Genomic DNA, 57,735 nt, shown 5'->3' on the forward strand with positions numbered 1-57,735 from the left:
ACGCTTCATTCCTGAAAGTCCTGTTCATTTAAAGGCATGAATGCAGTCTGAGAGTTCATGAGTAACTAGAAAATGAGATTAAGTTAACAAGGTACGCATTAGGACACCAGTGAGGTTAAATCTCCCGATTTTTAATGACTGCAATAAAATACTTCTGCCTCATGGTACAAAAGCCTCACCAGTAGCTGATGTTAGCCTCGGTTTCTTTCCTGTTCAAAGAGCACACTGTCAGGGGCAAAGTGACCAGTATGCAACTTTATGTTAGGGCCTTATCCAGGGCACTGTAAAAGGGAAAGCAAGGGCCCCCCCCTTCCCAGGGACGCTGGGCTCAGGTGGCAGAGCTGTGCAGGGCTCTCTCTGGCATGGGCTTGCTCTGTCAGGCTGTTTTCAAAACAGCTATCCTGCTTCTCAGAGTTTGCAGAAGATTTCCAATAGCCATGAGGACATGGAAAAAGTTATTAAGTGCTCAGAGAGGTAGGAGGTGCAAGGGCACAGGTCAAAAGATGACCTCTTCAAGGGGAGATAAAGCCCCAAGGCTGTAAGTGGCAGTTTGTGGGACAGTTTTATGTAAACGACAGTGTGGGACAGCTGGGTCTGTGTGCTAGTGACAACCCAAGTACCTAGAGCATCTACTGTGATGTGCTTTTCCAGGAGATGAGAAACAGTGGAGGCAGGGGGGAAATATTCTCCTCGTTTTCTTTCTCTTTAATCCTCCACCATCACTAATCAATCCCTTAGTGTGACTTGTATCAGAAGGGGTGTGGTGATGTTGCATGTTTCTTACCCTTTCTGCATGTAGGATCTGTGTTTCCAGAGCTTGCTGCAGGCTCTGACCCTTAGCAAGGGCTGGTGGCCAGTCAGCATGCCAGGTAGAAGGGGAAGATTTTCCTCCAGGTATGTGGCATGGCATGCTCTTTTTACCTCCCCTTCTTGCAGAAACCATGAAGGAATTTGTGGTGTAGATAGCAAAGTGCTGGTATAGTTCGATTCAGTTCATAAAGTACCTGCTGCTCGAGTTTTCCTAACACTGTTGGATATTCAGTGTTTTTGTGCTTGAGACTTTTACTTGGGGTTGTTTGTGGCTTGTCATGGCACGCTGTCATTAAAGAGCCCCAGGAAGGCAAAGCTTGTACTGGAGAGATGCTCACACCAGCCACAGAACATCTTCCTCTTTCTTTAAAGAGAGTAAAGAACTGCACAGCCTGGAGCCTGCTCTCATTAGGGTGAGCAACAGAGAGCTTTAATCCCCTTTGCTGCAGGAATTGACACACCTTGCTGATGTGACAGACAAAAGGTGATTCATAAGACACCAGTCTAGCACTTAAAGGCTGATGGAAAATCCGTTTAAAAGCTTTGCATGTCACTGAAACAAAGCAGTCTGTCACAGCTCTGGGGTTGCTCAAAATTGGTTTGTATTTCTTTGTGTTCAACACACAAAGGAGCAATTTGGACTTCAGCTCCTCCAGACAGTCAGGTTTTTTCTCCAAGGCCTGCAGGTGTGGAGGTGTTTGGTCTGGGAGATGTCTACCTGCAATAGGCTTCAAGCAAACAGAGCCTGCGGATGGGGGTCACAAGCAAGCAGAGCTCCTCACGTGCTGTGGGCGAGGCAGAACCCTTACACTGGCAAATGCATGCAATGGTTGGCTTAAACCACCTCCCCGCAAGTTGGCTGGCTCCATTGACAACCTGACAAATTTTCTGTGCCTTTCCCTGTTTTTTTTTTTCCTTAAGAAACCTCCAAGCCTTTTTGTACGCCCTGACAAACCACGGGAAGACATGCTTGGGATTGTGACCCTGTGGCAATCCCAGTGATCACCATCAGTGTCGGCTGAATGCTAAATCTGTGCTGTGCCCAGCACCCCCACCCTCTGTGGACCTGCTTGCCTGTGTTATCCCTTTGGCCAGGCAAGGACCACCCGGGCCACCGCGGCCCTGGGTGTTACGGATGCATCCTCTGCCGTCAGCACCCTGCTTGAGTCAGTGCAAAATGCAGCAGGACCTTGAAGCCTTGCTGAGTATAGGATTTGGTGCCTTGTGCGGGTGGCTAAGGAAGGAAGTGACTTATGTGCTTGTGATTGGATTTTCCTTGCAGGTTTGTGCTGGCAGGCAAGAGTGAAATGCATCTGATGCCTCAGGCTGCGCGCAGCTGGCTGGCACATGCCCAGGCATAGGTAGCTGGAATTGGGGTGGGCAGGAGGGCAGCAGTAGCACCCAGATGGTGTTTCGGGAGGGTAGGGGTATGCATTACCTGCGGAGAGAAACAGTGTCGGCATCTCTGTCCTTGACATCAGCCCCTGACGCAAGGCTAGACCTCTCACAGGCTCTACAAACCACACTAGAAGAGTAATCTGGTACTAAATGCTCGCTGGAAGCGTCGGGTCTCTGGGAAAACCCTTGCTGAGCCATAGCCATCAATGTGGTGTTGTAACAGAGCCAGTTGCCAGACCTAATGGGACAAAACACCGTAAAACACGTGAGGGGAAACCTTTCAGATTCTTGGCTTTCAGCAGGAATTTGATTCAAAAAGCTCTTCAGGCTTTCTCCAGTGGCCTTTGTGCAACTACCTGGAAATCAAAATATTTAGTCTCCTTTCCACCTTCCCTTCTTTCTCCTGTGTTGCTCTTCTTGCCTTGAAAAATGTGGTTTAGATCTTAGCAAACGCCTTGCAGGTACGATGGGGATAGCTTCTAATAGATATCTACATATCTTCTGATATCTAGAAAAATAATTTTTAAAATATATGCTGTGTGCATGTACCACTTCTGCTTAGTCATGTGCACTCCTATAGCCTTCTGATGCATGCCTTGACTGTTGGGAGCAGCACCCCTCAACGTCCCTGGGTGGCTTTGGCACCTCCCTGGGCAGTGGCGGAGATGCTGCTGCTGAAGGCTCATCACATTTCTTGCCAAGATGTGCAAGTCTGCCTGGAGCCCCCAGGTCCTGACAGCACAGCAGGACAGCCAGACAGGCTCTGCAGAGAGAGGAGGGGGCCACAGAACCGCACTTCTGCGTGCAAGTGTCCGGGGAGAGCAGCTCTCAGGCAAAGGGGTTTTGCTCCCATGTGGTCCCTGCCAGCCCAGCCTTGTTTCACTTCACCTGAGCTATGTACAACGCGAGGACTCTGCTTGTGTGACACTGTTTCCTGCCTTTGCCCAGTGGTTTACTTAGCTATGCTGCTTGTGCTGCAGTGTCTTTTCTTACAGATGGAGGCCAGAGTATTTACTTTTCAATTCCTGCAGTGACTTAAGAAAATAAGATAGGAAGCAGCTGATCTTTTTTTAAGATGCTTTGAGTCAGAAGGATTTATAGTAATGACTATTGAGCCCAAATCCAAACAAGTTCAGCGAGTGTGTTATACCTACTTATACTAGTGAGGCTTTCTGCTGACATTTCTGTTTAATGATTGACCCTGTTTGCAGAGCAGGGGAAAGTAAACCACTTGTTATTTGTTATTTCAATCCTCTGTTTCCGTCTTGGATTATACGTTTTGCATGTGGGGACACGTTGCACGGAATTACCCATCTGGGTAGAATGACCTCCAGCCAGGAGGTGCCTTACCACTGCTTTCCTAGGCTGCGACCGTGCAGCCACATCGTGCTGCGCTCCGCTTCTCTCAGCAGCCCCAGGGGCTCAGCTGTGTATGTGTTCAAATGCTTTGCCACCTCAAGAGCAATTGCAAATACACAGCGAAACATCAAAATGGTCCCCTGTTTGGTCAAGTTCTTCCACAGCTAGGAACTGCTTTTGTAGAGGAAAGTTGGACTCATTTCTTTGACTCTGAAGGAATATCTTCGTGTGAGCTGTGTATGAGAAAGTATATGTATCAGGTTTGTCAGAACAGAGTATTTGTATGTAAGTTTTAATATTACTAGAGATCTAAACAGGGTTTGCCATGTCAAACAGGATCACAAAGCATGTGCATGTTGTGGCATATGTTCAATCTTTCAAAAACTGCATTTATAGATTGGGGGAAACAAGTTGCTTTCGGTGAGCTAACCATCATTATAGGGTACAGCAGCCCTTCCCAGACTGTTGGCTTAAACAGGAAGGGAGAGAGACGTCTGCCCTGCCTTCAGCTTGACAAACCAAACTCGTCACAGTATTTTGATGCACAAACCATTGCCCAAAATAACCCCATTCTTGTGCTTTGGTTTATATTTGCGATTATACTCTGCAACAGGAAGAAAACTGTGTTAATTACATTTCACAGAAGAAACATTTCTCTTGTGCTTTCCTAGAACGTTCTGTAGGGAGATTACTGTGTCGAAATAAAAAAACAAACGAATAAACCAATAGCTGTTTTCACTGGAGAGCCTGACCTTGCTGCTCATGAGAGTAGGGCCTACACCGATGAAGAGATTTCATGGAGAGGAAGAGCTGAATAACCTGCACGAAGAATTGCTCCTGCGAGGCACAGGTCCTGCATGATGACAAACTCCTGAAGTGTTGGTAGCCCCAGAAGGACAGATGCTGAGCCTACCAGGCCCTCGCCGAGAGGAAGCCTCTGTAGGGGTGACCCCACTGAGGTGGGCCCCTTGCACAGGGTGGTTGGGCTACACCACGCTGAGTAACCTGAAAAGCTGTGATGTGACAGAGATGCTGAAGAGCTGTCAGGGAAGAAGGATCCTCCACTTGGGGATTTCTCTCACATTTCTGTTTTAATTCCACCGAATCCAGAACAGTTATTCCTCTGGATTTCTATGACAAAAACTTGGAGTGGCATAAAACAATAGTGGACAACAGGGAGCTTGTATTGCATTGAGAGAGGAATGGAGAGATGCTGCCACTGGTCACTTCCAGAACTCATTTATTTTTTTAATACCTGTGTGTTTCTAATCCATTTTCTACCACTGTCTTTCCACGTTGATCACCCAGAGGAGAAATCTAATTTGCAAAAAGCTAGGAGATGTGCATGGAGCCTGACAGAGTTGGGGGAGCTCATGTTTCCGTAGGGAGCACAGACGTGTTTGCTGTAGAGTAAAGCAAGGAATTCTCGGGCAGCCAAGTCTGAAACTGTAGCAGGGCGAGAAGACAGTGCTCTGGGGTGGCTTCCTCGGCTGTGAGCAGAAAGGTGCTGGAAAAAACTTCACCAGCATTGCCATCAGGGTTATCTCTGTTAAAACCAGAACATAATTTGTTAATACCAGTACTGGAAGGGCTGGAATACAACTGATAATTGTGAGCCAGGCTGCTGTGCTTATACACGGCTGAATTGTGTAAATGGCACGAATAATCTCTCACCCGCAAAAAAAAATGTGAAAGCCTGTGCATAATTTGGTTCTTAGAGTTATGGAGAGGTGGTGTTGTTAGCGCTCATCAGTGGGACTTTATGGAAAACGGCTTTAACACAGAACAGCACTAATTCAGGAGGAATAATTGCATTTGGCCAAATGCAAGCTGTTAAGCTTAATCATATCTGGAGTTGGTCCTTCAGTCTGATTTGTGCAGTGGGTCAAAGCAGAAGACGGTCTGTTTTAGCTTTAAAAATCAACAAATCCTCACCCTTCGTTATGGATCATCAGTACACTGTGGCAATTGACTCTCTTAGTCTGCCCATATTACAAATACAGCCCTGGTAGAGTTGCTGGCTTTCCAGGAAAGATCTTCTGGGTATTGACCTGGACAGCCCAAGCAGCTGTTCCAACATCTAACAAGGGAGCGCACAGGCTTGCTTTCACCCCCATAAATTGCTATGCAGGGATGGGACAGGGAAGAAAAGCAGCCCAAGCAGACAGCCTAATTGTTGGCAGGCCATATCGCGGTGAAACAGGAGCAACCCTGCTGTCTTAAGCTTCAATTTGCAGTGTCTGTGTAGCCCACGTAATAAAAAAAAAAGCCATCCTCTTTCCCTGCCTCCAATGTGCAACCTGTGTATGTGCGAACACAGCTGTTCTCCACTGAAGTCTATGGGGAGGACTTCCTGTTAGAAAAAGATATTTAAAACCTACCATTAGGGAATGCAATTAATTGACCAGGTTAATTTTTTTTTTGTTGCTTCTGCATTGTTCCTTGCTTTCCATGACAATAATGATGGGAAATCAATGTGTCAAGAGAAATGCTAGCATAATTGTGAGTTCAGAGTGAGATTTTTAGTATCTCTTGAGCATCATATGCCTTGTCTGATGTGTGGACAGTATTGAGACAGGAGCTGATAAATTAAATGGGAAAATTATTATTGCAGCAAGTCTCATAGTTGCCTCTTTTTTTAAAATGTATTTAATAGTCTTTACTCAATAACCAGACCTGGTAACTCTATGATCAATAAGAGAAAGCTTTTGCCCGTACAATAGCTTTGCAAGATCAGAGCCATCATGAATATTATTTTTGCTGAAAATAATTTAAATCATATGCTATAACATCAGCCTTGGAAGGGCAGATATAGTAGACATGAAGTTAAATGAAAGGCTACTTCAAAAAAAATCTTGCCATGGTAGTTTGCATTTCTTATTATTTTGATGCTACTGGATTTTTAGTTATCATTGGAAAATCTATATTACTCCTCTCATCTCACAACCCCAGACAAGCCAGCAAGCATTGCCTTGTAACTTGCCTGTAAAAGCATCAGTGTTATATCCCAGCAATGACACTCATGACACTGGCCAAGAAAAGCCATGGTGAGCGTTCCCTGGACAGCCCTCCTCCTCTCGCCCTTGCTCTGAGGCTCAGTCCTGCATTTCCTCTTGTAGCAACCTGTGCCAGATGGGACTGCTGCTGTGTTACACTGCTCCCTCTCAGGATAGCAGCCATCTGGCAAAGAGGTCGGACGAATGAATCAACTGATCTGAAAAATTGCAGGGTATAACTAAAAATGCCCAGTGCATCAGCCTGGCTTCTTTGCCTGGGGCAGAGGCAAAGGAGACATCCATGGCTGTGAATATTTGTTGAAATTAAGCCCTCCTCTTTCCATCTTTAGTCAAGCCTGAAACAGGGGGCTTGGACTAGTCTCACTGGCACTTGCTGCAGTCCAGCACTCTCTTTTGCTATTGATTTTTGGATTTTTGTGTCACTTCCATGTAACTCCGAACTCCAGAACTTCATTTGGTCCGTAAAGTGGAATTTAAAATATTAAGTACATGTACGTATGTATGTTAGTATATATGTGCATCTCTGTGCGTGTCTTGCTGTGGCCGAACCAAAGCGAAGCAGTGCTGCAGGAAGCCTGCTCTGATCAGACTTTCAGCCTGGGATGTAATTGTGATTGTGCATGGAAATGCTGAATTGTGTCTCCATATCAAATCCTGCCCTGGGGGAAGTTAGTTTCTTTTTGCAAAACATGAATATAGAAGAACCCATTCTGCAGAATTCATTTCCCTAAGGAGCCAGCTCTGTTTTTTGCTGTAGCCACCACTGTGTTTTAGCACATCCAGGGAGCTTGGATAGCACAGCTCAGTCGATGTGCAGTTGCCTGCACTACTAAGGTAGTGCAGGAGTAGTGAGTGTCAGGGATGCGCGCAGCAGCACGGTCTTGCCGGGCTCAGACAAACACATTCCCATGGGCTACAACTGCACCACTGCCAAGGAAGGTACAAGTGCCAGAGTTTCTATAGTGCTTCCTTCAGGGATTGAGTGCCCTAAAAAATGCCTTCCAGCAGCCTCCCGAGGGCACTGAGTTACCTGTTGCCAACTTGACTCCATAGATCTTCCATTTCCAGTCTGGCTCAGCCGATGTGTCTCTGCCCTGCTGCCTGAGGTGAGACCAGTGCAGCTCCAAGAAGCAGTTGTGCTTCCTCATTTTGTCTAATCGATTGCTTGCTTAGATGAGATTTAGTCTGTGTTTCAACATCAGTTATTTTGGGTATGGCAGATCAAGTTTCTCCATACAGAACGGATGTTGCTTCCCAAAATTGCTTGTCATCCTCTGTGTTCACATTTTCCATGGGTGAGAAGTCATTTGATTTTTGTGATAAACAAGACCCAGTGAGCAAAACAGCAGTTCTGGCTTGTTATTTATTGACCAGTAATGTTCTTCCTCATGCAAAGAGCCTTGGTGCTGCATACACTCCTCAAGAGTTAGTTGCCCTGCCAGCTGCCCCTTATTGTTTGCTTCAGAGCCTGCTGATTAACCCAGTTTCTTAGGCTTTCCTTTCCTCTAGTTAATGTATAGCTGCAGTTTGCTTCCTGCCTTGAATCCATACGCCAACCACAGTTTGCCATTTATTCTGCCAAATTTATAGCTACATGCTGCTCAACCAATAATCTGCCTAGGTAGCCAGTATGAATTATGTGCAAAATGTTATTTCCTAAATCTGGATACGATTATCTCTCAACTGTGTATTTCTAAAAAAAAAAAAAAAAAAAAAAAAAAAGGGCAAGCACCTCCCTTCCAAAGAGAGTGTGTAAGCAAGGAAGGAGAGCAGGGGCTTGCCAGGATTGTTTGTGCTGCTGTGCTCCCATAACTAGCAGACTGTTTGTCTGTCCTGGCTAGGCAAGCTCAGTGTGCCTCTGCACAGTTCCCTCCCTGCCCAGCAGGATCAGGGACTAGCTGGTCTGGGAGGTGACAAATCTGGGGAGTAAGGGCACCTGCCCTGCATACATGAGCTGCCAGTTCATCAGATAGTACACAGATACATAAAAAAAATAAAATTTTTGCATTCCAGTCCTGCTAAAAGGGAGGCCAGGAAGGAAAAGAAAACTTTCTGAACAAGTGGGGTGGGCAGAGAGAGGAATCTTCCTTTCTAATGTAAAGAAACCTTTTTACTTTTTCCCAGACACTTGTATTACCCATCATCTGAGCTATTCAGGATATTGATTTATCCTATTTACTTGAAAAATTACACAATTAAGAAAATTAACGTCTCCTTTGACTTGCTGATGGTAATACCTGTCAGGTGTGAGTTACTACTTCCCATTCCATCCAAAAAAAAGACATTTTTAAAAATTTTAAAGCATTAATACAATTTTAATATGCAAAACACAAGGAGAAATTGCTGGGTCTGAGTGATGTTCTCTATTGGCACATTAATTGCTTGTTGTACAAGAGGTGGCTACCCCAATACCAATTAAGATGAAGGATCCTGACATGCAGGAGATGTCCTGCCTTTCCAAGGCAGAAACAAAATGATCCACTGCTGCAGTATTCCTGCAGAGCTCCTGGCTGGATGGGCTTTGAGGGAAAAGAGTCACATCACCTCCAAGCTTGAGCGAGCTGTGGTGAACCTCTCCATGACTCTGTCGAGACACCAGAGGCCTTGACCCTAGCCTGCTGGTTTTTGGTTCCCCCACAAAATCAAATCAGCTTCTCGGCCAAACAACTTCCTCCCCAAATCCAGTCCCCAACTCTTTAATTTCCCTTCCTCAGGCCCACAGAGATGGGTTTTTCCTCCCACTCTACCAGCAGGGGCTCCACACCCCTGTGCACAGTGCCTGGGAGATGTTTGCTTCCACACTGACTCAGCTCTGCATCCGTCTCACCTCAGACCACAGCAAGCCTAGACTGAGAGTTAAGAAAATGGCTTACAACAAAACCTGAAGCCACGTGAAATCTGAAGGGTTTCTGGTGGGTAGCCCAGCCTGAGTCTGAGGTCAGGTTTACTGACAGGGTCACAACCCATCCTGGCAGTCCTGCACTGTGTGTACAGCACATGCTTCACCTTCCCCACAACTTCTGGAGATAGAGAAGTCAGGGGAGGCTGCAGAAAAGATGCCTTGTGTACAGATAACCACGGATATGCAGGCTGCAATCCTGTGTTGCGTAAAGCCCGGCACCTCTCCAAATTATCTGTTTTGCACTGGCCCCTTCCAGGAGGCACTCGGAAAGTGTGCCTCGTAAAAAAGGCTTGTCTCTGGGATCGGTAGTAACCTTTTCTTGGACTCTCTGCTCCTCGTGCTGTGAGCCTTGTGTGTGGAGACATGACATGAGCTCAACATGGTGTATGTGGAATGCAAAATCAAGGCTGCTGTGTGATAAGGATTACTAGGGCACACCTAGGACTCTCCCTCTGTCGTGCAGTACAGGGTTGCAGTGCTCATCTCAGTTACGCACAGAAGCAGTGCGCGGGTGGCTGCAGAGGAGGAGTTGGCCCATCATCTTCCCTGTCCACCTCTTCTCTGTCATGCTGTGCTGTAATCTGTTCTGTTTCTTACAGTGAGGGGGTGGCTTTTCATGCTTTGCCAGTGGATCTTAATGAAGACGCAAGCAGACGGGTGCTGGGTGTGCAGAATCGTTCCTGTGGCGCCCTGCCGAAAGTCCCTGCACTAGATGGAACAGGCATCTTGTGACTTTCCAACCGTTTCACAATGCAGAGCAAGAAGATGCTGTTCTTTCCATACCCATTCTGCATATTCAGATGTTTCCATTAGTGTCCTTTCTCACTGGGAGGAGAAAATTTTGCAGTAGGATAGCAAAAGGGAACTGAGTTTGCAGGGGGGAGAGAGAGGGAAACAACTTGTCACAAAGCTTTTGCAATGCTTGTCCAAAACCTAGTCTCCCGTGAAGCTATTTCTTACCATCAAATTCTCCTCAGTACTCTGTGAGCCCTGAGCTGGAAAACGGATGGTTGCTTTCTTATGAGCATCTAGATGATTTAAGTACATGCACTTTGGGTGCCTTCCTTCATCCTGAAGCGTTATCTCTGCAGCAGTGTTCAGGCTTCAGAGCCAGCATCTTGAGAGAGTGGACTGAGCACAGCTCCCATTGAGTTGCAAACAATTGCTTTTTGAGGGTTACATACATCACAAAATGGCACAGTCATGCAAACATGATATATACTTTCACCGTTTGCTTTTGTTTCTAGTAGTAGTTCAGACTGTTATTGTGTCTATTAAATTTTCCAACTGAAACAAATGCAATTCTTCTGTCAAATCAGAGCTGAAACACAGCCACAAAACCAGCACTGGGATATCTGGTGTTTTGCTCTTCACACTGGTAACTATGATGACCTGAAAATAACATAATGTTTCTGTGCTGGTTTAATTCCTGCTGCTGCTGCTCCACAGACTTCAGTATTCAAATACATGAATTTAAAGAGGAAAAAAATGATCTGTGTTTTTTTTTTTTTTTTTTTTTTTTTGTGTTTTTTCTATCTGGCTGTAAAAATCAAGGGAGGAAACGTCAGTAGGGCTCCATTTTAGGAAGCTACAGACAGCTGGACTGTATTTATGCTGTAGTAGGAGCAGCCACTTGGCTCTGTGAAAGCTGGAATCTGCTTGAGGATGTTCAGCCTCCAGGATTTGTGGGCCACAGATATATGGCAGTTTCTCAAATTTTTATTTTTTTCTTCAGTTGCCAAAGGTGCTCCTAAAAAGACATTTGAAAATGTGAACAGGTAGCAATTAGTCTCAGAAGTCAGAAGCATCCGAATGGGCTCTCTTCATGCAGAGAGAGATAAGGACCGACCAAAAGTCCGTGCTATCTGTCAAACACTGGCACTTTCTAATATGCCTGCTGCTTACAGTGGGGTTGTTGCCCAGAAAGTCTCGGTTCTGTCCCGATTAATCACCTACTGCAGTTCTAGGTCGGTGCTATACCTAGTTCAGCAACACCCCCCAGGAATGGCTAAGGCTGACTCTGGGAAAGTAAGATACCATAACCCCCTTTGTTGCCTGAATGAGGGTTAAATAGAGCTCGCCTTGCCAACTCATCATCTGAGCTGCATTACAGATCAGATGGAGCAGAGAAGAGTGGAAGGTCATGGACCCTGCGTTGTTCTGAACGGCCCTGTCACTCCGCAAGAGAGTTTGCTGCTTGGGAGAAACTTGCTGCTGCTTTTTTGATTGCTCGTCCGTTTTGGAAATGCTCTAAGTGATTCAAAGCATAAGATACACAGTTGTGCCGCACAGCTTGCGTTATCAGGGTGCCCTGCTCACACGTGTCAGGAGCAAATCTCTGTTGTAGTTTCCCATATCCCTTCTGCATACCAAGTACTCTCCTAGGCCTGGACACGAATGCTCTGGTTGTCTGTGTAGTCTGTTTCAGAGGCAGAAGGTTTTTTGAAGCCTACCAACTGCTGAATGTAAGCTTTTCCCCCACTTTTGAAGCTTTAATTGGGAAAATTTAAGTGCTTTTAGGGATATGTTATATTGGTTGACATGCTGAATTTGCAAGGTACTTTTCAGGAGTATTTTATGGCAGCCATGCAAGAAAGTTTTGGTTTTCATCTGTTTTTCACAGAAATCTCTGTTTATTAAGTCTGCTTTTCTTTGGGACGTTCTAGTTGCAAAACCAGTGTTTCTAAGAACACTGCCAAGCTGGGGTTTCTTGGGGCTTTTACTTGATAGCGTTCTTAATGCTGCTGAAGAAATTTACCTCTCTCTCCCAGTCTTAGTCTTTGCCACCTAGAAGATGCTGCTCTGTTCTCCCCTCAAGACTTGTTTTTTGGCGAACAAATCTAAACAAAAGCCAGCTCTCCTGAAAGACTGGGCATTACAGGTGACTGCAGCCAGGCTGGGACTTCTCACACTGGCCAGAGATACTGCCGGTCATCACGCTGATGTCTCAGCTCAGGATCTCTGGTACATGTCACAGGTTGCCCAGCGAGGCACTGATAGCTCTTCTCGATGACACGGAACAGCAGCCTAACCACATGGAAGGAGTTGTGGTCAAAAGCTTTGTTTGACAGGATAGCCGAGTAGAAAATGTTACCTACGTGCAACAAATTACAGCCTGTCACGGTCATGCTCCGCACAGACCCTGACAGCTCTGGAAAGCTGAAATCATGTACCCTCCCACTTGTACAAATTCGAGCAACTTGCTTCTGCTGTGCCACCGCCAGCTGAGTGCTCTCTCCAGAATTAGGCATTTTAATGTGGGAAGTGAAAATGATGAAAGTTTCCCCCTCTCTGCCCTGTTTGTTCCTTATCTCTGAGAGGATGAGAAGCACTACCTCCTACCAAAGCAAAGGGTTTCTCAGCTAGACAAAATGATTTACAGTATGAATAACCACATAATGATGGGCATGAAGCAAGTGCTAAATTTACTACAGCTCTGTACTGGCCGATCTTGCATAAAATGAAGCCATTTAGTAATAAGCGTCGCTTCACATCCCGCTTCTGTATTACTGCAAAACATCACTGTTGTTCCTTAGTTCTTCCAAAATGAACCATATAGCTTTGGCAACAGTACTCAAAAATGCTGCCCTCTCCCAGCACACTGGAAATACCAGTTATTTGCCAGAAACAACTCCCTGGGGCTCACATAATGTCTCTGCTGGGAGACAAGTGTTCCAGGTACTTACGAAACATTTGCCTTGAAAAGCCACAGCAATAATTGACCTGTACAGGAAGGTCTTTAACAAACTGCAGGGAGACTGTGTTTCTAATGGCTCTGGGCTTCTCCATCGGCATGACTGATAACTGTTGATAAACTTGGTGAAACAGGTTGTTTACCAGTCCTGAGGTAGTAGATATTTTCCTGAAAGTCTAATAAACATGTCATTATGCAGATTGCAGGTGCTGGAAGGTTCTTGTTTTGGCCAGACAACAGCCCTAGGGGATCTTTCAGTATAACGTTGGTTTTCAGTTCTGTGTCTCTTGTAGAAAAAAGCAGGTTTTTGTAGGCTTAAAATTTGATCCAGTGTGTGTGGACAGGAGAGCAAAACCCAGCATAACCCAGACCCAGAGTCAGTGGTGTGAGCCACCAAGCTTCTCTCTGTCTCAGTTTCTCGCTCTCTCACATGGAAGCAGGTTTTTCTTACTGGTCAGGGGAGCTGCAAGTCGCACTGATCATTTGTATCAGTGGCTGGGATCAGAGGTACTCAGCTACCTAAAGGCCTGGTTTGTTCTCTGGAGTCAACGGCAGTGGCCTTTTGAAGCAGCCCTAGTTACTAAATCATAGTGATATATTATAATCTGGGTGTATCTGCTGCTACGTAATGCTCAAGCCCAAACTTTCAAATAGCACCCACTTACAGCTCGAATACCGCATCTGCATCCAAGGGCTTCAGTAAACTGCCTGGTTTCCAGAAGCACTGAGCTGCAGATATGATGGGAGATGATATAAACTATCTAAATCTGCAGAATATCATGCTGCTGAAATCCTAGTTACTGAAGGCATTTTTGCTTGAAAAGTCTTTCCCGAGTTAGTAAATAATAATCGTCACACAGCTCCAAAACTAAAAGGTAGGACAATCCTTGTTCAAGTGGACGCATACATGGGTTTATGGACATGTAGAAATATTAATGATATATTATCTTTTTATCCAACTCTCCTAGGAATTTTCTGTTAAGCTGAATGAGTTAAACTTTGAGCTGTTGCTGATCTCAGCTCAAAAATATGTGTGATGGGCAGTTGCTGAGCTAACTTGGGTATGTTTCTCCTGGTGTTTCTAAACATGCCACAGAAGTGTTAGTAAGCACAGGATAATTGGTAACATGGGCCAGAACAAGAAGGTGTCTGTTCTGTTGCTTCTTGACTAAAGACATATCAAACATTAGCTGGATCTCAGAAATGAGGAAAAAGATAACTGCTTTGTAACAGTTACAAATATTCTGACCTTTTAAAAGGGAGAATGTTTTCATGTGTTTGAATGACACCTCATTGTAATTTTAAAGAAACACTGAATGGAAGAGGGTCAGAATGTCTTACAGCACATCACAGATGAGGCAAAATTTATCCAAAGCTATGACTGTCCAAGCGAGGCGCTGCCAGAATAGATCTGTCACCCATCAGCAGGGCCAATGCACTGCTCCCTAGCAGACATGGAATTTCATCCCATGATGTCCTTTGCTTCCCAGTGCTAGTCATGGCACTCCCCATAATGAAGCTATAGCTGATTTTTTTTTTTTTTTTTCATTTTCTTTTTTTAGCTTGAAAAATATCTGGCATTTGGTCTCTGAAAAGGGTTCAGGAGCAGGTTTGGTGCAGTAGACAGCTGTAGAAGGTGACTCAACCGAACCAGCTGAGAGAGTGAATAAAACTAGAAAGGACCCAGAAGGGATACAAATGAATAGAAAATGAGTGAGAAATTCTGATAATGGTGCATAAACCCTTTATAATTAGACTATCAGTGGCTCTTGTATACCTTTACAATCAAGCTTCTGGATGCAGAATGCCTATTGAGACACGCTAATTTTTTTTTTTTTTTTTTTTTTTTTGACCCAGATCAGACCAGAAAGGCAAGAGGCTGTATTCTGCACCTGGTCTTTGTAATTCACATCGCAACATGTACACCCTGGAGAGCAAATCTATAACTTTGTGAAAGCATTAACAACTTTTGGGGGAGTTTTATGTTCAGATCTCTTTCTTCCTGCACACATTACACATTCCTACCCCCTACAGAACAGGGCATGAAAGGTTTCTGGGAAACTGGGCTCTGTCTTTTCACAAAAGGAGGACGTACATGCCCTGAAGTCCTCCTACACGATACCAAATGCTGTGCATTCAACAGACCTGCTGGTTAATGATCTTGCCCATAAGTAATGTTTTAACCATAGAGTAGCTTTTGTTTGCTTCAAAAGCCACAAAGCCAAAGAGGAAGTGTAGGAGAATGTGGGCAGGACAGTGGCCAGGAGCCTCATGACCTCATCTTTTTTCCGCCACACGGGGATTGGTGGCTGTGCCTGGGACAGGGTTTAAATACCCCGAGATCGGAGATGTCAGGCAGTCAGGGGACGAGGGGAGAAAGTCAGAGCTGCTGAGACCCAACTGGCTGGAGCTGCTGCTGGGATCACTAAGAGCGCTCTTGTCGCAGCCAACTCCTCCAGCACCAAAAAGGTAATTTTTCTGCTTTTTTTTTCCCTGACATGTGCCATTCTGTCTGCATCTTTAGTCAAGAAAGCGTTGGGCAGGAGATCTTTGAAAACTGCTTCACTGGACAGGGATGCTTGATGCTTCCCTGTGGAAAAAAAAGTGTGCTTTTACAAGAACAAGGTTGCTTTAGTGATGCAAGGTATTATGCGTAACCGGAATTTTAAACCTGTGTGCTGATAGGTGTCAGGTAGAGGTTACTGAAAACCCTGCCACTGAATCAAGTGCTGGAAACTCAAAGCTGGTACTCCAACACAGAAAGCTTCCTCCCTCGTGTAGCCACTGCCTGGCAGTGTCCCTGCTTCTCTCAGCAGGCTTGCAGTTTGTGCTGCACACTACTGAGGGATGGGACACACACCCTTCTCAGTGCAACTCCTGAAATTGCAGTACCCCTATTAGAGTGTCCTGTCTCAGGGCCAGCCTTACTAATGTATTTTAAATGTGCCCTTAGTAGCCTTTATTTCCTGCTATGATTTACTAAAATTTTAAAAGCCTCTTGTTCATCAGTAAATCAGTTTAATTTCTCAGGGATGTTCCTTACCCTGGGAATTGGTCTGTCAGCACCAGAATTCACTGTAGTTCAGCACTCTCCTTAATTTCAGCAGGAATCACACAGTTATTAAACTGCTAAAACTGCAGTGTGAGCAGGTAGTTCAGTTCATCTCTTACTTGGAAACACAAGTTACTCTGTTCAAACTTCTGGAGGGGGAAATAAAGGTCTAGCAATAAAAGCAGTTTATGTTCATATAAACTGAGCTTACTCACAGGAACTCCAGTTAAAAACCCTGAAAGCTAGTTTTAAAATAACTGAAAAGATAAGCCAAGCTGAGTTTGTCTTGTCCTGCCTCTTCTGACAAAATGGTGTTAAATGAACGAAGATGAACCAAAGCTGATCTTTATAGCACACTGTTTTTCACAAAGCTTTTCCTCTGCCAGTGCAAGTAAGTAGACAACAGAAGTCTGCTCACCTTCTCAGTGTAGCTACTCTCACCACTGCTCAGCACTTCTTAGTACCTTGTTTTAAGGTACTTTGAGTTGCCAAGTCACTACAAAACCAGCTGGGTGTGGGGTGGTGATGGAGGACAGAGGAAAAAGATTGGCATGGGCAGCTTGAATCCTTAGCAGAGATTTGGTCTTGTCAGAGCAAAGTGCTCCAGGAGAAAGAAAAAGCCTTTGGGATGTTTGTGGTATCTTACCTTGATGACTCACTGTTCCAAAATATTTTCTAGGTAAAACATCACTATGAAGCTGGCAGTTCTCTGTTTATGCCTTATCAGCATCACTGATGCATGGCCAGTAAGTAAATCACAAACGCGTATCAGCAATCCCTTGCATATTTTCACACGAGTGAGAAATTAATACTGACAAATGCTTCTTCTCTTTTTTCCCTTCAAGGTGAGTAAATCCAAGCAGCATGCCTTTTCTGCCAGCTCCGAAGAAAAATATGTAAGCTCCTTTTGTCTTTCTATTAATTTTCCTTAATATTTTTTTTTCCTCTAATACGCATTGTCTGATACTTGTTTTATGATTGTAGCTGCTTGCAGAACATGTCTTCACTTGGCTGTTATGAGCCAGTTTCTCAGGTAGCCAAAGCAGAGAGCCACTGATGTCAGGAGACTTTTGCCTTGTTGGGCATCCTGGTTGTGGACTTCTGTTAGTTCTATCTCTGGACTAGCACTGGAAACCTTTTTTCTAAATGAAAAATGTGTAAGCTGTCAGTTAGAAAAGATAAAAGGACTGTAGCATGACACAACTACTATAACCCACATCAATTAGTGTTGATCAGATGACAATATTTGGTGTTGGAAGAGCACTTTAATCCAATTCCTGTGATTTTTTGGAGTGGTGAGAGTGAATTGTATGTCTTGTTTTTAGCTATTTGATTTATACTCCATAGCCAGCTACTACCCATGTAAAATCAATTCTTTGCTCTGAGAATCAGCTTATGCATTTAGTTTAGTTTTCATGATGTGGGAGATAAATCTCTCTTGGTAAAAGGACCTGAGAATTAGCAGAAATGATGGTGGTTAGATAGAACTCCAAATTTCACTCAACAGAAACAAGTTGGAGAAAGTGATCTGGAATTCCCCAGGCTCTGCCAGTGGGAGAGGCACATCTTCTGTATTATATTGTTTGGCTATAATGTTCATCTGGGATCATGGCTTGTTCTCAGTCCTCTTCCTAGTGCAATGAATTGCTGAGGACACATGCTGTACAAAGGGAGTATGTATTGCAGATGCCACATCTGCCTGGAAAAAGAGGTTGTGATGCAGGCAGCTTTGCCTGCTCCTGTGTGCTCCTTCGTGGATTAAAACCACTTGTATTTTTCTCTTGAAGGACCCCAGGGGCCATCACTCACACAGATATCACCACCACATGAATTCTCGGTCTTGGGAGAGTCTGCAGCATCCACAGAATGACCTGGCATCACCTCAGCAGGTACAGGAAGCTTAACTGGAAGAGAAAGCAGAGCACCTTTCAATGCCAAGATTTGCAAGTTAGGATTAAGTGCTTAAAGAATAGTCATCATGCTGATCAGCTCTACTGTATACGCCTTTGTGTGCTAACAGTGAGTTTTATGTTGTTTTCAGACTCTTTACTCTTCAGAAGAAAGCGTGGATGTCCCAGTGCAACCGGTAAGTGTTTTGAACAGCAAAATGTCAGTTGAGTGCAGCAGGGCAGCCAGTGTGTAGCAGCACTCATTTTCCTCAGCCAAATGCGGTTCTTGTGGTAACATCTCTCCTTAAATAAAACAAAGCTTCAGGTAGGGTGAGTTGAATTCAGAGCAACTCATGCACGTAGCTCCTCAACAGTGTATAAGCTCTGGGTGAGCAGGACAGATACCAGTCTGCACACCTCACATGTATGTTCATTTGCCTGATGCATAATAAATGTTTTCCAGCACCTTCCTGATATGCCAAGCAAGAGCCATGAAGATGTGGATGATGACGACGATGATAACGATTCCAATGACACGGATGAATCTGATGAGGTTGTCACAAGTTTTCCCACAGACATTCCAGTAACAGTACCCTTCCCTCCATTCACCCGGGGAGACAACGCCGGCAGAGGTGACAGCGTGGCCTACAGGGTGAGGGCAAAAGCCACAGTGGTGAAGTCTAGCAAACTCCGCAAGGCTGCAAAACAGGTAAACAGCACTGAAGAGCAGTACCCTGGTGTTTGGAAAAGGGTTGTGAAGTTGAAAATGGACGTGTTATTTTAGAGGTGTCAGTTTTGAAAAGGATTGGTGAGGGGAAAGTAGGTGTAAGTGAAGAAATGTATCTTCTTTTTCTGGAGACCCCAAATCAGGTGGTGTTGATGGCTGCCGATGTGCTGAGGCAGGAGTGTAGCCTGCTGCTGTAAGCTACACAGTGCTGCAATTTGTACACGCATGATGTACTTGCACACATGAAATCTGAGGCCAGGATCAAACCTGAGTTTCTTGTAATGTGAAAGGTTCACGTAACCCCATAAAAGACCACAGTGTCTCCAGGCAGAGATGTATCTCTCAGGCTTCAGGTGTCCCCACAGCCAGATGCAGTACAGCAGCACCTCTTGACAGAGCAGCTCCTCAGGAGTGACAATGGCATTCTTGTTTTGATCTCTACCACAGCTCATTGAGTATGATGCCACCACGGAGGATGAGAGCGCCCTGGATGCGGACAGCCAGCAAGCAGGGTTCTCCCAGGAGCATCTCGCTGCCCGCCGCTCCCTGGGGAAGCATGCCATCAGTGGGGAATGGGCTGACAAGAGCCATGGGCAGGACAGCAGCGAGCTGGACAGCAAGCAGCGTGACCAGAGCATGGAAAATGACAGCCGGCAAAAATTTGATAGCCATGAGGCAGGAGATGATAGCAAGGCTGGTGCCAGAGGGGATAGCCGCCAGAGCATGGAAAGCAGGGAGAGCCAGGCCCACGTATCAGCTGAGAGCCGCGATGATAACAGCAATCAAACGCTGGAGAGCGCTGAGGATGCACAAGATCATCACAGCATCGAAAATAACGAAGTCACCCTTTAAAGGGAGACAAACACAATGTTCCCCTTCTGTTTCGATTCCTAAATAAGGGGTGTAGGAGGGGGAGTAGCTTCATTTCGGGTAACTGCTAACGTAGAGCGCGTGGTGACTTTGGGGGTTTGGGGCACCTTCTTTACCCAGTGGTCTCCCCTCAGCCGCCAGCAGCGCCAGCCCCCCGCACCGCACGCCACCGCCGGCCTCACAGGCTAGCCAGACCCACGCCACAGGAGCGATGGAGCGAGCGTTACCTCCCTGGCACACTGCTCTCTGTACTGCCAGCCTGTATTTTTGCTGTAACTGGATTGAAATAAAACCACAAAACCCTGTGCCTGCAGGCTGCGTGACTGTTGGGGCAAGAGGGGGTGGGGGGAAGCTTTCGGGCTGCACGAGGAGCTTTAATACCTCTCCTTCTTAAAACTGCGTGAAATAGAGATTTATTAAGTGGGTAAAACCTCTCCGCGGGGCCTCTTTCTGCTTTTACCGAGGGTGAGAGGCGAAATGGCCTGAAATACCCGGCGCCGGCCCCCGCACCGCTACCACAGAGGCGCCTCAGGGTTTCCCGCCTCACGGCTCAGGGCGGAGAGGGAAGGAGGCGTGCGGCCATAGCGGCCACCCCCCCGGCCGCGCCCCTCTCTGAGCTCACGGGGTGGGGAGGGAAGGAGGCCGCGGCCGCCGGGCAGCTCCATCTCCCTCCGGACCCCGGGCTTTCCGGGCTCGGCGGCGGGAGGGCGGGGAAGGGGCGGCGGCGGGTTGATGGCGGGCCGCGGGGGCTGCCGGCGCGGTCGGGAGCAGCTGGAGCTAGAGCGGCTGGGCGAGGCGGCGAGGGCCGGATCGTGCCCGCCGTCGCCGCCGCTCTCCGCCTGTTCGCGGCAGGCCTGGAGCCGGGACAACCCGGGCTTCGAGCCCGAGGAGGAGGAGGAGGAGGAGGAAGAGGAAGCGGCGGCGGCGGCAGGGCCGGTGCTGGAGATGGACGTGGAGTGGGGCAGCCCCGCGGCCGGCGCTTCGTCGTCGTTGGGCAGCGGCGCGGCGGGCCCGGGCGGCGGCGGCGGGCGGCGGCAGCAGCGGCGGGGCCCGGCGGGGCGCGGCGGGGCGGAGGGGCCGAGCCGCCCCCCGCTGCCGCCGCCCGGGCCCGCCGCGCCTCGCCGGGCGGCCTGGGCCAAGCGCCTGGCGCGGCGGCTGCGAGGTGAGCGCCGCAGGCCCCCCCTCGCCTCCGCTCTCGGATGATGTGTCTCGTCCGCCTTTCGCTTCAGACCGTCGCGGAGATCACCCCTTAGGAGTTGTTTGTAGTCCCGTTTACCTTCTTCTCCACCCACCCCTTCGCTACCTGTCCTCTCTTTCCTCTGCCCGCGTTCTTGTCCCATCTCCTGTGCCTGCCCCTGTCTGCATCCCCACCTCTTCGTGCACATCCATATTCTCATCTCTGGCCCGGTTATGTCCTTCAGCACGCACAAATGCACGAACACCTCTCAACTCCCCTTCCCCTGGAGCATCAGAGCTCTCTGCCCCCCAGGTCTTACTCCTGACTGTTTTCAGTGTCTCTCTCCTGAGGAGTTTTGGGATACATGGTGGCTTTTCTGTCTGTCTTTGGACAGTTGGAGCAGGATACCCATCTCTCTTTCTTTCAGCATCTGCTGTCCTATAAAAGATGTGGTTAGGATGGCATTTATGCTTAAAGTGGGGTTGCCGGGAGGGTGTTTGTTAATTTTTGCTTTCCTGCAGTATTGTGCAGTGCCTTGGAGCTTCCCTTGATGGTTGAGAGCTGCCTGTTGATGCGCGGCTGGTGACCAGGGACATAGTTTGAAGCATAAGCAGGAACACGTCACAGGAGCATTTGGAGTTTTGTTCTAAGCTTACTGCATTAACTGTGTGCTAAGCTGGCCCTGTACAGGGTTGATTTGACACAGCAGAGAAAATGGTGGGAGGGGAGTTCTTCGCATTCAGTGTTGTGGGAGCAAATGTGAGGAACCCCCCCCCCCCCCCCTTTTCATAGAAGCTTAAAATGTCAGCATCAAATCATGAGGATTTTTAACATAGAATTCATTCAAGTGTCAGACAGAATCTTTATAAAACTGTGGGAAAAGCAAACCATATTTGGAAAATAAGGTTTCTTCTAAAATACGAATTTTCTAAAGTGGTAGATAGTACTGTTACTGGCTGGCATGGCATCAGCAGAGGTGTTAAAATGAACCTGATTTTAAGCAGGGAGTTGGAAGTTAGGCTATTGTATGTCCTCACTTTGATTTTCACGTGCATGCAAAAATCATTTGCTATAATGATTTCTCTGACTTCAGCTGTCTTGCACCAAAATAAATCCCTCTTGATCATTGCAGTGTTTTACTTGGATGCAAGTCAGACTTGCAGAGATTATGGAATAGAGCATGTTTTCTTTTCAGCAGGTTTTATTGGGAGGGTGTTCAATGAACTAATTTATTTCACAACAAGAGACCGGAATGGCCAGGAAAAAATATAAATGATAATTATGTGTTACGCATGAACTGGTAGTGCTCTGTTTGGAGTCTTCAATGGTGTGTTTAAGTTAGTTTGTCACTGAGATCCATAAAGCCTAGGAAAGGAGATGCTTTATGTGGAGAAGGTGAAGTCCTTTTATAAAAATTCTTATCAAAGTAGACTGTCCAGCTGCTCCCTTCATACTAGTTGTTGCTGAGAAGGAATCTCCTGTGTATGCTTTTAACTGTGGTGAAAAATAGTGGTGTTTGAAGATGAGATATGAGAGTGACTGATCTGGTATAAATTGCTACTGTTTCATCTCCATCATGGTTCCTCCAGTAATACTCAAAACAGATTATCCACACTAGGACTGATTTTGGTGCTGGTTTCTGAGCCATTTTGAGCCTGAAGGCAGAGCTTAATAATGTGATTTGTCTAAGGTCAGAGTATTCGCAGATGGAAAGTCCAGCAGACAGGCTCCTTTTTCACCACCCCCAAACCTCCCCCCGCCATGAGATAGCATTCTGACAAAGGCTTGGTAAAATGCTTTTTTCAATCATCTACAGTTCATCTACAGCTTTGGGTTGGTTTTGGGTGGAGGAAGGTTGCTTATTTTTAGTATTCTTTTTTTCTAGCAGTTTTTTTGCTTTGAAGACTATATATGTATTTCCACCTTGTTCAGCTGAGCAAGCAGCAGAACCTAGAGGAATTGGCTTTTGGTGAAGCTGGATGATGTGCTGGTCAGAATGAGTGCAGGTGAGCCTTCAGGAGCATCAGCACCTGGCAGATGTTGCCAGAGAAGATGTTCTGGCCCTGCTCTGATAGCTGGGTCCCTTGCCTGTCCTGCTACCTAAATGCAGTGTATCTTGAGCTAGAATAACCAGTTTGGGAGCTGATGGATGTCTGTAGCTTTAACTTCTAATTTGAGCTTTCAGCTGAAAGATGAGGACCACCTTTGACGTGGTAACATCATGCATTCTTTTGACTGCTGGTGTTTTTACATTACTGGGTGTGAGCCTATCAATCAAGTGTATGCTGTGTGCAGTCAAGTATTAATATGCTGTATTAATCAAGTGTGCAATGGTGCAAAGTTGCAGTGCAAGAAAACAAAAATATTTTCTATAATGGCCACGGACCATATAGACTTCTTGCTGTTTGAGACCGCCTGTGTACACTGGTAGTATTCTATTTTTAGCTATAAAATGAAAAGTCTTGTTTCGTGTTCTAGGAGTGTTCGAAGTGGATTTATTCCTGTGGGTACTATCCACAGTTTCTGTTTATTTGTAACCTGCATACATTTTGTGTTTATAGGCAAGTGTAGCTAAAGTTACCATAATAGGTGGATCCTTTTCTAGCTCTTTCATGAGAATGTTGCCATTAATTCATAGTCACAGTAAATGGCTAGGTGTGACTTACATGCTGTGGAGGTACTGCAGGGTGCCACACTTGCCTGCTGCATAGGTAACTAACCTCTGAAGAATGTAGTTGCTGCAGGCTACGTGTCAAAAAGGTTGATTTTGAGCCTGAAATTGATATAGGGCACTTGAAGGATTACTGAGGTTTTAATACTGGAAAGAGCACTCAGTAGTTCTTTTGACATTTCATGGGTAACCAGGAGGATCTCTGAAGACTGGAAAATGGTATACTCTGTACTCAGTTTTATTTCTAGATGACTAGAAGAAAAAATAGCATAATTTATTTAATGAAATTCCATTTTACTAGACAGAATTCAGCAAGACAGATTAATCCTTTGGATATCAAAAGTGATAGTGTTGCCATAGCTAAACAAGTTGCCACTCATCAACTGAAGGATATTGAATGACAGCTTACACTTTTTTTTCTTGCTGTCAGTTCTGAAATAAAAACACAGAGACGATTTAAGTAATGGGATTTTGGTAATTGCAAGTATCAGGGAGACTGTAACAGGATTTACTAAGTGAATAGAAAGTCAGCTACTGCAGACTGTGTATTAGGTTCTTCTCTTTGTGGATTCTTTTCAGATTCTAACATGAGTCTCTGTGAAGTAGCTTTAGTCCCTCCAGTTCTGTAGATCTTTTCAGCAAACACCCCAGATGCCAAGGGGAGAGGAGGGGATGACTCTTAAGTCATCAAAAGTTTTGATGGGCAAAGCCCGTTTTCAGAGCCAGGCTGGAAAAGTAATCTGCCCCTCAGAGCTGTATGTGGTCACCCAGTGCTACTGTGTCCTCATGTCTGTCAATACTGAGTGTATGTAGGGCATTTTTTGAAGGGTTTTCTTAGTTACTGTTAAATGGAAGTAACAAATATAATTTCTAGTCACTCATTAGTTGTCATGATGCATTATTTGTGAAAGTAACATTTTTACAGAGTTGAACGAGTGCAGGGTCCGATGGTACCTTATTGAGGAATGTGAACTAAGGATTGTGACACTGTGTTTTCTTGTTTTGGGACAAAGCATCTTTGCCCGAGGGTCACTTTCTTCTCCTTCCCCCAGCCCCATTCATTCCGCAGCACCTGAATTTCTGTGTAGACAGATTAGCTAGCGATATGTATCTTGGCTTGAGGGCTTCCAGAACTTAAGACTTTTAGATAAATCTGAATTACTTTATATTCATTCTGTACCTTATAAACTTGGATATATGATTATGCAGGTATATGTGTATATGTAAGTACATATACATTGCATATATATTATGTGTGTGTGTATATATGTATATAACACTTTATAGATGTGTAAACAAATATTGTCATTTCCTGTGTTAGCTAACAAGCTCGACTTTTTATTGTAAAATGAAATTATTTTTTTATTTGCATTTGATCATTGTTTTTTGACAGCTCTTTTGAGTTTGTGTACTCTTTGGGTAAGCCATTTGGGGTACAGAATGGGTATGAGAGAGCTGTTGCAGATCTGTTTGATAAATGAAAGCGTACATAGATTCTGTCAAAAAGTTGATGAATAGCAAATTTATATAAGGAATTAAAATGATTAATCAAGACTAGAAACTAAATGGTTTTGGTGCTTGCAGTAGATGTCAACTTAAATCCAGCACTGTTTACCACCACTGTCCTTGATGCATCTAAACCAGTATTCTAATAAGACAAAAAGGGCAATAATGTATGTATCTTCTAAAAGAGTGGCAACTAATGAAAGCTAGCTGATGGGCAGATCTAGAGTTCATTTAACACAAAGATCATTGTATGATCTCTGGTGCTGGGTTTTTTGTGGTTTTTTTTTGTTGTTTTGTTTTGGTTTTGGTTTCCTTCACATGTAACTTTCTGTTCCTTGCTGACTGACTCCTAACAATATTCTAATATGACAGAATTTGAGCTTGCAAGCTTTCTGCTCACCACATTTCTTACTGGTGAGTAATGTGCTGACAGCCAGGACTCGGCGGTCTCGCCAGCTCAGCTCACTGGCTGTTCAGCTTTTTCTTCCTCTCTCCCGTAATGTCTTTCTGACTTTATTATGAGGGTTGCTAGTGCAGCGTGGTGCTATGTTAGAGGCTGAATTTATTGAGCTCTTTATTATTAGTGACTCCGTAAATGTTCTTGATTTTGTGTTTCTGTCTTCAAGAATGACCTAATGGTGAGGATTTGGCATTCTGTATAGTAAAGTTACAGTCTTTATCTGTAAATTTTCAGACTTGGCCTTAAAGAACAGCTTTGAAAAAGCTCTCTCGTTTTGGGGGCTGACACTAGTGAAGGTTATAAATTGCTAATTAAGGAGTGTGAACAGAGATTAATACTATTAGTGCCTGCTGTGCCTATTGAAGTTTCCAGGTTGACTTTGTGGTTAGGTCACAACTTAAAAATGTGGTTGCTGAAAGGCTTCTGAAATCATCTAACACATTTTTTTTTTTTCTGAATAAACCTGCTATTTGCAGGTAGAGGGAAGAACTTCCTTACTGCCTTCTCTTTGTTAGCAAATGAGGCTCTGCAGCAGGCAGATTAGCCCTTTGTCCATCTTAGTCTTGTAGTACCTGGTTGCAAAGCAACTGAACTCTTGCTTCATTGTCAGCTTTATAACGTCTTTTGGCTATCTCTTCTTGCTCTTCCATTTGATTTCAAATTACTATGGTATGTTTGATGGATCTAAGATTTTTTTTCCTAGGAAGTTTGAGGTTACTTCATTTCCATCTACTGAGAACATAAAGGGTGTTTTAAAAAGTTGGCCGTTTAAAATACCTGAAAAGGAAAAGGGTAGAAGTTTGGTGCACTTCTGTAAGAGTGAATTTTTATTTTTATATGCTTTCTCTCCCACCATAAACTAAGGTCAAATCACCTTACTGTATTTAGTCTTAAATGAAGAGAAGTTCCTTTTTTTCTGTATTAGGCACAAGAAATAAGTATGGTGGTTACTAACAACTTTCTGTTCCCAGATGGTTGTTTCTTTTAAAGACTCCTTTTAAAAGATCCTTATGCTTTTCTGTTACCCTTTTGGAAGGGATCACCAGAGTTTAGGAACTTCTCTTACACTGTCTTCCTCAGAATGTCAGGTATATGAGGCAGAAAAAACAGGCAGAAGTAGTTCAGCTGATGCAGTTGCCCAGTTTGAGCCTAGACACAGATTGCTCATTTAGGCTGCTGCTAATGTTTTAATGTTAACTCTTTGTTGTGCAGGGAAAGAAATCATCTAGAAATACCCACCCAGATCCCTGCTGTGTCTCTTTTGGGCATGCCTTGCCTATTTGGGAGAGGAAGGTTATGATTTGTTTTCTTTAAAAATATGTTTGACTGATGTATTCTCCTTTCAGGTAGAAAGTTAGTTAAGACTACTAATAAAGATTTGATACTGAACATGCATTGTCACTCATCTAACAGTGCTTTTAATATTAAAAAAACCCCCAAAATACTGCACTTTATTTATTGAAGAATGGCTCTGTGTGTCTTTGTATACTTGTATCTGTTTTCATACCTTGTGGTTTTAAGTGGCAGCACCTCTGGCAAGTCTTCAGCAGATTCTGTTAGAGTCATGCTGAGCTGTTACTAAATTATTATGGTATTTCATTAATAGCTAACACTGCCTCAGGCCCCATTCAGCCTATGGAAGAAGAAGTTCTTTCTTAGATCAGTTTAAAATCCATAGAAGAACCTGCAGCAGACATGGCATAGCTTAAGTTTTCAAACCACTGAACTTACTATGTCACTTGTGTATCTGGTATCAGACAGAATCACAGAATGGTTTGGGTTGGAAGGGACCTTAAATATCATTTAGCTCCAACCCCCCTGCCCTGGGCAGGGCCCCCTTCCCCCAGCCCAGGGTGCTCCCAGCCCCGTCCAACCTGGCCTTGAACCCTTCCAGGGAGGGGGCAGCCACAGCTGCTCTGGGCACCCCGTGCCAGCGCCTCACCACCCTCACAGGGAAGAATTTCTTCCTTATAGCTAACCTAAATCTGCCCTCTTTCAGTTTAAAATCATTACCACTCATCCTATCCCCACACCCTCTGACACAGTCCCTCCCCACCTTTCCTGCACCCCCTTTAAGCACTGGGAGGCTGCTCTAAGGTCTCCCCGGAGCCTTCTCTTCTCCAGGCTGAACCCCCCCAACTCTCTCAGCCCGGCCTCCCAGGGGAGCTGCTCCAGCCCCCCCAGCATCTTCGTGGCTCCTCTGGCCCCGCTCGAGCAGCTCCGTGTCTTTCTGATGTTGGGGACCCCTGAGCTGGACACAGCACTGCGGGGTGGGGTCTCACATCTGTGTACATCATTATATGTTTTTCTTTTAAGGTCTGTGGGGGACAAGACTCATGGAAGAAAGCAACACCAGCAGAGAGCGATATCTGAAAAGTGTTTTACGGGAGTTGGTTACATACATGATTTTCCTTGTGGTCTTGTGTGTCTGTAAGTACTGTTCAGCACTGATGCCTCCGGTTCTGTACCATCAGTTTGTTATCTGTGATTCCAGAATGCAAGTTGTTTCAGTGATGTTGGAGAAGTATTAATAGGCAGATGTGTAGGCAAATATTTGGAATGGAATCTTGTTTCTGTGCCTGTATTGTTTCTTGAGATTGAAAATACTGTAACTTTTTGTGCCTTAATAAGTTTTGAACCTTTAAGCAGGATGATAATATATAATGACAGTAATACTTATTCTTTGTTATTAGGGAGCGTTTTTTAATCTCATACCACGTTGCAGTATAATGCTTCTGCTGTTCATTTTGAAATCACTGAACAGAGCTGTTAAAAGTGAAAGAGCTAGTCATCTAGGACAAGAGATTAAATTACCAAGTCTCAAATTTATCACCAAGCTTATGTACAGATCATTCTAAGAATAAAAGTTCTTGATAGTAGCTGGAAAGGCAGAGATAATGCTAGCTACTTAGGAATGTCTGATAATCTATGTTTGCATGATGCTGGATGTTTTAAATGCATCTGCAGCCTTTATACACTCAAGTGTATATTCATCACAGCTGGAGACTTCCATGATTTAAGTGTGTCATTTGTTCTGTTGTATGTGATGTCATATGAAGTATTATAACACTACAGAACAGAGTAACATTCAACCTATTCATTTTTTTTTCTTTAATTTATTTGGCTTTTAAGTAGGTGACTGCTTTGAGGTAGGTGCTCTAGAATCAACACTGAAGGTGATATTAGCAGATTCTACTAAATACAGACTTAGTACAGAAGTGAGGGGCTTTGATGAATCTCCAGCCTCATACAAAACAATATTCCTGGACCCAAACGGAGTTTAAGAAAGCAGCCTGAACTGATTTTGCTGCTCTTTTCTTAGAGTGAAGAACCTTGGTGATGCTGGAGCACAGGTAGTACAGGATGTTTGTCACAGACCACCGTGAACAGTTCTGGCTGTTATAATATAGCAGTTCGGAGGGTGGTCCTCTTTTCTGGCCTTGGGAACTTGAAGCTGTTACACAATTCTATTTCAAGTTTTCTAGGGTTAAGTTAATAGTCAAAACAAGGCATGTTCATATATTTGCATAAAAGTTAACAAGACAATGCAAAATAGAACTTACTGTGGAGTTGTGAAATAGATGTTTTATTTGGTTATTAGGGAGAATAACAACAGAATCTGTATGCGTTAAGGTAGTGTATCTTTGCAAAGCCCATCCATATGTTTTAATCCTCCAATTTTTGGTGTGGGCAGTTCTGTTCTAGATGCCTGTAATGTCAGGGACACTTAAGTTGTTATGATCAGTTGTAATGGAACAAGATGATGCTTTTATTTTTTTTTGTGAGAGAGAATCTTGGAGTGGAAAAGAAAATGCAAAACTATTTTGGTAGACAGGCTCCTAGAGCAAGTCTGCCTTGCTTGTCTGAAGTAGAATTACTAAAAAACCCTAACCTGCCAAACTTTATACCATTGACACAATAGTTCTGATGTTGTACTGCAAGCATGATTATATACTAAATATCATGGATTTTTCCTTCCTGAATCCTTTAAGAGTGTTTAGTGCAGGCTTATGGACGAAGTATGCTGTACCACCAGAAGAGGTCTGTCAGTGAGGCAGCTGAATTAAAATAAAGTGAAGTTGGTTTCAGCAGGAAAAGTTTGACTGTAGACTGCTAACAATGTGTTTTGCTATAGAAAAATATTTTTTGATAAGAGAATAAAGGAAAAGTAGTGTGTTAAATATCTACAGATATTGCTAACTCAGTACTATTTTAAGTACTATCCTTTTTAATTTTGCATGTAAGCAATAACTATGGGACAGACCGGTCTGTGGCTTGGCACACCCTAGGAGAGACCTTTCCAGTGCAGGCTAAATGCTATGGGCATTTCTTGTGCTCTTGTATTTTTTGAGACTACATATTTAGAGAGAATCCAGGTATTGCACAGTCATGTGGTATGCTCCATGTGCCACAGCAGCAGTCTATTAAAATTAGTTCTTGTTCTCTGATTGCTAAAGAAAACACATTTTCTTCCCTGTGATAAAATATTTTTATAAAATTGTCAAAACTGATGGAGACTGCTCAGTGTAGACTTAATCTTTCAGGCTTCTCTGAGTTTTAGCCATAAAATGGTTTTAAGTGTTTATAGACAGTAACAGTATCAGTGCCAGAGACTGTTCTCTCAAGCCATCTTGGCTTTGTATATCATTTTATAATTTATGCTCTGTGGTCCTCAGCCAAATGCTTGGCCCAGTGTGAGGAAAAGAAGGTAACACACAGTCATGTATTTTCTGTGGGGAGATTCTTCTAGAAGCGCTGCCCATCTTGGGTGGAGTTTTGATGTCTAACCATAGGAGGCTAATGTCATTCACAGTGCCCTGCAATATCCTGGTTGACCATCATTATCTGCTCAAGTTTTCCTGAGTTTGTGTGCCATCCCTGCCAGCTCTCTGTGGATGCCCTGGATAGCAGAAGTCACCTAAAGAGGCACTAGCTGCCACTTTTCAGACTGCTGCATCGTACCTTTGTTTTTCTTGAAGTTAGCTTTTGTAGAAGCATTGGTAATAGAATGAGGTTGTGGGAAGAACTGAGTATTTTAAACTGATTGATCAGTCTGTTCTTCACTGCTTCTTGTATTGTAATCGCAGTTGACAGACCAATGCTGATTGGTGAGGATTTTGTTTTGTTCTGAAACTTAAACTTTTCAGTGCAAAATCTATACAAATACAACCTAATATATTCAAAACAAAACAAAAAAGTACTCTTTTTCATTTTTCTTTTTAATTTTTTTTTCTTTTTTTCCTCTTCTATTTCCCCTACTCACTCCTTACCAAATCTTTTGCAGTGACTTACGGGACAGTGAGTTCCAGTATGTACTATTATACAAGGATTATGTCACAGCTTTTCCTGGAAACACCTGTATCAAAAATGGAGAAAACTGATTTCAAAACTTTGTCCACAATGGATGATTTCTGGAAGGTAATCTAAAAGCAATTTTTTATCTCTCTGTTGCTGAGATGTGCTTGTCCTGTCATGGCCTGTAAGTGTAACCTGCAGGATCTTTTTTGCTAATGTGTTGGAGGTTGTGTGTGAAGATCTGTGTGCATGATGTTAAAGCTATGGAACAAAGTAGACCTTGAGTATGTGAAAGTTTAGAACTTGGGTAGTGTTAGTGGGGCAGGGTAGAGCAAGGTTGCAGGATGTCTTTGGAGGACAGGTAACAGTAAGGCCTTATGTCAGAAAAATTGTCAACTGCAATTCTAACATATCCACAGAATAAAGATCTGTAAAAGCAGTGCTGATAACATGCAAACCAAGATTCTGTCTTCCTCCCCAGTTCACAGAAGGCCCTTTGCTGGATGGTCTTTACTGGGAGATGTGGTACAACAACAAAGCCATGGCAGAAAACAAAAGCTTCATTTATTATGAGAACCTGCTCCTAGGGGTGCCTCGCATTCGGCAGCTGAAAGTGAGAAATGGTTCGTGCTCAATACCTGAAGATTTAAAGGATGAAATCAAAGACTGCTATGATGTCTATTCTGTGGCTAATGAAGATACTGCTCCTTTTGGACTTCGAAATGGAACAGCGTATGTAGTATTCCTGTAGACACATACTTTTTTTTTTTTTTTTTCCCCACACCTGGGTTATGCTGAATTACATGGTAAGTCACTTGGGAGAGGCATCTCTGCATTTGTTGAATGTTCTGTTTAAAGCCAGGTAAATCCAGAGCAGCTGCCAGTGCTGCTGGTGGAGAAAGCTCACAGAACAGACTGTGTTCTTGATCCTCTGGAGTTTGGGTGCTGTCCTTGTGCCACTGTTACACGTGGGAGCCACACTGTGGTGTGAGTGCAGCACTGCAACTCCTGAGCTCCTGTTCTGTAATACCAGATGGGGCTTCACCAAGTTGTCTTCCCCGGCTAAGAATGGGAATAGCACTACCTCTCTTAGAGGATGATGTGTGAGTTGAACCATAAAAGGTTTTGGAGGTGGAAGGTAACTATGTAAATGCCAATTTTTGTTTCTCTTCCTGAGGATAGAAATTCTGTGCGAGTGAATTGAAGTGTTCTCTTTTCACAGTTAATATACTCGTGACCCATCTTTCTGTCTTAATTTTGTCTTGTTAGTCAAAGGAACTTTGCAGGCTCTTTCTCCAGGGTACATCAAAACTTTCTACAAGTACCTCTTAAATGAAAGCAGCTTTAACTAACTGATGGGTTGTTTTTTTTTTTTTGTTGTGTTTTTTGTTTTGTTTTGGTTTTGGTTTTGTTTTGGGTTTTTGTTTGGTTTTTTTTTGTTGTGGTTTTTTTTTTTTGTTTTTTTTTTGGGGGGGGGTTGTTTTGTTTTGGTTTTGGTCAGGTTTTGTTGGTGTCTGTTAATTGTAAATTGAAAGTGGAAAGACTAACACGCTCTGTTTCACTTACTTCTGAACTAGCTGGACATACACTAATGAGAAGGATTTGAATGGGAGCAGCCACTGGGGTTTGATTGCCACATACAGTGGGGCTGGTTATTACCAAGACCTCTCGAGGACCAGAGAAGTGACAGCTGTGCAGATTGCTAGCCTTAAGAAGAACCTGTGGCTGGACAGAGGGACCAGAGCAGCTTTCATTGATTTCTCCGTATACAATGCAAACATCAACCTATTCTGTGTTGTCAGGTATGAACAGAACCGTGGCAGTGTTCGAATGGCATAGGGTAGGTTGTAGAGTTGGGGTTTTCTTGTGATTGCTTTGTTTTGAGGAGATGGGTAAGTGTGTGTTTTGTATAAAGGAGACAGCAACTGAAGTGGCATGGCTCCTTGTCGAAGTGGAACTCCCCGTGGCAGCTGCACTCACTGTCTGGAGGCAGTTCTGACTTCCCTGGTGCCGCAGCGGCGTGGGTGTGGTTTGCAGGCAACTTCTCTAGTGACTTGGCTTATTAAAGTAAATACGTCGATGTACAACATCAGTCTTTAGTGTCGACAGCATGAAATAGATGCAGGTGAAAACAGGTCTTTCTGTCTCCGTTTCCTCACTGTTCCTGAAATGCCTTGGGTTTTAGTCAAAACTGTGTGTAGTCAGGTTTATACTTTCTGTTCTGTATAGTGTCTTCTCTGAATCGTATGTGGGCTTTTGCCTGTTCTATTATTTAAATAATTATGTAAATAAAACCATGTATCTTTTAGTAGTGCTTTTCATCAGTGCTGTGTAAGTGAAATTTTTTTCCTTTGTCTTTTTTCAAATGCAGGTTGTTAGTGGAGTTTCCAGCAACTGGAGGCCTTGTTACGTCTTGGCAGTTTCAGCCAGTGAGGCTGATTCACTATATTTCCACTTTTGATTTTTTCCTGGCAGCCTGTGAAATGGCATTTTGTCTCTTTGTTCTTTATTACATGGTGGAAGAGATCTTAGAAATTCACATTCATAGACTGCACTACTTCAGAAGTCTCTGGAATTGCCTTGATATCCTTATCATTGTGGCAAGTAATCTTTATAATAAGGCTAAAATTGCTTTCTGAAACGTACTTTGTGGGAGAAGTTAATGACTCAGTATTCCTATTATGGGTTTAAGGGATAGAGCCATTGCTAGGAAGGATACTTACAGACTATTGGGCTGTTGAGTCCGAATAAGACAATTTTAGTCTGTATTGTAATGTTGGTGTGTTTTGCAAGCTTACTTGTTCTGTCTTTGGTGGTTTCAACCTTTGCATGCTGGTGAAAAGTTAGGAGGATTTGTCCAGTATGCTTTTTCACATTTTTTTTTTTTTTATAAAGGCACAGCCATTATGGGAGGTAACAAACTCACACTGATTTCTCTTCTGCATATCATACAGACTACTGCAGTGGCTTTCAAGTAAGCAAATCATCTGCTTTAAAGTAGTGATTTGCATTTGGAGGAATGGGACTGGGATTTGAGTCTTTGCAGAGAACTGCAAAGAGATTTAATGTGGTATTAAAATACTCACCAGCTAATACAAAGTTTGAAGAAGTGTCTCAAAATTGCAGAGTGCTAGCAACTGTCAGGGCTGCTTTCTTGATTAATTGGACAGTGTTGTATATTAGTAACCTTGCTGTAGCAGAAAATCTGAGATTTGAATTTAGAGCTATGTAATATAGTTCTCTCTGGACTTATATCAGGCTGTGCTTACCAAAAGTATACAAAGTCAGCAGTGCTGAAACAGTTCCAGTCCTGCGCTCAAGCTGTATCTTCAGGCTTGGATGAATCGAAGGTTTAAGTCTTGAAGTTAGTGTCTGTAATCTAGAGAAATCATAGTTGCATCACAGTTCGTTGTAAATGAAGAACTGCTTAGAAGGCTGTTTACCTGAACTGTGTGCCATTTGTTACACTTAGTGGCGGGGCCAGCAATAAGATGCTTTGCTGTTGCAGTCAGTGAAGCGTATTCAAGTGTGGGTGTAAAATCCACTTAACACAAAGGGTAGAAATTCAGTGCTTATACCTTGTCTGAGGGACACTGTTTAAATTTAGGATTATGTACTTTATGACCCTGTGTATACATGGTGAACTGTTCACTTACACTAATAAAAAAAGCGCATTTGCAGAGGTCAAAGCAAGAACCTTACCTGTATGGTAAAGCTACAGCTTCTCTGCTGCTTCTTGTTCTGTGCAATACCAGTCAGTCTGTACTCTGGAGAAACTCTAGTAGCATTTTGGCTACTGCTGTATTTCTGCTCTTTACTCTCATTCACCTTTGTCTTTTTGAGTTGTCATCTATCTTTCCTTATTTCCTTCTCTGTGACAGCTTAACTTTTCTGAGCCCACTAGGCTTCACCATCATCTTGTTCTTCAGCTGTGTCAAGGAATAGATTTCTAAGTCTTCTTGCTCCCAGATAGTTTGGCTGTAGTCTAGGACTATAGTGGTGGTGGTATGAAATGCATTTCCTGATGTGTCCAGAAATTCTAATTTAGATCCTATCTCAAACAGCCCAAACACTGGGCTGTTAAATTACTGCCGAGTGAAAGGTGGTGAAACCTGGCCACCTCCAGCTGCTGCAGCTGTCTGGCCCTAAGCATTAAAGTCATCAGTGACCAGTGGGGTTGACCCTGAAGGGCTGCGAGAACCTTGTATCAGTGACTTTTTTCTAGGCTCTGTGCAATCCTTAGCTGTTACTTTCCTGTTTGAAACTTTAGCTTTGTAGTCAGGACACTTTGAAAACAATGTATTTGCTTTAAAGTGAAAGCTCACATTATTAGTAGTGCTATAAATAACATGAAGTTCCTCATATATTAACTTTATCTGACATGTGTGGCTAAACCAAGTTGTTCTAAAACCCTTATCACCTTTTCTACATTTGTATGTTTCTTTTGTACTCAGCTCTCTGTGGTAGCTATAGGAATTAGCATCTATAGGACATCAACTGTTGATATGCTCCTGAAGAAGCTGCTGGAAGATCAGAACTCATTCCCCAATTTTGAACCTTTGGCATATTGGCAAATGCAATTCAACAACGTTGCTGCAGTCACTGTGTTTTTCGTCTGGATTAAGGTAACTCCAAGGTGCACATCCTTATTCTAACATTAGAATGTAAGCAGTATTCCGAGTTTCGCATGATAAATTGTTTGAGGGTTAGTTGTGTTTCTCCTAAAACTGATCATGTGGGAAAATCAGAGCATGGGGGTAACTTCTTGCAGATTAAAAGCAAGGTTGTAATTTGCCACAGGTTTAGTCAGCCCTTAAGTCTGGAAGATGTAGTCAGTGCTAGTGCTCTGTCACAGTAGACATGTAAAGAAATGTTTTTATTCCTGAATTGATAAGTCAGTAATTCTTACTGGATGCTGCTTTTTCCTAGCTTGGTTTAACTGTGCCCATGTTATCTATTTAAAACTTCTGAATAGTCAGAAGGGTTGGTAAAGCTAGTCCAATTAATCTGAAAACTAGATATATTATTTTAACTAAACTTGATTTCTCTGTTTTGTCCCTACTCATTTTCCTGTCCTCTGTATGTATAAAGTTGCAGAGGAACATTTAGTTAATAAACTGTCTAACAGGGGGAAATAAATGGAAGACCAATGAGTGAAATTTCTGATACTCCAAACTGATACCTAGGTATATCAAGCAAGTTAACTAATCTCCTACTGTTTTTTAAGATAAAGTTGCATCTAATTTTTGCATCATGGTTTAAGCAATAAAGTGGCTTATTATAAGAAAAAATGGTAAACTATAGGGTAAGAGAATAATGCAGGTTGGAGGGGACCTTGGGAAGTCTCTAGTCCAACCACCTGCTCAGAGCAAAGTCAACTGCAAGATCTTTGCTCACGTTTTACTACTTCATAGCTACCATCTTTATTTGAAGATAAATAGGTTCTTGGAAGCATTTTGGTAACATTGCTCTGAAGCCAGGGTACCAAAAAGAGGAGTGCAAAAAAAAAAAAAAAAAAAAAAAAAAAAAAAAAAAGAAACAAAGCACAATACCCAAACAAGAAGTTGGCATTCTCACAGAATTTTTTTCACATGTTTTTAGTGAGGTATTTCTAAATATAAATTAGCTGACTTCACCTCCAGTCAAATTCAGTAAGACTTCTCATATGTAAAAGTCTGGAGAGCGATTGTGTGAAGAAATTGTTGTCTTCCTTGTCTTTACAGTTGTTTGTATTTTTTTCTTTTAACAGCTTTTCAAATTTGTTAACTTCAACAGAACAATGAGTCAGTTATCCACTACCATGTCTCGCTGTGTCAAAGATGTCATTGGCTTTGCTATTATGTTTTTTATTATTTTCTTAGCATATGCTCAGTTGGCCTATCTTGTCTTTGGCACTCAAATCGATGACTTCAGCACTTTCCAGGGCTGCATGTAAGTACAAGAATAAAAAATGCAAATAATTTCTCAGTACATTAGTAAATGGATTTCATTGCCTCATCAAAGATCAAACAAATCCTATGACATCCATCTTAACAGATAAGCTGCAGACATATCGCTGTTGATGTAGCTCAGTAACAAATGCATTTTTTGATAACATTTTTAGTTCAAAAACTCTTTGCTGTGAGACTAAAAAAATGCTATAGTTGCATTGGTGAGCTAAAAATGGCAGTTTCTGGTTGGTGGAAGTGATGTGGTTTTCATACCAGTTGGTCACATTTCTAGACAAAGTAATAACTCCATCTTCAGCAGCTGAATGATTATATGCTTACTTTTGTTTGTCATACTTACTGAAATGTAGTATACATAATAACGCTCTTTTCCTGGTAGTATATGTAGTTGCTTGACTCACAAATGGAGTCCATCTTAGCCAACTAGTAAATTTTTAAGTATGTGCTGGAATCCAGGGGAGAGATAGGACTTAATATAGGGTTGTTAATTGTTTTTTCCTGTATTGATTTGGTACAGCATAACCTGATTCTAACTGAGGTGATTACCAGGTTGTTAATTACCAATTTTTCCCCTTCCCCTTTACATTGGGACACTGTTGCAAAAACTTTCTTGTCGAGAAGTGGGGAAACATGAAATATGGTGATGGTGCTGTACAGCACTAAGCCTCTTTCTGGCCATGGCACTGCACAGACAGCTTTAGAGGGAGAGGGTTGGGGCTGTGGGTATGCGGAAGGCAGAAGGGCTAGGAGGGGGGCAGGAGTGGGTCTTAAAGCTTTGCAGGGGTAACCATGGGTTTGCTCTGCTTCCTGTTGTCCCCATTATCAGTTGTGACTGAAAGCCAGAAGTAACCACCCTAGTTTTGTTCTGTGTGTGTGGCATCTGACTGCAAGTTTGGTTATGCCTTGAGATGGGCCTGAGGAATTGACTGTTGCAGTGCCTGATAAAATATTACGGTAGTGCAGACCTCTGTGCTGCCCATCAGTCAAACTGTTAGGGTAAAATAGTTTGAGAATACTTGCACAGCTCCAAAAGTGTTTTTTTTCAACTCCTGGATGTGTTTTGTTTTTTAAGATTTACTCAGTTCCGCATCATTTTGGGAGACTTCAACTTCACAGAGGTTGAAGAAGCTAATCGAATTTTGGGACCAATTTATTTCACTACCTTTGTGTTCTTTATGTTCTTCATTCTTTTGGTATGTACGCCTTTGTTTATGTGGGGTGGGTAGGTGACCATTTTTGCATCTCTTGTTCTTTGATTCCTACTGCTACTTGGGGCTTTTTTTGGTAATAGTGAGTGTGCAATCCATGTAGGGGCCTAAGCGCTGCAAGGCCGATCACTACACTCTTTCATTCTTTCTTCTTTTAAAATAGATTTTGCATTGCATGTTTGTTGTCATTCACATATAGTGCTCCACGTTGTGTTTTGGTCTTGTTTTGTTTTAATTATTAGAAATAATTTTTTAGTTCCAAAATCTGCATAGTGCCTGGTTGGTATACACGGCAAGCCCGTATCTTCTGGTGAAAAGTAGCTGTAATGTATCATACAGGCTCTTAATTTATAAAGTGCTCTAACGCGTGGCTGGCTGTTTTGACAGCAGCCTAGTTCCTGCATGCAATACACAGCTTCTCTGCTAGAAGAGCCTAATTCATCAGCAGTGCAGCAGCTTTCAGATATGCAGGCTTGCCTGCAAAGGCCTCTTTTCTATCCTCTTTTCCTTCTCTAGGGCAGAGCTGGGCCCTGTCTTTCTCACCTTCCCAGTGCAGATTACCTGTACGCTTTTTGACAAACAGTATTATGAGAAGCTCAGCTTATCTGAGAGGCAGTATGTAGACATGACTGTCTGACAAATACATTCAAGCAGTGAGTATATTGTGAGTACTCATCTTTTGTATACTCTCTGTTAATACTAGTATTGAATCCATATTACAGTCTTACTAGTAATTTATATAACAAAGTAGAGGGAGGAGACGTCTCTTAGAAACCTAGGAGACCAAGTAAAACAATTTTTTTATGACAATATAAGTGAAGACCCCTAGTGTCTTCCACCTGGATGTAGTTTTCGGTTAGCTTGGTACTAACATTAATATGTAGTGATTTTGTTTCTCATGATATCACCAGATGGAGGCTGTTACACGAGCAAGAAATCCTCAGATTATTTTCCAAACTGTGTCTTTTGGTGGTTTGGTAATGTGGCAAGCGTTAAAACAGGATTTTACTAACCTTAAAACAGTACAGCAGTCCTGTATCTTTATAACTTGTAGAGTTACTTAATGACCCTTGTACTTAATGAGGCTTTTTATTAATCTTTGAGATCAGGAGAAATGGAATTCAGATATATTAGTAGGGGAAGATTTCATCTTGGCTCTTCACTAGTAAGGAAGAGGAGATCTTAGGTGTTCAGTGAGACGGACCAGTAGTCAATAGGAAAGTAACATATGGGTCACTCTGGCCAAAGAAGCGCATCAGGGGGGTTTCATATTTGTTTTGAAGCACCTCACAAAATCCAGAGGAGCAGAGGCTAGTATCCAGCAAGGGAAAAAAAATTTTTTTTCTAAGGGGTAGCAGAAAAGCATTGGGGTGTGAATGCACAGCAGATTAGCCAAAATACTCGCTATAATTTGTGTGCTTAATATCTGCACATCCTGTCATGTTGCTGTAAGCATCTTTAAACCAGTCTGAGATCTGGAAACTAAGCTCGGGAAGACGGGCAGAAAGCACCAAGTCTTTATGTTGGGCAGCTGAAAGCAAAATAGTAGTCAAGTTACTTCTTTCTCTGATGTTGGGCAAGAATTCATAAAGATACAGCACTGGAAGATTGTTCTCCTAAAGCATTTTTTTAAGTCTATGAGGAAATAGAGGTTAACACTGCCTTTCTGCATGAGAGTGGCACGTTGAATGTGCCAGTAAATTGGTAAATTCTTTTTGAACTTGCGTGTCCAGCTTGCAGTTCAGTTATGTTTACACCATGTTCAGCAGGACCCCTTCAGTAATGACAGCATAGCTCAAGTAAATTATATGCTTGGCATGGGGTTGGTGAGACCAGTTTTTGCTCTGAACAAGCAACCAAACTGTTTTCAGAGTTGGTGGCATACACACCAAGTGTCTAATTCTTAAGCTTTTTTTGTTTTTATCTTTAGTCTGAAATGCAAGCAGAGCTGTAACTAGATAAGAACCTTGTGTTTGTGCTGGTTGTTACAAGAGGAGTAGTTAACGTGATTCCTCAGGCATCTTTGTTGCCAAGTGTGTTGCCTAGATTAATTCCCAGTTGTTATCTGTTTAAGTTTGGCTTTGCAGGTAGAAGGCCAAACTTACAATGTTAAACAAGCATGGCGTATTGCTGCTGCTGTGTGTAGGCATGAACCCTCTCTGGAAAGTAATTCTCCAGTTATGTTAATAACCAGTAGTCATGATTAAAAGTTGTTATACTGCAATGCATCGTATTTCAACATCTCAAGCTCTTGATGTTAGGCTTTTTAAACAGCCCACCATTTTCTCCTTGCCCTTTTTAAAAAATTCATGTATAGGTCTGCACATGAAGGTCATAGGAGTAGCAGAGCTCAGACTTTTTGAAATTTTTAAGTGGGCTTTTTCATTTTTCTCATGAACAGAACATGTTTTTGGCCATTATCAATGATACATACTCTGAAGTCAAATCGGATATGGCACAACAGAAGGCAGAAATGGAACTGTCTGACCTTATCAGAAAGGTAAAAGTAACATTTTCTTTGTTGGACACCTCATTCCTCACATCTGAACTTACTCCATAAAACACTACATAAACTGTACAGAGTAAAGCTGGCAGCAGCTTATGAAAATACTAACTGAATATGAGTTTAGTGTAAATTAAGTGAATTAAAACTTTCCATCACAGTTTGAGACTCATTTGAGACTTCCATCATCTGTGACTTTGCACTGAATGATCAGCCTACTGAATACAACATGGGATTTGTCTGTCTAGGTGCATACAGAAATATTGAACTAATGAAGCTAAACTGCTATTTGGTTTGGTCACAGAATTCAGAATTGCCTTGTTTCGGGCAATAAGATGAGGCAAGCCTTGGATAATGTGTTGGGAGCTCCAAGGGGCAGCTGCCAGTAAGGTTATTGAATACAACGTTAAGAACTTGACCTGAATCCCAGTTTAGGAAGAACATGTGCATGTGCATGTGCTCTGGCACGGATGTGGTGCTGTCCTGTGGTCAGAAATGTTTAAACACGTACTTGGCATGACCAGTAACTCAGAGTTTAAAACTTGGAAACTGGTTATTAAAAGAGAGCAGAGAAAAATGAGAAGTGCTACTTTGTTGGGACAAGACCTTTGGTTTTTTTTTTTTTAAGTCATTCCTACAACTGAAGAATGAGAGACAAGCAAAACGACTATGGAAAGTTGTACCTGTTTTCTCTGTGTTATTTAAAACTGTCCTTTAACTGTCAGTAACTGCCGAAAGTGTCTTACTGGGACAAAATACTCCATTCCTATTGACCTGCAGTGCAGACTGAGTGATGAAAGTCTAACCCCTACCTGCAAAGGTATTTGTTGCCCATTTAAACACTGAAATAAATAAACTGGAGGAAAAGACAAATTCTTGCAGGGCTTTGGGAACACACTGAATGATAGTATATACTAGATGATTTTTTGTAATCAAAAATGTTACTAGAAATCAAGTGTTAACATTTCATGACAAGTAAAACACAAAATACCACTTTTTCTTTTAGGGCTACAACAAAGCCATGATCAAACTTAAATTGAAGAAAACTACTGTTGATGACATTTCAGAAAGTCTGAGACAAGGTGGGGGAAAACTAAATTTTGATGAACTACGGCAAGATCTAAAAGGGTAAGGAAGCTGATACTTCTTACCTTGAATGGTATCCCAAGACGTGTGATGTTAAGTCTTTGATTCTAGTTTCACTTCTGTGATTTGGCAAGGCTATGCTAATGTGAGTAAAGACAACAGAGCAGAGTACTTTTCCTTTGGTTAGTGGGCAACAAAGCATGTGCTTTTCCTGTATGTGGTGGGAGGTTTATGTAAGCGAACAGGTATGTACAGGTAAGCAGTCTTTGCATGTGGGTCTGCAGGCATTGCACAAAGGAGAATTTGAACTGTGGCGTGGAACTGCAGAAGAACAGAGAATGGGAAAAGAATGATCAATTTGAGGGGGAAGAGAAGTTTTAGCTAAGGAGGTCTGCTGATCTCTGTCCTGTGAAGTCTGCACTGTGGCTGGTGTTCCTGCAGTGGGGCGGCATCCCGCACCAGAGGAAGGATTGGGGGCTCCAGGGCCCAGCCTCCTTGAGTTGCTGTGTCATGGGGGAGAAGGGGTCTGAGGAAGCAGAGATGGAAGGCCTGTGAGGAAATGGTAATGTTTCTATGAGAGCCACTGCAGGACTTTGTGAACAGGCAGGAGTACAAGGAGAGGGAGCAAATCAAGTTGGTATAAAAGGGATGGGTATGAAGGAGCAGAGTGCAGTCTAGAGGAGATTTGTGCTGATACCTAATGAAAGGTGAGGGCTGAGCTTTTTGTTATCAATGTTGTGAATTTATAGGCAGCACCGGGATCAGTCATGTCCTTGGCTTGGGGATGAAAGTCTGTTGGGAGTGAAGTGTTTTTCTAATACTTGAAGTTTATTCAGCATCTGAAAAATGGAAAGTAAGGGAACTGTTTTTACTGCCTTTTCAGGAAGGGGCACACAGATGCAGAGATTGAAGCAATATTTACCAAATATGACCAGGATGGGGACCAGGAATTAACAGAGCATGAGCATCAGCAGATGAGAGATGACCTGGAGAAAGAGAGGGTGAGCTCAGCATTAGGAGTGGTATGCCACCAGCACCATCTGCCAGTCTTCTCCCTGTGCTGGTTGGCAGCCCTAGATGAGTCCTCTTGTTTCCCTTCACATTTGCTCTCGTCCCTGGCTGGCTGGCTGAGCAGAATTGTAAAAAGGCAAGGGGGAGCTGATGGAGGGCAGGTCTTTGACCTTGACACCACCATCCCCCATGTACAGGTGAAAGTCTTTGCCTCATCTCTGTCTGTGGCTTGTGTTTTCACAAAGGAGGATCTGGACCTGGATAGGAGCTCTCTGCCGCGTCCTCTGAGCAGCCGCAGCTTCCCCCGGAGCTTGGACGACTCCGAGGAGGATGAGGATGAAGACAGCGGACACAGTTCTAGGAGGAGGGGCAGCAGCTCTAGTGGGGTTTCCTATGAAGAGTTCCAAGTGTAAGTTTGTCCTTCTGAAGGGGATGAATCTGCATGGTGCTTTTTTGTTTTGGTTTTGTTTGGTTTTTTTTCCCCCTTCTATGTTTCTTTCTTTCAGTGGTTTCTCCTATAGCTCTGAATATTAATCAAATTATTCATAAAAGCAAATGTTTTTAAGGTGCTTAAGTCACGCCTTTTTTTAGCTTTCAAATAATATCTGAACTGGATGTACTTTAAAGAGGCTCTTGGGAATCAGAAAACTGAAACCAAGTCAAAACAAGCAAACAAAACCTAACAAAAAAAACCCCTGTCCTTAAAACCTGGTCATTGGAAAGACAGAGAAAAAGGTCATGCTACAGTAATGCCAGAAGACATTTCTGTATTTTTTTAGAAGTAAAACCTTGAGATTGTTTTAACTTCAGTGAGAACTTCAGCTGTTGTTTTTTCATAAGGTTAATTGTGTGTATTTTGTCTAAAATGATAGATCTCCATATTAATTAATTATAACAACCGTAGCCGAATGAAGGATTTGAGTAACTAGAACCAACAAATGTTGATGAGGATGCCCTAAAAGCAGGGAAAACAGCCTGGAATATGTACTTTTTTCCATTCTGCTTTACCCTCATGTTATCTTCTTGCTCTTGTGTACGTTGTTCCTTCCTGGACAGTAGGACTCATTTGTGGAAAGTCAGATGCACGCTTGAATTGAAATGCTGTCTTATCCTTATCTGCTGTGCGTGTTGACATGCTAGAACGATACTGACTCGGAAATGTCAGGGTCACTGAGGCTCACACTTGTTGCCCTCAGACTCATGAGGCGGGTCGATCGCATGGAGCATTCTATCGGCAGCATCGTCTCCAAGATCGATGCGGTTATTGTGAAGCTCGAAGCAATGGAGAGAGCCAAACTGAAAAGGAGAGATGTCTTGGGAAGGCTGTTGGATGGAGTGACAGAGGTAAGAAACCCACTCTCTTGACTGGTCACGACTTCCTGCTGCTTGGCTTGGGAGGGTTGAGAGAGTGGTGGTACAGACGAGATGGGTGCTTTGGCAGTGGCCAAGTGATTTCAGCTTTGTGTTAGGAAAACATGAAGTTTTAAACATGAAATGTTAGGAACATGATGCACGTTTCAGGCATGACAATCCGTTGCCTCACAGCGAGGCAACAAAGCGCCATTTAAACCCCTGAACTGGACAGCAGTGGTGCTCGGTTGTTGCTGAAGCAGCTCGTTCATCCCTTGGTGTCTAGTGGGCTTAATACAAAACTTTTTATGGACTAGTCAGCTGGAGTCTCACAGCAGGCCTGCACAGCCTGCACTTCTCCCATGTTGCTTCTGGGACTGCACGTGGAAGGTGGAAGCAGGTCACATCTGTCACCAGGGTTATCTACCTTCTCTTGCCTCCCCTCCCACCTTCTCTTTCTTGAGGGCCCTTTGGAAGTGACCAGTGGGACAAACATGTTATTTCTGTGGATGTTAAAACGTGTCAGCTTCCTGATGGAGCAAGAACAGCCGGAACAGGGCTGTTAAGGGGTGGGTGAAATGGTCTGTCTGGGTGGGTTATGTTTGTCAGACTTGCAGCTGCCCCGTCATGGGTTCCTGGCTGTTACTGTTGCTCCCACCAGTAATTCTGCTTCATTCTGAGATGGAGCTTTCTTGTGTGTGCGCTCTGCTCAGTATATTTGACATTTCTAGAGGTGGATTTAAGAATTAGAAACTGTACTACTAATTGTGCTTTCATAAGTGAGGGTGATGACCTGGGCATTACATCACGGGGGAAAAAAAACAGTTTACTGCAGTAGCTGTGTTTCTCCACTCGCCTATGGAAACACTTGAGTGGTGTAAGATTTTCCCGTGTTTGTGTAGGGTTTTGTTTAGACTGCAGTTTGTAAGCTGCGCTTCCAGCTTGTGTCTTTTAATCTACTTAGGATGAAAGACTGGGTCGTGACAATGAAATCCACAGGGAACAAATGGAGCGACTTGTGCGAGAGGAGTTAGAGCGATGGGAATCTGATGATACGGCATCTCAGATGAGCCATCGGTTGGGAACACCACTTGGACTGAACGGCCAGCCTCGCTCGAGGAACTCCCGGCCGTCTTCCTCCCAGTCAGATGGTATTGATGGGGGAGGAGGAAATGGGGGCAATAACATCCATGTGTAGGATTGCCTTTGTAGGTGATTCTAAATATTTCAGGTCAGTATTCAGCCAGCACATACACTACTCCACTGCTTCCCGGCGCGAGGTGATCGTTGTGATCAGACCACTAAGGACAGTTTTCACCGATGGGCAAAAGTAAATATTCTCTTTGTAAGGCATTTTCAGACATATGTAAGCCATGTGTCACATTCAGGTTACTGACAGTGAGACTGTCAGCCTCGGAAACGAATATACAGGAGACAGAATGGAATCCAGGTGTGACAGAATCTACCTAGATAGAATTTGGGTTCCATACATGTATTATGGGGGATGCTTTCACAAGGACAGCAAGCTGCAGACAAAATAATGTGCTGTGGCTAAAACACCCAAACGAAAGGCTGTAAGTTTTCTGCCTTCTGTTGGAAAATATGATTTTTAAATGCTTTTAAAAGCAATTTTTAAAAGAAAATGGCATTGTTTTATTGCCTCATTCATTGTAACAGCTGACATATTTCAAAGAGATAAAACAGCACTTTTTTTTTACTTTGAGCTTCTATCTATTTTTGAGAGTTATTCTTGGTGTACTAACATTTTAAGTAGCCTAAAATGTTATTTTTTTCCTGTTTTTGAGAAATAATATGTTTCTTTAAGCGGAAGAAAGTGCACTTGGTTTGTGCAACTGTAAATCACATTAATCCGTAATAGGAACTGTATGCATTATGAGGTTTTGCATTTCATTAGCATTTCAAAAGTAATATTTGAGAACTGCCTCTTCACACCCAACTAATATAATCACTTTCAGCTTTGTTGCAAAGTGCCCATTTTTTAATCCTCTGTTTTCATGAGCTAAGTGTTCCTGCGATAAACATTCCACAGATTCTGAGGTAAATACAGTTACTTTGCAGAAAATATATTCTTTAAAAGCACACAAAATTGAAAAACACTGACTCTTTCTTGGATGTGACAGGGAAGGAGGGCAGAGAAGTTGCTGACAGTTGGGAAAATCGAATCTCATGCTCTGTCAAGTTCCCATCACATCTCAACTATGTAGTCTGTATTTACGTTTAACTGAACTGCTTGTAAAATTACTAAGTATATTTCCACATATGCTTTTCTGCTAAGGTGCAGCATGTCATTCCTTTGGAAAGGTGTTTGTAGTATAATCACTTACTTTTGGCATTTAATTTCCTCTGCTTTCCATGTCATGGAAGCTTTGATTTTTGAAAGGAGATCCAACACTGAAATTACATAGCTTTCCTATAGAAAACACTGAGGCACAGTGTTTATAGTTTTGCCTAGCAGCATGTTTCCATATGTGGAATGCTGGTTTAGGAGGGACGTTGTCAGTTGTGCTTTTTTCCTGAAGAGGGCAGTTGTCTTGTATTTAAAGACAGAGAGTTGGTGTAAAGGCTACAGAGAAGAATGCCTATCTAACAAAGTATAAGTAGCACATATATGTTGGTGCTTTTTGTTTCAGAAAGTAGTTGTTGCCAGGGGTTAGCACCTCATTCGTGTCGTAGTACTTCTTAAGCAAAGCTTACATCTTGCATGTGTTCTTACAACTGCATTGCCTGGATGTAGAATGACTCAGAATGCCTTCCCTCTAACCAGAGAACTTGCTAAAACTAAATAGACTTCATGCCTTTCCCTATTTTTAGGTTTAAAGTTTCTGTGCATATGGCTTCTTGTAATACAAGGTAGAGCAGGAAGAAGTTCAGTGCGGTGATTGGAATTTCTTAGTAGTTTTGGCTTGAGAACAGAACAACATGGGAAGACAGGTTGTGATTCTTGCAAAGTATTTTTTTTTTTTCTGTGGGTTATTTTGTCCTGCACTGGAAAAAAATTCATACTCTTTCACAAGAGACCCTGTCAACTTCCCAAAGCAGCGCACAGCACAGTGTTAGGGCATTTGTGTGAAACGAGAGACACACAGACCAAGGTCTGTCTTGCCTTGATCAAAAGTTTTTTGGACCTTAGAAACCTTCCTGAGGAAAGCTTTTCAGTGTTGAACTGGCATGTATGACTTTAAACAAACAAACAAACAGACTAAACAAAAACACTAACTGTGCACATGGTCAGCTAGTGTGCAAGGAAAATAGAAAACACTATACAGAGCAATTTAAATATACATAGCCTTGTCTTCATATTCAAAATGTGTGGTGTGTTGGTACGTGGCATGATTTATGGCTTAAACTTTGAAGCATGCTAACTAGTTACGTGTGTGTAGCATGTAATTGGTGTTGGGTTTCTGGGCTCAAGCGTTACCTAAATGCTAAGAGTGTATTTATATAATCATGTACTTAAAATCAATTATTTTGGCCAAATGACCCAACTTGAATTGTCCAGCAGTCAGCTGGAACCTAACTAAGAATACCTCCTGTTAAGGTTTGTGCCTGTGGCCTGTAAAGCACGCGGCATGCAGGGGTTGGTGGCAGCAGGGTCTGGGGAGCGTGGGGAAGATACGCAGTGGTCAGTGGTGAGGTAGGGCCTTCCTGGGGGGAAAGAAAGCAAAACTAAACCAATCAGTACGGTTTTAAATATTTTTCCTGTAAAAATGTATCTTTCAAAATGTAATTTTAATCATGCAGTTCACCTTTTGTTTGTAGTATATGTTTATTATGAAAGTGTTTGCCTTCATAGCTGTGTTTGTTGAGGTATATTTCTGTAACGTGTCGTTACTTAATAACAAACTTCATCTTGAAGTGCAGTAAGTTTTCATGCGGTACCCGTGTGTGTTGACAATGGGTCTTGCAGTAAGCCCATGACCACTTGACAAATGTTACAAACATTTTATTTCATATTTTAACTTCAGATTATGATATCATTTGTCATTTATTACAAAGGTAAGGTGTTTGCATAGTAATGTACAGTTTGGTCTTATTAGGAAGCTGTTAATTATGCAAGTCTTCTACGAGGATCAAGAATGCATTGATCTGTAAAACTGAGCACTTTACTTCCTAATAAACATTTTATATAACGTATAAAGCAAACACTGTGCCATACACTTGGTTTGTTTATAACAGAACATTAAGAATCCGACATTTTATTTGTGTGTGTTACTTCTATCTCATACCTTATTCTCAGATTACCTAATACTGTAAAAAGGGAGTACAGGGTGTAAATGAACAGAGATGACTGGGCTGATCCTACTGCTTTATTGCCCAAACAATACTTTTTTTTAACACTTTATTTCCCATTGACATTTGTGCAAATGCACAGATCTATTTTCCGCTATTTCAGGTAGCAGCTCTGACTGCTAGTAACGCTGTCCCTTTATTACTTAACAGTTGCTGTGTAAGTTAACTTCTCTGCTCTTTTTCTCTTTTCCCCTTTATTTTTTTCCCTTTGTTTCAGGCAATCCTGCAGCATCTAGAGGGTTGAATGATCCTTGGAAATCCCACGCTCACATCTAAGCCCTGTAGTTCTGTCTGGGCAGCTGTCTCACCGTGTCAAAAGTATACCACGTTAATGAAAATTGAATGCTTAATGTAAATCCATCTCGGTCTTTAATGAAATACATATATACAGAATTTATTAAGTATATTAAGCCTTTGGTCTGTGCGCTATAAAAGTCACGGTGTGTGGGAAGTGGGAACCTTTGTTATTTAATACCGTGTGTGTGCTGTAGCATTACTGACTTTTGAAAATTTCTTCAGGAACCACAGTTTGAGATGCATGTTTGCAATAAGAGCCACATAATTCTTCCATATCCCATGGGCGTCACTTGGATGCCTTGTGTATTCAAATTCTCTTCTCCAGTAAATTTAAACAAGGAGAAAAAAACAGAGAAAAAGGGAAAAAAGTTAACATCATGATAAAATGTCTAAGCAATTGTTACTTGTATATTTAGGCAGTAGTGGGGCTTTTCTGGTTCCCTGCTTATATGGAACATGCAGTGTGAGAGAAAAGGATAGCAGTTGGAGGTGGAAGGGTCCTTCTCTAGAGTCTGTTTGCAAGATACATAAGCAGGACTTTCAAGAGGGAAGGCAGAGCCTAACATTTCAGAGACACTTAAGCTGTGTCAGTCCCTTTTCCAAACTGCTGAAATTCTGATGCTGGCAAACCATCCCTTCCTGCACACAAACTGAATTAATTGAGCAGCACAGTTGTCTTCTATTTTGCTAAAAACTTTTTTTTTTTTTTTTTTTTTCAGTAGTAACTCAGATTATGCCCTGTTTTTACCTGAAAGATGCTGTAGATGGCTGAAAGAAAAATCAGTTCTCAATTGCTAGCAAACAAATGTTGAAGAATTATTTACTAAAGCATGCCAAATAGAAGACATTACTGCCATATACCCCTTCAGTAAGAGTTTAGTTCTTGCTCTGGATCTTCCAGAAAAGATAGACCATTATATTTCAAAAGAAAATAAATAGTTTGCAAAACAAACCATTCTCCTGCAATGGAGAAATGCAACAAGGCTGTCAGAACCTTTTTTCCGCTTTGTGTGATCTTAACAAAAAAAAGCATCTTGGGTTCTGGCTTGTTTTCAGGAACATAGGGGTGTGTTAGAAGATTTCTGATTTCACAGTAAGTCTGCGTACCTCCTGTGCCATAATGGTCTTCCAGATTTTAAGCACTGATCATGCAAAACACCTGGCCAAAAGGCAGAGCGACAGCTTAATAGTTAATGGTTCAGTGGTTGAATGACATTCAAAAGAGTTGTCTCTCTTACCTGAAGCATTAACACACAAATTCAGCTGGTTCCAGCTTGGTTCACAGGACTGTTACAAACATGCTGGTGCTTAAGTAATGGTAATACAGCAGTAGGATCACAAGCAAGTTTTACTTGGACTGGAGATTTCTGGCAGCTCTTCTGCTGTGCTTCTACTCTAAGGAATACTCAGGGAGACTGAAACAGCGTTCCAGGAAGCAAAGAGCAGGCCTGAAGGCAGCAAACTTGTGCCTTTTGTACCAGACCTGAGTTTGGACTCAGTGTGAGAGCAGCTGTCCTGCAGCCGGGTGTTCGGGTACCTTGGAACAGGCCTACCAGCAGTGGAGTACTAGGAAGGGAGCAAGAAGTTTTTTTGAGACTTGGGGAGTGCACTGGGCTTGTGTGGCTTTCAAGAAGTTACTAGTAATATAAATGCAATACTTAGATTGCCAAGGGACCGATGGTGACAATGTGCATCAGCCACCATTTTGCAGGTGACATTGTGACAAAAGTTTAGACCAGCAAATTCATTTGCAAAGCTTTGAAATGAGTAAAAAAAGATATTCACAGGGACTAAATGCTCATTGAAAGACTATTTACACAAAACAAATCAACAGTATTAAACTGCTATAGAGCTAGAACTCGTTTAATTGCTGTCTGGATTTTGAGACTTCTACTTTTGAAGAAAATCCTTCCCTGAGAAGAGTTGAGCTTTGTGTTCAGGTAAATCACATTTAAGGTATTTTTGAAATAGTCTTAGCAGTGCCTTGCCTGCCAGAAGTGCCTGTGAGTGCCTGCACAGGCTGCTGCTTTTCACTGTTGCATGGAGGGCGGGATGACGAAAACTCTGCGAAACACTCAAACCGAAAAAATGCTCCTTTTAGGCTGAACTTGCAACTGCCGGTTCTCGCCAGCGTCCGAGGCGAGCACGCTTCCATACCGCCGTCAGATGGACCCTGCAAGCCCGAGTTCCCTGAGCCCCTGGTTGCAGACGGCTGTGTGCAGAGGGATGCGGTGGTGAGAAGCCTTAAGCTGCGGGGAGGCAGACCCGGCGAGCGGCGGAGACGCTCAGCATGTCGCTGCCGGGGGCCATCGACGCAGAGCCGGAGGAAGAGCCGACTCCGGCGAGCGCCGCGGGTGGCTGGGGCTGCCTGGGCAGCCTCCCAGCCTCTTCCCTCCCTCCCTCCCACCTCCCGACGCAGGAGGAGACAGCCCCGGCTCTGAAAAGCTCTCGGCAGAAGTAGGTTTTCGCGTTGATCGTACAGAAAAGGCATGCAGCTGTTCTGGTTTTAAAACCGAGCTTGGATTACTGGCCCTGTAAAGATACCAAATGTGCTTGGCCGATTAGTTCTGCTAAGCCAGGTAGATCTCAGGAGAAGGAGATTCCTTTAGCAGCAGCTCCTTTCCCAGTATGACCAATAGTAACGCTTATCAAGGACCCGGGTGGATTTACTGCGGCATGGGTTGAGAAACTTGATCACAGATGATTTGCCTAGGATTTGTGACACTTCTCACCCTTTTTCTAAACAGGCAGCAAGTCCCCTTGCAAGAACCACCAGCTTCCATTTCAGAAAAATGATTGCTTTGTCACTGCGACCCCCAGAAAGCAGGGAAGGAACCCTTGCACAAGTCATGCATTTCTCCCGGTAAGAAATTTCTGTTTCTTCCAATGTTCTTAGAATGTTAGAGCTGTGTAATAAAGGCCCGTTGGGTTTCCTGGCTTAGTAATTTAAAACAATAGAGCGAAGAAACAGGTTTGACAAGGGTTTTAACTGTCTAACTGACTGTTAATTCATTCCCAGCAAGCAATAAGACACAGACTCAGACTGGGAGAGAAAAAGAATTTATGTTATATTCAGAAAACTTTTCCCTTTTTTGATAGGTAGCAATGAGATGAATGTGAGCTCTGTCTGACAGAAGGAGAACTTATTAAAAAGAGGAGGGGAATATTGAGATTGAAAGAAGTTGTTTATGTCTGTAGGAACCATAATCACACAGAAACAGATGATTTGGAAAATAGAAGTGTGTCACATGGAAGATCCAGGGGAGGAACTCCAGGAGTCTTTGTTGGCATTGCTGCTATTTACGTTATCAGACAGTACTCTCATCTTGTGCTATACCTTTCATGTAAAAATAGACCTAAACACAAAGTGAGTGATTGCACTTTACTGGATGTTCAAGAGACAGCAAGTTGATGTTTATGAAAATAGCATTTACCAGTTCATATTAGAAAACCATTGCTCTTTTTTTTTTTTTTTTTTTTTTTTTTTTCTTTTTGAATTAAATGATGGTGCCTTTTGGAAAATTATTTTAATAAAACGTGCAGAAAACCTAGCACTATTATGCTGTAGCGAGGAATACTGAAATTTTTCATCCAGGAAAGAAAAATCTGAATACTTGTAACATTTATCACCATCCCAGAAAAAATCTGTGAACAAAAAAATGTAACTACAAATCCGTAACAGGGATTGTTTAAAGAGGTTTGACTCACCTTGGACTGATGCCAGCGTGTGTCCAGAAACAATTTTCATTGCGTTACCTGAGGCGCCAGCCTGCAGCCGTACAGAGCAGCGCATTGCATCAGAAGAAGCACTTGACTCTGTGCCCACTAGGTCAATGGAAATACAGTCAGTGCCTCGCAGGAGGCCGGTGGCTATTTCATAATTCTGTGAGGGAATAATTGCAGTGTCGTATTCGTTGAAGAAGGGTGCCTAGAATATTGGCAAGGCAGCTTTCTGGAGAATGGAACGGTCTGCTTAGACAGCGTGACTCAAAGCCCTATGGAGGCAAAGGTTATTTCTCTCAAAATAGGAAGGAAATACATGAGACTGGAGAAGCACAATTTACTTATTTATTTTCACAGTCTAGGTTAAGCATCAGTGATGTTTGTATTTCTGCAGTAGGAGTGTAGAAAAAAACGAGGGCAAGAATTGATAGAAAGTGTCTGGGTCTATGAAAGCATTTTGAGCTGTCTGTCCTTAAGGCTGAGCTGTATGGGCTAATCAGGATGTCCTATGACTTCTTCCACCCTCATTTTGTGATTATTTCAATTCCATGTAATGTCTTTATCTTTTTGGATAAGGATGGCTTTCAACAGTATGGCAGCACTTCAGAAATGGCACAGCCTTCGTGATAAGGTTGTGAAGTGCTTTCATCAAAGACCTAGGTGTAAAACAACAGACCCAAGAGGCAGTAACTAGTCCTGATCACTGAATGTAAGTTTTCTTCTGCACAAAGCAACTGTCCTTTTGACTTGCTCTTTTTCAAGTATTATAGGCATCAGGTTTTCAGTGTAGTAAATGTGACAGCATTATCTGGCATTGTTCCAAATAATATTGTAAACATACTGCAAATTTCCGGTGGGGTGCACTGAGTTGTTTTAAAGTGTATGTTAGAAATTATTTTGTCAAGTAATCTGATTGTGTGTCATACCAAAGATACAGGCGAAGAAACTGAAGAATCTTTTAGCACTGCCAGTTATAAAAACAAAGTAAATGATTATCAGGAGATTGCAACACTCACCACATTTTGTCCAGTTGCTTTTGCTAGACCCATCGAACTGGATGTATAGGTGCTAGGATGAGGGCGATCACTGTGGTGAAGCAAGCTGCAACTCTGGTTTGAAACCTTAAAAATAAAAACATTAGTTGGCCTTTCATCAGGCCAGAGCTTTCTGGTTTGGCTGGCAGTGTTGCATGTTTTTCTTGTTGTTTACACTCAAAAAAATCTTTCTAATTGAAGCTTGTGGAGAGAGAAAATAAAATGGGAGGAGGTCTGCTTCTGTGTAAGGAACAGTAGTTAGAATAGCATGTAGTTGCCCCAGAGTGTCTTCTGGATAGGTAAGGATTATATTGAAGCATTTTACTTTTGCAGAATACTCGTCTATTGTGAAACAATTTATCCATGTTAAAATGATGGTTGGCAAAGTCCTGCTGGGTATTAAATCAGCCAGTATCTTAGAGGAGAAATAAGCAGCCACTCTGTAATATCCACATATATGCTTATGTCTAGAACACAAAAATAATCATATGTTAAGATCATATTTCAGTGACAGAGTAAATATACTATATACATAAGGACAGTGATTCTCGAAGAAACCGTAATTCGAATACTAAAACATTTTTTAAATTACAGTAACTATAATAAAAACTTGTTAAAAGAACTGCTGAGACTGATCCTACCAGGTAAGCATAAAAATTAATTTCTATTCACAATACCTATCAATAAATACATTGGGACTAAATAATCTCAAGGCTCTTCAGTCTTAGTATGTCTCATAGCCTTTCCATGCCGCAAATTCTGTCGTTGTTGGTCTTGAACTTTTGAAACTGTGTGTTTATTTTCAGGCCTTCTTCTTTTAGCCATCTGTTGAGGTACTACATTGCCTTTTTACAATATCAAATTTCCCTTGTAGCCTTCTGTGGAATGCCCTGAAAATAAGTAATTTCAACCACATTTTCAAGCCAATAATTTATTGATACAGAATCAGAGAATCACAGAAAAGTCTGCATTAGAGGGGACCCATGGTTAAGGAATTCTGAAGAACTGGATGGAGATGCTTTTCCTTTTCAAGGGTGACTTGGACTTATTAATGTTTTAGACTCTAGAGCATATTGTATTAATTGAGTTGAAAACAAGTTTCACTGATCTGTCATTTCCAGAAACTGTGTAACTGCTGGCTTAGATATCTGTGCATCTCCATGATGTGACTCAGCCTCTTGTCTTCTGGCTTTTGATAGTAGTTCATACATTCTGTACTTCAAAATACTTGCCTGACCGTATCTAGTGGATACTACTTGCTGCCTTTGAATTTATCCATCTGTTCCCACATGTAAAGAAACTGTGTTGTTCTGAGCTCTTAATCTATAACTATTTAATCTCTTGTGATGAAGAAAGTTAGATATATGTTATTTAATTGTTTTCATGGTGTTGCTATCTTAATTCTTTTATTTCTTTTTACTTTAATGGATGTATTATCTTTATTAGCTGTCAATGTCAGTTGTCTACCTGACATAAATTCTTTGTGGCTTTTAGAATATACGTTTTTTTTAATCCTGCCTCTGTACTGGAACAACCTCTTGAATTGCAAATTTCTTTATTGATTTATTTTTTGGATAAGCATACACTCACTGGTAGTAAGAAAGAATAAAGCACTGATTCTAAAGAAAGAACAGTTAAAAGCCACAAATTAGTTGTGCAAAGGTTTTTTTAGTTACTAAGGCAGAAGATATTGCAGTAGGACGTGTTTACAGTAGAATAAAATACAAGAGGTAACTGTACTGGTAATTACAAAAAGATCTCTTTGACTTGTGGTAAAAATGTGACTCTACCCTGAAGCCAAACTGGATCCAGCTGACTAGTTCTGTACCTTGTGTTCAGGTTTGGCTTCAGTGGCTCACATGCTTCCTCATACTCCCAAGTCCTTGTGCAATGGGTTGTCATCCTCTGCCTCAGTAGGATGCTACTCTATAAGTACAGTTTCCTCAGTGTCTCCTGGAAAGCCCCAATTAAACAAATGTCTTTCCTCACAGGTAGTGAATATGTGGCCTACAAGGTTTTTATTGTATCTACCAGCACAGAAGTCAAGAAGGATGATGACACTTCTTACGCAGCCCAAAGCAGCCAGCCAGGAGTAGTGACCTCATCAGCAAAACATGGGAGTCTGTAGCAAGAATTACCGAGTCACTCAGGCACTTGTTAAATCTTTGCTTGAACCAATACAGTTTGTAAAGCCTGTGTGCACTGTGAAAAATAACGGGCCCAACTCCCGAGTCAGTGTAATCGTGGGCCTTTTAGACGTGTCATTTGAAAAGTCCGTAGTGTATATCATGTAGTTGTCCAACTGCATGTAAATACTTTACAGAATCAATTCAATAACTCACTTGCTAACATTACTTTTGAAAACAGGGCAGCAAATGTGAAAATGAAATTTGCTTTCTATAGTGCCTAGCCTTCTGCTTGCTTCATCGAAAGCCATTCAAATTGTTCTACCACCAGACTTACTAACCTGTCTCAAATTCCACTGGAATAATTCTTTATTTCAGAAAAATTGCTCCAAAAATGGATATTATTGACTCTTAAAGATTTTTTAGCCACAGAGAAGTAGGTAAAAAAGTAAGAAATGTGGTTTTTGTTAAAGGAAATACCTTGTTGAAAGCTATAATAACCGCAACGTGAGACAAATATAAACTCACAAACAAGAAAAAGGGATTTATGACATTCTGAATTTTTTCAACCATGGAGATTAATTAGTAGCATAACAGTGTAACCTTAAGGTAAGTCACTTTTCGATGAGTCTTACAGACACAGATGATTTGCATAGTCAGTGAAGGCTATTTGTCTCTTTCATTATTTGTAATTAGGACAAAGTGCTTTCAAATTGATAAGCCTCCTGTCTTTGTAACAAAACAAAAAAAAGTGCACAGTAAGCCTTGATAGGCACTTTGTTTTCTGTATTGGTGGTAATGTGGTTTTGTGTATTTCTTAAATTTTAAGAACTAAAATTGAGAAAACTCAGTCTGAACTTCTACACAGCCTTAACCATAGGCTACAACAGGGTAAATCCTTAACAAAGCTTGCTAATGCATTATAAATAAAATACAGTTGTTTCAGAAACATACCCTAACTTGGTGTGTAACCTTCAGGGCAGTGGGAAATCCACCAGCTCTTTAGTTACTTGTATAGCTAGTGTAGTTAGTTTTCATTTTTGTTGTTAGGTTGTTTTGCTTTAGTTTTTTTTTTAAACTGCATTTATTTCCAAATTGGATACCAATGATTTCAGTCTTGTCAGTGGTCTTCTGCATATTAAAAGCTCTCAATTAATGTAGGTTTTCTCCTTAGGCTGCTGTCAGCACATAGGTGACCTTTTACTTGTTTCCTCTTTTTAATAAGCAAACATAGAGCTTTTTCAGGCTTCCCCAAAGTAAGGCAGTCAGAACCCGTATAAGTTTTAAATATTCTTCTTAAATCATGAACAACTGAATTGGATGCTATATGCTGACACTGACTAACAGTTTCATTTTTGGGATACTGTAAATGTAAATTGACAGCAAATTTATTCTGTAAATGATTTTAAGGATTATTAAGGCCATTTACACCTTCTGATGAGCAAGTAGCAAGACTAGATCCCTACAGAATCAAATGATAATTCTGTTGAGGACTATGTGTCAAATCTGTCACTTGTAATATAGTTAGTAGGTGCTGTAATTGCACCTATTTTTTTAAGCACAACGAGGCCTGTGATAGAAGCAAGAACTCTGGTAGAAGTCTTAGTATATTGAACCATCTTTATTGATATATGCATACATTTGTCAAATAGTACTTCAAATTCACTTGAAAAGGTGCAGTTTTCAATTAAAAAAAAATCCTAATTGAAATTGGTTGTCTTTCCTATAATTATTTATTACATTGAAAACTGGACTTCAGTCAATTACTTGTTGTAAAATAAGTCAAAGAGGAGGAAGTCTCTTGCCGAGCAGCATTGGGGCAGCATGCTAGGAAGTATTAGCTGTGTCCAGCCAGTTTAATATCTGTCCTTGCCTGTTACGTAGCAATAACATTAGGCGCTTCCTAGTAGCAGAATTTATGGCCGGGAGATTGTAACAGCTGATCAAACAGATGGAAAATTTGTAATTTAAGCAATGAACAAAAAGAATGCTCATACTGAGCAAGTCAGAAATTAGTCCCTCACATGACATATGCAGGTATTTGGGGGAAAACCACTTTCCACTAGATCTCTGGTTTGCTGAGGAGGAACAAGCATTAGTAAAAACATAAAACTCATGCTGTTTAACAATGCTATGCTACTGATTACAGCAAATGGAGCATTCATTATAAGGAACAAGCAATTACTTCCAGTTACCAGCACTGAAAACATAAAAACCTTACTTTCTGTGTTGAAAGCAGTTGAAATTTAGAAGTGGAAGCTTGTAAGATTATTGTCATCATAAAGCTTCCTTCAAACGAATCAATTCAAAT

At 42.4% G+C, this 57,735-nt stretch overlaps 2 protein-coding genes across 2 annotated transcripts; both read left to right on the forward strand.

The window, feature by feature from the left end:
- The first annotated feature begins 15,510 nt into the window (after window positions 1-15,510).
- On the forward strand, window positions 15,511-20,023 carry SPP1 (secreted phosphoprotein 1). The gene is made up of 7 exons (XM_009970430.3): window positions 15,511-15,649; window positions 16,912-16,978; window positions 17,078-17,128; window positions 18,020-18,121; window positions 18,274-18,318; window positions 18,585-18,830; window positions 19,296-20,023. The coding sequence occupies exons 2-7, from the start codon at window positions 16,925-16,927 to the stop codon at window positions 19,698-19,700; spliced, it is 903 nt and encodes a 300-aa protein (XP_009968732.2). The 5' UTR covers window positions 15,511-15,649; window positions 16,912-16,924; the 3' UTR covers window positions 19,701-20,023.
- Window positions 20,024-20,402: 379 nt separating this feature from the next.
- On the forward strand, window positions 20,403-48,097 carry PKD2 (polycystin 2, transient receptor potential cation channel). Its single transcript, XM_042796987.1, has 15 exons — window positions 20,403-20,880; window positions 27,849-27,962; window positions 30,817-30,950; window positions 31,309-31,559; window positions 32,405-32,629; window positions 33,199-33,427; window positions 35,282-35,452; window positions 36,577-36,758; window positions 37,848-37,968; window positions 40,385-40,483; window positions 41,493-41,614; window positions 42,456-42,573; window positions 42,829-42,992; window positions 43,780-43,927; window positions 44,898-48,097. Exons 1-15 carry the CDS (start codon window positions 20,451-20,453, stop codon window positions 45,129-45,131), a joined length of 2,742 nt encoding a protein of 913 aa, XP_042652921.1. The 5' UTR covers window positions 20,403-20,450; the 3' UTR covers window positions 45,132-48,097.
- The last annotated feature ends 9,638 nt before the right edge of the window (window positions 48,098-57,735 follow it).

The sequence above is a fragment of the Tyto alba genome, unplaced genomic scaffold (assembly GCF_018691265.1).
Source record: "Tyto alba isolate M040663 unplaced genomic scaffold, T.alba_DEE_v4.0 Super-Scaffold_23, whole genome shotgun sequence".
Lineage (NCBI taxonomy): Eukaryota > Metazoa > Chordata > Aves > Strigiformes > Tytonidae > Tyto > Tyto alba.

Coding starts and splice junctions, on each gene's coding strand:
- SPP1 (XM_009970430.3), top strand. CDS start 16,925: ATGAAGCTGGCAGTTCTCTGTTTATGCCTTATCAGCATCACTGATGCA. Junction 16,979..17,077: donor GCATCACTGATGCATGGCCA/GTAAGTAAATCA, acceptor TTTCCCTTCAAG/GTGAGTAAATCCAAGCAGCA. Junction 18,831..19,295: donor TCCGCAAGGCTGCAAAACAG/GTAAACAGCACT, acceptor TCTCTACCACAG/CTCATTGAGTATGATGCCAC.
- PKD2 (XM_042796987.1), top strand. CDS start 20,451: ATGGCGGGCCGCGGGGGCTGCCGGCGCGGTCGGGAGCAGCTGGAGCTA. Junction 37,969..40,384: donor TTATGTTCTTCATTCTTTTG/GTATGTACGCCT, acceptor TCTCATGAACAG/AACATGTTTTTGGCCATTAT. Junction 43,928..44,897: donor TGTTGGATGGAGTGACAGAG/GTAAGAAACCCA, acceptor TAATCTACTTAG/GATGAAAGACTGGGTCGTGA.